At 34.6% G+C, this 72,089-nt stretch overlaps 3 protein-coding genes and 1 long non-coding RNA gene across 6 annotated transcripts; 3 read left to right on the top strand and 1 right to left on the bottom strand.

Annotated features, from left to right (window-relative positions):
* Positions 1–4,286: 4,286 nt before the first annotated feature.
* On the bottom strand, positions 4,287–5,123 carry LOC120192847. The gene is made up of 3 exons (XM_039195556.1): positions 5,111–5,123; positions 4,865–4,983; positions 4,287–4,767 (listed from the first exon to the last, which is right to left on the bottom strand). The coding sequence occupies exons 1-3, from the start codon at positions 5,121–5,123 to the stop codon at positions 4,381–4,383; spliced, it is 519 nt and encodes a 172-aa protein (XP_039051487.1). The 3' UTR covers positions 4,287–4,380.
* A 658-nt stretch (positions 5,124–5,781) lies between these two features.
* On the top strand, positions 5,782–7,408 carry LOC120192836. The gene is made up of 4 exons (XR_005522804.1): positions 5,782–5,798; positions 6,418–6,560; positions 6,878–6,948; positions 7,348–7,408. It is a non-coding gene; the product is annotated as an uncharacterized LOC120192836 (long non-coding RNA).
* Positions 7,409–32,255: 24,847 nt separating this feature from the next.
* On the top strand, positions 32,256–33,921 carry LOC120192867 (fra a 1-associated protein-like). The gene is made up of 2 exons (XM_039195568.1): positions 32,256–32,508; positions 33,382–33,921. Exons 1-2 carry the CDS (start codon positions 32,345–32,347, stop codon positions 33,647–33,649), a joined length of 432 nt encoding a protein of 143 aa, XP_039051499.1. The 5' UTR covers positions 32,256–32,344; the 3' UTR covers positions 33,650–33,921.
* Positions 33,922–37,332: 3,411 nt separating this feature from the next.
* On the top strand, positions 37,333–40,961 carry LOC120192823 (protein WVD2-like 4). Of its 3 annotated transcripts, none has more exons than XM_039195538.1 (9): positions 37,333–37,541; positions 37,972–38,236; positions 38,285–38,676; positions 38,773–38,825; positions 39,037–39,108; positions 39,207–39,288; positions 39,375–39,446; positions 39,581–39,688; positions 40,357–40,961. In XM_039195538.1, exons 2-9 carry the CDS (start codon positions 37,999–38,001, stop codon positions 40,813–40,815), a joined length of 1,476 nt encoding a protein of 491 aa, XP_039051469.1. In that variant the 5' UTR covers positions 37,333–37,541; positions 37,972–37,998; the 3' UTR covers positions 40,816–40,961. The 3 variants fall into 3 exon arrangements, with proteins under 3 accessions (XP_039051469.1, XP_039051468.1, XP_039051467.1); XM_039195537.1 differs by having other exon boundaries at positions 37,334–37,541; positions 37,975–38,229; positions 38,389–38,676; XM_039195536.1 differs by having other exon boundaries at positions 37,334–37,541; positions 37,972–38,229; positions 38,389–38,676.
* Positions 40,962–72,089: the final 31,128 nt, after the last annotated feature.

Below are 72,089 nucleotides of genomic sequence, written 5' to 3'. Positions count from 1 at the left end.
AAGTATCAAAATTCTACAAGCTTTGTTGGTACTAGGATTAGATACTTTATATATTTAGTCATGTTACCATGACGTTGAGATACCTTCACTGTCATAACGGAGATGTCTTCTCTTCGACCGAATATGTTGAGTTACCTTTTATTAACCAACCAAGCGAGCTAAGATGCTTATGCTATCCAAGGGAAACAGAGATGCTCCACCCCTGGAGTCAAGACACCCCTACCCGAAAGCTTATGATTATAGAAATTACACAAGAGGATGAAGAGCTTATGTTCTAACAATAGGAGTGATTTTCATTGTGTCGTAACGAGCGTCGAGATGTCATTTTCTCTAGCGAGAGGTATTACAACACTTCGCTTCCATCAAGGCAAACATGCCTCAATCACACGTGTGGACTTTTCTTAAAGCGTGGAGATGTCTCTGCAATAGTTTTAGTGCATTGCTGCAGACTAAGTTGCCTTATCTAATTGACTGAAGGTGTCGAGATGCCTCCACATATATTCATCCTAATACCAACCGATAAGTTTGGTTGCCTCTTGTCCTAATAATAAGAAATACTTTCAATTAAAACTTTAATTTTTAATAATTTCTTAAATTTTTATTTTTTTTACTTAAAGATTAAAAAAGCCCTCAAACTTTCAATTAAAATTAATTATATCTTCAAATTCGAATAGAAAATAAATTAGACCCTTCTATCATGTCATCATTCTTACGTGGATCGCCATATTAGCATAATTGACTGCAATGTCATTACCGTTCACTGTCCTATAGCACTATATAAATAAATGTCGATCAAATGACAAAATTAATGCAATTAGAAGTATGGGAAAAACTACTAATTTGAGTTCACAATAGGGACAAAATGACCCTTAAGTATTTTTATAAAAAAAACTAATAAATTATATATATATATATATAATTCTTAAAATTGTATAAAATTCTTAAAACATTAAAACTTAATACATATTATATATATATATATATATATATATATATATATATATATATATAATTCTTAAAGTTATGCAAAATATGTTTATAATTCTTAAAATTGTATAAAATTCTAAAATATTAAAATTAATACATTTTTTTGGCCGAGGGATCAAAATAAAGGAAAAGCGAAACAAAATTGATATTTTGTATAATTTATCCAAAGTTTTTACTAGTAGTGCATTAAAGGCAAATCATTATATGAAAGCTCGAGATGACGATATTTTTTAATTTAATTTTTAGAGATTCGCAATTAATTGCCCATAATTCTGTAGAGTTGAAAAATTGAAATGCACTAGCAGATTAAACTGATGTAATAAAAGCCGTTTCATATTATTTTTTCCCCTTCCGGTTCCTAAGGTTTCGTAACTAATTCAGACTGATCCAGATTACACATTTAACATTGGTGGGTGAATCACCCAATAGAAATTTTCTGTATTCACAAAGACTCGAACTCAATACTTGCTTAAACGGAATCAAATTGTTTATCACTAAATCCAACCCGTTAGTGTTTCATATTAATTTCATAATGTTACTAATCCAACTTTTATATATAGTAAAAGACAATAATATGCAACCAAAAAAGAGAAAATAATATTAAGCAAGATATATAATTTTCGTTAACTACTTATTATACTTGATACTTATTTAATATCAAATATAGAGAGATAAAAAAATTGTATTAAATGATAATTAAATGAAAGGACCACAATGTAATTAAACTATAAGGGAGATAAAAAAACACAAAATTGTATTAAATGATTATATAATGTCAACATATATATATATATTATTATCTCCAAAATCTGCACATATTGATGTTGAGTTGACTAACCATAATGTTGCAACAAGCGTTAGAAAGGCAATGCAAACCGCGCGATTAACTGAAGGTCGATGCGGCACCATCGCTCAACTGAACCACACGCTTTTCACCGAAAAGCCTCGCGACCCAAAAGAACAAAAATTTTGTGTGACCAAAACTTACAACACAACACTCGCGCCGATTCACGTCATCCAGGGAAATATAGACACTGTTTCCAGAGTATCGTAGGTTTATTTTTTTAATAGTCCGAAATGTTTATTTTTTAATAGTCTAAAGTGATTAAATAATAATATATGTTTAAAATTCTTTTTATCAATTGACAACATATGAAATAATTGCTCAAACCCAGAATTTATATAAAAAAAAAAAATAACACGCTCGTTAACTATCGAAGTCACTCAATAGGTTAAAGTATAATATGTTTATAATAGTGTTGGAACGGGTATACATCAGGAAAAAAAAAACGCCAGTGATGGGTGCGCGCGCCAGTCCACGGGGGAGAATTCACTGAAAACCACTCTCTCGAGTTGTTGTGATAAAAAGTACTCTTCATATGTTATCGCTATGGTTTGAACATAAAGAAATGCCCAACCTCACTCGCGCTACTACAACAGTACCTGTTTATGATGGCCATCCAAATTCTATAAATAAAGTGTTTACTGCATCTTTCTAATTCAAGAAGAAGCCTTGCAGTGAAGTCTGAGATAGTTCTTTAGAAATGATAATATTCTCGAAGATGCTCAGCGAGACGGATATCTGCAGGAGATGTGCAGTTCCGATGAATTATTACAGAATGGAAGGTTTCCCAAGGCCAAGGCCAAGTTTAGAAGGCAATCCACGGGTGGATTTTTGATGTCAAAGATGAGAGCGGATGTCATTGGAGCTTTTGCTGCTCTATCCGTAATATTGGAGATGACTCGGATCAGCCAAAACATCCTAAGCCTGTTCTCATCAAAGAATGGATTTTATTTGTTCGAAGCAAGAAGCTTTGTGTAGGTGACAGAGTGATCATCTATGAAGAGCAAGATGAAACAGGTTCGATGCAGCTTAGGATTAAAGTGAAGAAACGTACCAGTCCTTATGAAGCTCGTCGGTCTCCTTTTATGGACCAAAACCTTGATGGAAACAAGGGTTCAACCAGCCACAACGGTTTCAGAGAATCAACAGCTATCTTCCATCCTTCTGAGGATCATTCTGCAGGTGTCCTAAACCATGAACTAGGTCAAACCACTGCAACTACAACGTCCAGGATCGACAAGGAGAACATAACCACCATCCATGGCACTTCCCAAGGTATAGCAGGATATACGACAAAAAGGCCTAGACTGAGTTTGAATTTAGAATTGACACTGGAACCAACTGCGACCAGGGGTTCGACTGCTGCAACTAGCTCCGGCATTGACAAGAAGCGAACACCAACTTTCCACAGCCATAGTCAAGATATATGGTGCTACAATATTGAAACACCCAGTCTAGACTTGAACTTGGGATTGACTCTGGAACCAACTTCAATGCACAAGAAAGAACCCACAACTACAGACTTCTTGAGATTTTTATAGAGCTTTAAAGCACGGTTGCAAAATAACACTAAAGAGAAGGAGAGAGACAAAACTTTAACCAGGTGAGATGAACGAGTACTTATGCAAAGTTCCCTTTTGTTCTCTTCTCCTAGGATGTAAAATACCACCTTTGCTTCTGTTCTCCGGCACTGTAAAATACTAACTTTTGTATTCCTAGAATGTAAAATACCAGTTGTGCTTGTATTCTCATACAATGTAAAATAGAGGTTTTTGAATTATCCTGGGATGTAAAATACTACTGCTTATATTCTCCCAGAACATAAGATACTACTGGTGCTATTAGTATTTATTACCACTTACCTTGAATTGCAGATATGAAGGGGCCGGGGGTTCTAAACTTGATAATTTAACTTCGGCAAGAATTAGATGGCAAGATAAAACACACAATGTAATGATTTTGGGATTTTCACCAAGTCATTTAGAAGAAAATGAAATTGACAAATAATGTTACCCACATGATCTGCAAGATGGAAGAAATACTCGCAGCACTTTATGACTATGAACGAAAGTATACTTCAGATATCGATATTACACTGGTTGGGAGAAAAGGAACGAAAAAAACGAATGATGAAAAATAAGCTGACAAGAAGAGAGACCAACGCCTACAGCTGCTCGTATAAAAAGATGAAACCTATGGAAAATGTCACATTGAACAAGGGAGAAAACAGATACAGATAAAAAAAGGTAATGCTGGCTTTGTGAAAAGAGCAGCTTCATATAGGCTAATTGCAAAATCAGTTAATAACAAACAGAACATCAAATACAACCAAATGAGAAAATTTTTCAAGAAGTTAGCTAACATTAACAATATCAAAAGCTAAAAGCTAGATAGCATGAAGAATAAAACATCCATATGAGCCAGATTTGTAATTACAAACAAAAAGAAAACACAATTGTACATAATATACCCACATAACTCTCTTCAAACTGTAAGAGCAGCAGTTTCACCCGAAAGGAATAGAGGCAATGATAGATGTAGACATAACATCAATCGAAAAGCACGAGGAAAATAATTACAGCATACGAATAAATAAGAGAAAATGCAAAACTATCTAAAGCACCGTTAAAGATCTTGTTATATTGGCTAGCAAGAGAATCTCTGAGATTAGAATAAAGGCCGAACAGTGAGTTCTGCCGAAGGTTCTCAACTTCATACCATGAGTTTAGGGCAGAAAGGTGCTTATCTGTTCCGGAAAATGCTAGCTGTATACCAATGCTGCAATCAACGGAACCTCCACGGCTTTTGCAGTTGTTTGTATTAATTCCGCAATCTTGTTTATTTAGGCACACAAAATTTGATTTCCCCGAACATTGTGCACAACCATCCCTTTTCCAAAACAAGTTTTGCAGTCTGCCTTCCTTAAACTCAAGCACCTGCATAAACAAAACCACCATCAGTTTCTGAAGACATTAACCAAGTTAAAAACCCAATAACATAGAAAAAGAAAAATGTTTCTGCTTAGCTCCTTACAAGAGTGAAGCTTGTTACAGTGTAGGTCCCGTTTGCAGCAAAAGCAGGCAGGGACCTTGCCGCATATTTTCGACCAGCAAAGGCAACCATATACCCACCGAGTCCTGAAAATTTCAAAGCTTTCAGACATTATATCATATTCAAGTGATAGAATTACAAATCCGTGACTTCCCAACTATGTTGCACCAATACGGATATGGGGACAGACGCGTGAAACAACAATTTCCAAAATTACTATAAAATCACGTATTAGACCCATATTCACTTTTCTGCTTGCATTATCTTTGTTAAAACGAACATGTCTTGAATTTTCAACGTCACATTGAGACATTTCAAGATGCGTAGAAAGTTAATTGAAAGACTTCATACGTAAGAAGACATCTCAACCCAGACGAACCCCCCAAGTTGTACCCGTCCCTAGATCAAATATGCCTGTTGTTGAATCTTACTTTTTATTTGGTTAACACTAATAGGTCAAATAAACATGGATGGATTTGTTTCATGGTACAAATGATTTGAATTATGCTAAAAGAAAGTAGATTTTCTTGATCATGCTTTCTTTCAAACCCTTTTATTTCATTTTGTCGCTCTTTTCTCTTTCTTTCTGTATTGATTTTCCAGTATTTGCCTTTTCAAAAAAAATCTGGTATTTGAATATTTTTTGTGAATTTGATATTTGCTCTGTTCATTAGTTGAGGGTTAAAGGAGTAGTTGTTGATGAAGAACAGACAGTTTCAGACCCAGAGTTGCTCACTGAGGTAATTGAAACTTTTCAAAAAACTGTTCTTTCTTTAGATGATTACCGTTCCTTAGTGGTTTTGTTTTTTAAAGAGTGATCCATGTTTCCAAGTTTCTATTTATACAGATTATGGAAATCAGGGAATCTGTAGAAGAGGCTCCAGATTCACAAGCTCTAAATCAGATTCAATCTCGGGTATGACAAAGAGTTCTCAATCTTCACACATGTCTTGTTTGAATAGAGTAGTTGCATCAGTGTTAGACAATCATGATGTTTCTCTCTAGCTATCGTTTGGCTTGTTCATTTCTAAGCCAGGCTGACCGCAGTTACCTAAATGGCAATCAGTAATAATATGTATGTTACTATGTTTGAAACTATAATGCTTTTGGATTTCTAGAGGAAGAGTGGTAATAATGGCTAGTACGACAATCTTCAATGCTTTACTTTGAACTCACTGGGTTCTTTAGGTTTCCTGCATCAGACTGCTGCTGCAACTGCCCCAAGACATGCTTAAATTCTACATGCTTTGGGTTGGAGTTCTTTTCCAATTTGAGTTGTGCTACCTGCACATAATGAAATATTTGATCCAACCTCCATTTCCTTTACCCGAGGGGTAAAAAGCAAAGTGAGCACTGCTGGCGCGCTGCATAGCTATGCCTGATTAAATGTGGGAGATCTCACTGTTTACAACCTTCATTTGCTTAAACTCTGTGTATCAAGTTAATATGTTGTTTCAAGTGCTAATTTATTGAAATTTTGTATACATTAACAATTTTTAGCAAAACTTATTAATTTCCTTTTTGGACTTTTGCAGATGAAGGAGAAATTGGAAGAAACATCTGGCTCCTTCGCAGATGCATTTCGAAGAAGGAATTTTGATGAAGCTGTGACTTGTATGCAGAGGATGACTTACTATCAGCGTGCAAGTGAAGAAATTTTAAAGAAGCTTTGATTGAGGTAATGGATTCATTTTATTCCTTGTTTTAACAATTTCCTACATGCTGGGGCTGTTGTCTACTCCCATAGTTATGTAATGTCTACTTATTTCAATGGATACATTAAAGAAATCTGTCTGCGACAAAATATCTCTCTCATCATATCTTGGATTCAATATTCCATGCTAAATGACCAAGTATTAAGGCCATACTGAGTTGTCCCTTTGGGCTTTGGTTTTAAGTCATATATATGATTGGAAATTTCGGGTCTTACCTTAGAAATTACCAAGTTCTAGGTTGTTTTGGCAACACTTCTAAGTCATTTCATATTAGTTTCAGGTTCATGCTGCTCTTGCAATGTTATTATGGGATTTGCAACCTTAAAGATTAAGGAGATGGTAACAACGGATGTGAGTAAATTTTATTTTAGTAGTGAGAACTTCAAAGCTTCCATATGCTCCATCTCCATTTTTTCTCGTTTGCTAGTTGATATTCAGCTTTGTATTGGCACACTTGATAATCGGCTACAGAATCTCATCTTTTTAAAAGATAAAAAGCATTTGGTTATTAATCCCATTGGCACCCATCATCTTGCCTTAAGTAGACTGCTTATAGAACCATATGGTGATAACTAGGTTCATCTTAAAACAAGAGTAACTGTGATAACCATTTTAGAATCAGTTTCTAGACTGCAAATTGCAAACTCTTTTAGATAAGGATAATTGCCTGGGGGCAGGCATTCCTTATCATTTGTTCAGTTTAGTTTGGTAAGAGGTCATTTACGTTTGATCTTTGATGGCTTTTTTCAGGTATGATATGATTGAACATGTGGTTGAAGGCTTCTTAATAATATGCAAGTTAAAACACACAAAGAAAACAAAATATTAAGGGTAGACCCTGTGTTGTTTAATTACTATCATATCTTTTGTTACTCTCATGGTGGATAATTCAGAGCTGGACTAGTTGATTAGGTCTTGGTATTTCTGTATTTTTTCATTTTTCATTTTAATATTTTTAAATTTCTAATTATTTAGATATTTTTATTTATATTTTTCTAATTTTTAATACCTATTATTTTAATATTTGAATTATGTAAACATAAAATAGGATAAAAGTATACAAATGGTCCCTCGATTATAAGATGTTGCTTTGTTGAGTCATTCGACTATTGAAAGTTATAACATGATCCCTCGACTATTAGATGTTGCTTTATTGAGTACCCTTAGGCCTGTAAATGAACTGAACGTTCAGTGAACCGTTCATGAACCGTGAGGCGGGAAGTTCGTTTATGTTCGTTTTTTTATTAAATGAACGAACATGAACAAGATTTTGCGTTCGTTTAATTAAATGAACGAACACGAACAAATGGCTCGTTCGTTCATTTACGTTCGTGAACGTTCGATTATATGTTCGTTCATTTATGTTCATTTATGTTCGAACAGAGGGCAAGTTGAATATGTTACGAAGATTATTGAAGTTGTTTGGATTTCAAGAAGATTGTTTTGTTGAACAAATTAACTTTAAGATTTTATGATGTTCATATAACTTATTTATGATTTATGTCTGTTTTTGTCGTATTCGAACAAATTAACTCTAAAGTTGCACGTTATATTAAAGAATTTTAAGTTGTTATTCTTGTTGTTTACTTTTTTTACATTCAATTGTTGTGTTCTAATAAGTTTGTTTTTTGTGTTTGTGTTGTTCGTTTATGTTCGTTTATTATGTTTGTTTATGTTCGTTCGTTTGTGTTCGTTTATGTTCGTTTATCATTTAAATGAACGAACATGAACTAACATTAACAAGCTATATTCCTTAATGAACGAACATGAACAAAAATATTTTTGTTCGTTTATGTTCGTGTTCGCTTATGTTCGTTTATTTATTAAATGAACTAACATGAACATACCTCCGTTCGTGTGCGTTCGGTTCGTTTACAGGCCTAAGTACCCTAATTATTAAAAGTTAGAAAATGATCACAAGACTATTCATATGTTTCAAAGTGACCATTTTTCTTTTTAAAAAAATGGTCACCAGGGTCGGTCCAATGAGTTTTAATACTCTGGGCGAGATAATAATTTTATGCCCCTATACTTGTACCGTATAATAGGCAAAACATAAATAATTTTTTAAAACAAAATTGTAATAGAAATTATAGTCAAACAATATCAATACTAATTTTTTTGGATCGGCGATCAGGTGTTTTGAGCTAATTGTTTTGGGCCAAATATATATATACACACACTATAAGCACTAGAAAACTTATGCCCCCCTCAAACATGCTGCCCTGAGCTAAGACCCATCTGGCACATGTATTGGGCCAAGCCTGTTGGCCACCATATGAGCTGAATGTTAACCTATTTTTTTGGAAGAACTGTTTAAGTTATATTTTGTGAATCGAGTCTCTGTTTACATTATGTCGTCGAGTCAATGCTTGAAACATTATGTCGTCTAGTTATTGGTTGAAAGCAACGACGGTACCAATATACTTCATTAGAATATGATTTTATCATATCTCAATTATAGGTTAATATTTAATTCAGACGACAGTCAATTTTTAAGATGAACTTAGAACATATGAATAATTGAGTTGTCATTTTGTAACTTTTAATAGTCATAGGATTCAACAAAGCAACATTTGATAGTTGAAAAATTATTTTGTAATTTTCAATACCTCAAGTACTCAATATAACATTCTATATTTAGCTTAATAATTGATATTTTCATTAATATTTTTAAAGAATATTTTTCATGGGTTCTTTTTGTGTTATATTTCAATTCATCTACATTAGTTTATTTAAAATATTAAATAATCATTTTAAAAAATTGTTAGTAGTTCAAGAAAATTATTTTATATTTAAAAATTAATTTTAAATTATAAATATAAATCAATTATCAAAGTTCTGATTAAATTTTGTATTACAAGTTAATTGAACACTAATTCAATTGGAATTTATAAAACTATATTTACTTTGAATTATAATCGATATAATTATATCGTACTTTTAAGAATTAAACACATAAGTATATAATAAGATTTATACATAATATTTTTCTGCTCTACTTATAATTATAGTTGAATAAAATTTTACATAAAATATTTGGGTAAATGCCTTTATCTAAATCTCAAATATTCGTATTATTGGGCCTTACGTGTGGCCCAATACACAAAGGATGTTTGCAAAAAAGACGAAAAGGAAAAAGAAAGGGTTGGGTGTGGAAAGATGAACCAGACGAAGCCGTCGGAGTAACCGCTCGCGGAGGTGATTGATGTTGTACCAGGAAGGTGGTGCGATCGAACTGTAAGACGGAATAAATCGAGCCTGGAAAGTTCGTAAGGAAGTGCGAGAGAACTGAAGAAGTTCTCCAAGAATGCGTTGGGAAGTAACTTATTCGAACATTTAGCCTCTCTTTTTTTCTTTTTTTTTTATTGTTGGAATTTTTTTCAATGTTAAGATCCATAATCTGTTGTAGTCATCAGAATTTGATCCCTACTTTACCTTAATTTTTTATATTGAATTTATGGCTTAATTTTAAAAACCTTTTTTTTTGGAATAGAAATAAATAAAAATCGTAATTCGCTGCGAATTTAGTTGCTTTTAGTTTAGAAATTTTGCATTCGACTAAATTGTTTGGCATCTAAAGAATTGAATAACGTGAACTTGATTTCGCAAACATTGTAGTTATTTAAGGTTGCCTTAGAGAACTTAGATTTTTATAATATACGATTTTAACCAACTTTTTTTGGATTTGCCAAAATGACCAACTAAATCGCAATGCGATCGATAATTCGCAACGCGATCTCCGGTATCGCAAATCAGTTTCCAGATTCGCAACGCGATTCTGACTATCGCATTGCGATTTTCCAAATTTGTGTTGCGATTTTCCGAATTCGCAATGCGAATATGTAAATCGCAATGCGAATATGTAAATCGCAATGCGAATATGTAATTCGCAATGCGATTATGACTATCGCAACGAGATTCTGACTATCGCAACGCGATTCTGACTGTCGCAACACTGAATTTCAAATTCGCAACAGGTTTTAGTTTCGCAACACAAATGTTTTGGGTATATAACTACGCAGCAGAAGCAACTCATAACCTAAATCCCTAAATCGCAACTCATTCAATCTCCATCTATCACTCTCTCCGGCGACATCCGTTCCTATATCCAACGACATCCTTCCCCATCCGGCAACAAGTTTTAGTTTCGCAGCTCATTTGTTTAGTAAATTAATTTACAATAATGAAATCATCTAATGTTGATCATGTTTGGATAGATTTGTGTTTTGGAGGGTCATGGGAGAATGTTCATGGTGTTTTACAATATATGTCTTTACCCGTGAATCTTCAACTAAAACTGTCATTAAAAAAGTTAACTTATGAAACTCTAATGTTACGTGTTGCAAATAAATTGAATTTAGAGCCCTTAAGTAGATTTAGGCTATCTTATCAGAGAAAAGGTAAAGTTTATTTGTTAACCGACAATGAAAATGTTGAACGATTCATTGCTTACATTAGTGTTTCGCAAGATGATGTTACATTGTATGTTGTTGAACCTATAAGTAGTGAAGTTGGGTCAGTAGCGGGTAGTAATCAACTAAGTTTTTCAACCCCAGTTTATGGTGCTCAAAATTTAATGGTTCCACCACAATTTCATCACCAAGCAAATTTTGTTTCACCACATTTCCAATACCAAACACAATATCAAAACCCACAACCTTTCCCTAATCCAAATCCCAATCAACTTTCAGCACCAAATTCCGGTTTTCATATTAACCAGTTAGACGATGATGAGCCAACAGAAAAAATTGTGAGTACTAGTCGGTATTCAAAATTTGATATTGGTCAATACCCAGACTTTGATATTGGTCAATACTCGAATTTTGATGATGTTTCAGAAGAAGAAACAGACCCTGCGTGTAATGATTTTGATATTGGTCAATACCCGAATTTTGATGATGAAACAGCCGCTACCGAGGAAGATGTTGTTGATGATAATGAGGAGGAAGTTACAACTGTAAATGAACATGTTGAACATCCATTCTGTAATTCATATAACCCTGAATAAGAAGAAGAAGAAGAAATCCCCGAAGAAAAGTCCCCGAAGAAAATGCCACGGGAGTATAACTGGAATATGCCAGAATTACTTCAGATACCGGAAGAAGAGTTGGTAAAAATAGCAGTTGATTGTTACACAAAAATTATTCGTATCAAGAAAGATGATTGTTTTGATACAAAGGAAGACTTGAAGATAGCTTTGTATACGAAATGTGTGGAAGATGGCTATCAACTAAAAGTTAACAAATCAAGCAAAGATCGTTTTGAAACAAGGTGTATGATTGACAAAAACTATACATAGCGTATGATTGCAAAGAGGATAAAAGATTGCGAAATGTTTCAAGTTAGGACTTTTATTGATAAACATACATGTTCAATAACCCAAGTTTTTCCTCACCATAGACAGGCAAACAAAAAGGTGTTGGGTGGTTTTCTGGCTGAGTTAATGTTTTTGAATGGCAGGGTATATCGGGGACATGAAATTATGACTGACATGAATGCTCGGTTCAAGATTAGTTATCTCATATTCTCAAGCTTGGAGAGCCAAATGTTATGCCTTGGAATTATTGATGGGGTCGCCAGAAGCATCGTTTGCCCAACTGCCGGCTTATTGTCACAATTTAAAGCTGAAAAATCCTGGGTCGGTAACTCATATCAAAACAGATAGAGATGGACACTTTGAGTTGCTGTTTATCGCCATTGGTGCTGCGGTTAGTAAATCAATATAATTTTGTTGACTCATTTTTGTTAGTTACATGCATTTCACATTTAAATGATTATATTTCTTGTGTATATGATTTTGTAGATTCGTTCATTTATTACTTGCATGTGCCCAGTTATTATAGTTGATGGAGCACATTTAAAAGGTCGATACCTTGGAGTAAACTTATTAGCAGTAGCCATGGATGCTAACAATGGGATACTGCCAATAACTTACGGGGTTGGCAAATCTGAAACCTCTGATTCATGGATATGGTTTATGGGGCATCTTAGGGATTGCATAGGTCCTATTAGCAATCTGACAATCATATCCGATAGGGCAAACTCAATTGACAACGTTGTTAGAAGGTGTTTCCCAGATGCTTTTCATGGGCTTTGTGGTGTTCATTTATATAGAAATCTAAAATCAAGGTCTGCTGGTATAAAAAATCACAAATGGACATACTGGAAGGCTGTAAAAGCTTATCGGGAAGTGGATTTAATAAGCATATAAATTGTTTAAGACGTGTTTTGCCTCAGTGTGCTCAACACTAGAAGATATCGGGTTTGAAAGATAGTCAAGAGTACATCAACTTGGAGCAAGATATGGTTTCATGACATCTAATAGTGCAGAATCAATCAACGCTCTAAGTCGTCATTCCCGGAAATTACCCATTACTATGTTAATGGAGTTTTTTCGAGCCTCTATTCAACAGTGGTACTACAAGAAAAGAAACCATGCATGTATTATTTCTTTAAATTCGTAACTTATCATATTTTACTAAGTATTATTATTTAAATTTACAGGAACATTGGAACATCGTGTTACACCATGGACTGAAAAAAAGATAACGAAACGTGTTGTGAAGTCAACGTCATGGAGAGTTGAACCATGTTCAAACACTTTGTTTGAAGTACTGGATAATAACTTAAATGGGCTTGTCGATCTAATGCAAAGACGTGTAGTTGTATGAAATGGCAAACATCTGGTTATCCGTGTGGGCATGTTATAAAAGTTGCTCTTCATCTAAACCAAGATGATTCAATCGCATACGCTATGGATTGCTACACTACAGAAGTATATTGACAGACTTATGCCGAGATTATCTACCCTATTCTACATCCTTCTAAGTGGGACATACCAGATGACTTACAAACAGTTTTGCCACCAGCCATGGACAGAAGGCTACCTGGCCGACCAAAAAGTCACGATCGAAATACCGTCTAAGGGTGAAGAGAAGAAGAGATCGACATGTAGTCGGTGCAAGGAAAGTGGTCATACAAGGTTGACATGTGGATCACCAGTGCCATCACAATCATCTTTTCCTCTACCAAAATATGGATCCTCATCAAAATCCAAAGCTCATATGGTGTCAAGAAAAAGGCAATCAAAATCGCAATCAAAATCCCAATCACAACCGGCTTCACCTTTTGGGACTATTAACTTAGGTGATTTTTAAATGCAAACGTTTTATTATGTGTAAACTTTTAACATTCTCAGTTAGGCATGTATTAGTAACTTGAGTTTGAACATTGCTATGATCTGTTCAGTTGTTATCACTTATTACACATTCTTTTGAATATCGCAACGTGAATTTGACTATTATGTGTATTTTATGTGTAAACTTTTAACATTTTCAGTTAGGCATGTATTAGTAACTTGAGTTTGAACATTGCTATGATATGTTCAGTTGTTATCACTTACTACACATTCATTTGAATATCGCAACGCGAATTTGACTATCGTAACGCGAATTTGATTATCGCAACTCAAAATCGCAACGCGAATTTGACTATCGCAACGCAAAAATCGCAACGCGAATTTGACTATCGCAACGCGAATTTGATTATCGCAACGGGTATTTGACTATCGCAACGAGAAAATCGCAACGCGAATTTGACTATCGTAACGCGAATTTGATTATCGCTAGGCCTGTAAACGAACCGAACAAACACGAACAAAGGTATGTTCATGTTCGTTCATTTAATAAATAAACGAACATAAACGAACATGAACATAAACGAACAAAATTTTTTTTGTTCATGTTCGTTTATTAAGAAATATAACTTGTTCATGTTCGTTCATTTAATAAATAAACAAACATAAACGAACACGAACAAAAACGAACACGAATATAAATGAACACGAACATAAACGTTGAAGACCCTAACTTCCATTGTTCTTTCATGAAAAATAGTCGACAATGCAAATCAACCAAATCTACAGTGATAAATAGCGTAAGAGCTTATTAGTAGTGATGAAATGTTTGAAGATATCAAATATTTCGATCGATCTTTTAAAGATATAAAATGATTCACATGACTTTAATTTAACGCTATAACATTTATCTTAGTGTTCCATGATTACATAGTAACAATCATTTTCCGCTATTACACTCTTTTTCAGAAATTGCATAGAAACCTTTGTTTTGTTTTCTGGCAAATTCTATATATTTTTCTTTTTACTGATGCTCATATACTTCCAATTTTTACCTTTATCTTCCCATCTATTTCTAGAAAGAAGTATTATGTTTTCTTGAGTTTTAGATGTGAAGATACCCACAATAACTTTACATATCAACTATTAAGTCAAATAAAACAGAGAAAGAGATGAAAACAGACCTGTAAAACTTCATATTGCACTATAATATAACTTGTTTTGAATCTTTCAGAGATCGTCTCCACTCTCCAGTGAACAATAAGGTTTGGGAAAAAAGGGGGAAAATGAATATAAGTGCGAGGTGCCTCACAGGTTAACATATTGGATTTAATCTCCAAATAAAATTGGGTTAATTATGGAGTTGATCATCAGAATATCATATTAATATTTTTAAGATACTTACAAATTAGTCACCAAAATTGATTTAAGAAGATTGTGTTAAACATAAATGAATGAACATAAACGAACATAATCGAACGAACATAACCAAACGAACATAACCGAACGTTCACGAACGTAAATGAACGAACGAGACCTATGTTCATGTTTGTTCATTTAATTAAACGAACAAAAAATCTTGTTCATGTTCGTTCATTTAATAAATAAACACACATAAACGAACTTCCCGCCGCACGGTTCATGAACGGTTCGTTGAACGTTCAGTTCATTTACAGGCCTAATTATCACAACGGGTATTTGACTATCGCAACGAGAAAATCGCAAAGCGTATTAGACTATCGCAACGCGAATTGACTTTCGCGTTGCGATTTTGTCTTTCGTATTGCGATTTTGAGTTTAGCGTTGCGAAAGTGTACCTCCAACAGGTCTTTTGCCTTCAATATGATGCAGATTGAAATCAACAAATCAACTTTTACATTTCAATATATTAAACAAGCACAAATAAGAATTATTTACACATCAATATTAAACAAAACAACTTTTACAAATCAATTTTTATAAATCAATTAAACAAGCAAAAAATGATAATAATTCTTATTTTCCTCATCAATTAAACAAATCAGACTTTTAAGAATCAATTAAACAATAAAAAAAATGTACCCCAGACAGTTGTTTATGCACCCATACATCAATTTCACGCATCTCACTTCAAGATTAACCTGCAGAAACCAAACATTTGCTCAAATAACACTTTCTACACATCTAAAACCAACAAACAACAAATTATTATTGAATTCTAGGTACTTAACAACACTTGCATTTGACTTACAAATTGTTTATGGACACTTTCATAACGCGGATGCAGGTAGACAGCGTCTCGCATATATCACTCTAGCCATAAAATACAGAAACCACAAGCCTACTGCACCTCTATCTCTATCGGTGGGAGGTATAAACTGTGTACTTCCTGTCGTAAAACGCTCCAAGCACATGCATACGAGAGGACCACAATCCCCTCTGGCTTCCGGCGTTTGTTGTGGCGTGGTCTCGTCTCTGATAACTGTAACATTGAACTTCTTTGGCTTCTTGTTTCCAGAATAAGTCCAATAATTAATCGCATCCAAGAATTTAGCCAAATGAGAGCTCCATCCCTTAATAATATCTCTCAAATCAGACAATGATATGTAATTTATCATGCTGTCATATACTATTGTCTTTAGGGATGGGAGATGAAGCTCGACGAGAAGCCAATGAGTATGTTTTAAAACAGGGATAAACACCTACATCGAAATGTAATAATTCAAATAGCGAACTTATTTATGAACACCTTTAAAATATTTAAACAAATAAATACTAACCTTATCTACCTCCCACCATGCAGGATAAAGTTTAGCTTGTCCATTAGCCAACACATATGATTCCTGTTGTAACACCCTTAACCCGTATATGTCTCAATATACTAGTCAAAGATGTCACATCAACTTGAAAACATTTACTGAACTAAAATTTTCGTAAAAATTTGTTTCTTTTGAAAACACTCTGGTTCTAACTTTAAAAATATATTTTAAAGTATATTTCAGCTTATAATTTATTTCTTTATTACAGGAAAATAAATTTATTATTTATTCAGTAATTTTACTAAACCATATCTTTTCGTAAAATCTTTTAAAACATAATAATGTAGTAAATTCTTGTCATACATAGATACCGATAAAACTAAATTAAGTAAAATAAACTAAAATAATTCTAGTTTATTATTACAAATTATTTAAAATAAATACGATAATTAGAAACTACTGACATAATTATACATGCCACTATAAGTCAAAAGAAACGTCATAGACATCTTACTGATACTGATGATATGTATGTCTTTCCAGAAAGATGCTCTGATAGCTCCTTACAGATCGTACTTATCCTTATTAGAACCTACGCATGAAAATCATCACGCGCTAAGTATAACTTAGTGAGGCAATAATAATCTAGGGTGAGTAAAATCTGAAATTTATCATAAACGTAAATAAAATAATTCAACTTAAAACATTAAACTGGCAAACCAACTTATCCAAGTCGATTTCTTCACTGAGACCTGAAATTTCTTTTTAAATCATGAACTCATGAAAATTCTGATAAATCATATCTAATAAATAAGCACATCATGCTTTCTGTTAATTGAAAATCATTCACAACTTGCATATTCATTTTCATAGCCCAATGCATATTTATAAGAACATAAGATACGTGAGTAAGGTGCGCACTATGCACAACACGGTGCAAATCGTAACTGATATTGAGATATGATGCACTTCAGTGCCATCATAACCTGAATAAGCACCAACGGTGCTGAACATTGATACACGAATGTACCAAAGCTGATAGGATAACATTGATACACGAATATACCAAAGCTGATATGATAACATTGATACAAGAATGTACCAAAGCTGATAATACTCAACTAATGGCATGCCAAGTGTACCCATAATTCTCATTATACATACAATGGGCTCATGTGTCATAATTAAATCCATAATCAAAATATCATGCTTGGGCAGTTCATACCCTAAATCATTCATAAAATTGATATAAAATATTATGAAAATAATCTTTATAAATCATACTATAAATTGGAATGAGGTTGACTTATCGCAAGTCATCCTCGATCAAAATAATTAAATAAATAACTGCACTCACCTTTGCCTCACTACAGAACTTGTATATAATAATCCTAGTCACGAGCTTTGTCCTTTCCTTTCGAATCGTTCGGATTGCTAGATTTAACGTAGTCTGACAATACCAAATTATAAAACAAAAATTGTTCGAACTACATATTAGTATCGTACTAATATAAGCTCGTTTTAACATTTGAAAATCTATATAGTAAAATCGATAACTAAATCGATAACAACCATACTCATAACTCCATTATAACTTCAAACTTATCGAAACACTTATTCAATTCCATAAATAATTATTTTCAACATGATTCTTCAACTTTTACGAATTATAAAATCTAACCACATATTTTAAATTCTTTCTAGAATTCAACTTAACTTTTCCTTTAATTTCATAATAGCTCTTCACTATTATGATTATTTCCCATCAAATATATAAAATTTCCAGCAACTAAAATAAAAGTTCAAATCAATAATTCAACACTCAAATGCTTACAATTTCATCCTAAACTTTCTTAGGCTTTTCAATTTCAACCTTACAACTTGATAAACTTGAAATTCAATCCCAACTTAATACTTAAACTCCAAAATCAGCACACTTTCCAGAATTTCCATAATTATTCTAACTCACCCAAATGATACTTTTACATTTAAAAATTACTCTTCATCTTCTAATCCATTTCAACTTAAATTCTAAAATTTCCATATTCAGACAACTTGCACTATCTTTAAAGAATCAATATTCTGTGTTGATATACACACTGGAATTTAATTCCGTTTCTTCCATTGAAAACTAGACTCGAATACGAATCTATCCATATAAAGAACTCTTTCTAATTCATTCTGTACAATTTATAGTGAATTTTCAAAGTTGATCAACAGAATCTGTTTTGTGCAGAATATACTGTCCGTTTTTCTGACCTTTCCTCAGTTAAAAATTCATATCTTTCTGTATACAAATTGAAATTGATCTCCGTTTATTTTAAACAAAACTAGATTGATATAAGAACATAATATATAAAAATCATCTCCAAATAATTTTTATAGAATTTCTGGTGAATTTTCAAACTTACTGCCAGATTCCAAAATCTAAACTGTTTTCATTAATTTGCATCCTTGGTTCTTCTTCAATTCTTACAACACTTCTAATATCAAGAATTGATCTTTAATCATAAAAATCACACTTCCTCTTCATCCACCATAAATACCCATTTTCACATTTAAGCATGAAACCAAGAAATAATTATACCATCTTGTAGAGAAAATAGGATAGAACAATTTCCTATTTCATAATTTAATCCCAAAACTCACCAAATTTGATCAAAAATAGAAGAAAACAAATTGACTCACCTTGTCTATGGGTTTCAGCAGCTAGCTGGAGAAGAGAGAAGAGTTTCACGATGGTTCTCCAAAAATATCTCTAATTATTAACCTTTAAAACTAATTAAATGAATTTTTTTTATTCCTTTTTGAACCAAATACCAAAATTGCCCTTAATAAATCTTGAAAATTACCAAATGCCATTGTATTATCTTCTATTAAAATATTCCTTGGTCAAAGATGATACAACTTGACTTTGACTTTCGAAATTGACCATGCAATTTTTAAAAATTGCATTTTAGTCACTAAAATTCCATTTGTTTGGTCAAATCTGAAAAATTGCACTGTTCTGAGCCAAATTTCTCTGATCGAAAATATGAAAATAATATTTCCAACCATTTTCTAACATCCTTCAATTTTTTGTAAAATTTCAGCTCGATCTGAATATCTGATTTCAATACTGAAATTTACTGCTTTATATCTTTTATCAAAATTCTCGTACCAAAAATATGATCCCCACTAAAATCTCTATTTTAATCCAAATTTTTCATTTACAGGCATAAAATATATAACTTTTAAATTACAACCTTCAGTCCCTACACTTTTCAAAGTTTATACTTTAGCCACTAAACTTTCAAAACTTACATTTTAGTCACTGGTCAAATTTTGGGGTATTACAATTCCTCCTCCCTTAAATAAAATTCGTCCTCGAATTTTCCATATGTATTTACATACCTGAATTAAATAGATGAGGAAACGTTTTCTTCATGTCTTCTTCTCGTTCCCAAGTTGATTCCTCAACTTTATGGTTTCGCCAAAGTACTTTTACTAATGGAATCGTCTTATTTCTTAGTTCTTTGACTTCATGTGCTAAAATCTTTACTGGCTCCTCTTCGTATGATAAATCTGGCTGAATCTCAATTTCCTCCCATGTAACTACATGTGAAGGATCTGATCGATATCTTCGAAGCATTGATACATGAAATACATTATGAATCTTGTCCATCTCTGGAGGTAACGCCAACTGATAAGCTACTGGTCCAACTCTCTTTACAATCTCGTATGGTCCGATAAATCTTGGACTCAATTTCCCTTTTCGTCCAAATCTTAGAATCTTTTTCCAAGGTGACACCTTAAGAAATACCTTATCACCCACTTGATATTCAATCTCTTTTCTTTTTAAATCAGCATAAGATTTCTGTCTATCTGCTGCTATTTTGAGATTATCTTGAATTACTTTCACTTTGTCTTCCACCTCCTTAATTAGATCTGGACCAATTACATCTCGATCTTTTAATTCGTACCAATTCAGTGGTGTTCGACATTTTCTTCCATACAACTCTTCAAAAGGAGCCATTTTGATACTTGATTGATAACTGTTATTATAAGCAAACTCTTCTAAAGGTAAATACTTTTCCCACGATCCTTTAAAATCAATAACACACGCCCTTAGCATATCTTCAAGTATCTGAATAGTTCTTTCAGATTGACCATCTGTCTGAGGATGATAAGATGTGCTGAAATTTAGTCTGGTTCCCAATGTCTCATGCAAGGACTTCCAAAATCTCGAAGTGAATCTCGGATCTCTATCGGAAACTATCGAAATGGGTACTCCATGTAGTCATACTATTTCTCTGATATATAACTCAGCATACTTGTTCATAGAATAATCTTCTCGAACCGGGATAAAGTGTGATGTCTTTGTCAATCTATCCACTATCACCCATATCGAATCTTTCTTACTAGGTGTCAAAGGTAAACCTGTCACAAAATCCATGGTAACTTGTTCCCATTTCCATTGAGGAATTGAGATAGGTTTCAACAACCCCGAAGGTACTTGGTGTTCTGCTTTTACCTGCTGACAGGTTAGACATTTAGAAACAAACTCAGTGATAGCTCTTTTCATACCTACCCACCAATATCGACTCTTTAAACCTTGATACATTTTGTTTCCTCCTGGATGCATAGTCAAAGGACTATAATGAGCTTCAGAAAGAAGATCTTTCTTCAGTTATTCGTCATTGGGTATGCAAATTCGATTATGATAATACAAATATCCATCAGGCTTAATTTCAAAATCTATCAGTTCCCCTTTCTTTGCTTGCTCCATTCTATCTAAACACTTCTTATCTTTATTCTGAAGATCCTTGATACGATCCAATAGGGCAGGTCTCAATCTCAATTCTGCAATTAATGCACCATCATCTTCCATTGATAGTCGTGCATCTAACGCTCTCATAGCAGCAAAGGTTTTTCGGCTAAGTGCGTCAGCTACCACATTAGCCTTCCCAGGATGATAATCAATAATCACATCATAGTCTTTGAGAAGCTCAACCCATCTCCTTTGTCTTAGATTTAACTCTTTCTGAGTGAGTAAATATTTTAAACTCTTATGATCTATATAAATATAGCATCGCTCACCATATAAATAGTGGCGCCATATCTTCAGAGCAAACACTACAGCTGCTAGTTCCAAATCATGTGTCGGATAATTTCGTTCGTTCGTCTTTAACTGCCTTGAAGCATAGGCTACCACTTTACCTTCTTGCATTAAAACACATCCCAAACCATTATGGGATGCATCACTGTATATTATATAATTTTTTCCTGACTCTGGTTGTACTAGTACCGGTGCCTTAGTCAGAATCTCTTTAAGCTTCTCAAAACTTTCTTGACACTTTTCATTCCAGACGAATGGTACATCCTTTCGAAGTAGTTTGGTAAGGGGAGATGCAATTATTGAAAAATTCTTCACAAATCTCCGATAATATCCAGCTAACCCCAAGAAACTTCGGACTTCCGAAACATTTTTCAGAGGTTTCCTCTCCACTATAGCTTGTACGTTCTTGGGATCTACTCTAATTCCTTCTGCTGAAATCACATGACCCAGAAATGCAACCTCTGACAGCCAAAATTCACATTTTGATAATTTAGCATATAACTTTTTATCTCGCAACGTCTGTAGTACGATACGGAGATGTGTGTCGTGCTCTTCCATAGTTTTAGAATACACCAAAATATCATCAATAAACACAACCACAAATTGATCCAAATACAACTGAAAGACTCGATTCATCAAATCCATAAATGCTGCTGGAGCATTGGTTAGTCCAAACGACATCACAACAAACTCATAATGACCATATCGAGTTCTGAAAGACGTCTTTGGAATATCTTCCTCTTTTATCTTTAGCTGATGATACCCTGATCGAAGATCAATTTTCGAAAATACTGAAGCACCCTTGAGCTGATCAAACAGATCATCGATCCTCGGAAGAGGGTATTTATTCTTCACCGTCACCTTATTCAGTTTACGATAATCTATACATAATCGCATTGAGCCATCTTTCTTTTTAACAAAAAGTACTGGTGCACCCCAAGGAGATACACTCGGTCTAATAAAACCTCGATCTAATAGCTCCTGTAATTGCACCTTTAGTTCTCTGAGTTCCGTTGGAGCCATCCTATATGGAGCCATTGAAATAGGAGATGTACCCGGGAAAACTTCAATTTTAAACTCCACTTCTCGATCAGGAGGTAATCCGGGTAAATTATCAGGAAATACATTTGAAAATTCTTGAATTGTCGGAATATTCTCTAATCGAATTTCAGATGTCCGGGTATCGAGCACATTTGCTAAGAAAGATGTGCAACCTTTTTCCATCATTTTCATTGTCGTAAATGCTGATATTACATTAGGTAAAGACCCCGCTTTTTCTCCAATTACTATTATCTTGGTACCCTCTGCATCCTTTATAAATAATCGCTTCATGCGACAATCTACCCAACCATAATGCCGAGATAACCAATCCATGCCCAATATAATCTCAAACTCATCAAACAGTAACTCTAAAAGATTCGCAGGGAATATAACCCCTTGAATCTTTAGCGGACAATTTCTGCTAATCCTTGTGACTCTAGCACTATGACCCAGTGGATTTATAGCTATCATATCACTATTGATGGGTTCTAACGGAATATTCTTATTTTTAACTAATTTCGAACTAACATAGGAACGCGTTGAACCCGGATCAATCAAAACAAATGCAGGCTCATCATAAAGATAGAAAGTACCTGCTATGATCTCTGGATCGTCACGATCCTCATTAGTCTTGATGTTGTAAATTCTCGCTGGAGCACGAACATCAGACTGGGAGGTTGTCTCTGAATATCCCCTCCCTCTACCTCTACCTCGACCACCTCTCGGAGGCATTGCCACTGATCGCTCTGTTTGAACAGATCTCTCTCCTGCCATTGGACAGTCTCTGATATAATGACCTGGGTCTCCACAACGAAAACAAACTCCTGATCCCGCTCTACATTCATTAGAATGATACTTTCCACACCGTGAACATAATGGGTGTTGTCCTTGAGACTGAGCTGATCTGCCAACTCCTGTAGTCATTGTTTGTACCTGACGCCCTTTTTCCTTAGCCTCAGATCCTCTTCGACTAGGTGTACCAACTTCGGATTTACTCTGGTGCTGATAACCTGAATCTCGACCTCTTTTAGATTGAGATGAGAATGATGCTCCTGATCTTTTAGATTGTCGTCTCCGCTCTATCAGAAAATTCTCATTTTGCACCATTTCTAAATCTTTTGCTTTGTTCACCACTTCTTGAAAAGTGGTTAAGTTCGCAGCCAACAAAAGTTCTCTGAGTCTGGGACGGAGACCTCGAATAAATTTTTGACATATATCTCTCTCGGTGGAAACCATCTCTGAGGCATATCGAGCAAGTTTATTAAACTCACATTCATACTCGTAAACAGATTTACCACCCTGGATCAGATTAAAGAAATCATGCTTCATCTGAGTAATAAATTGCTCTCCGATATATTTCTTCTGAAATGCTTCTAAGAAAAACTGCCATGTGATCTGATCTGGAGGAACACGTATCGTCACGTTCGTCTACCATATACGAGCATGACCTCGTAACAATGAAACTACTCCCCCAATCTCTCATCCTCCGTACAATGAAGACTGTCCAACATTATTTTTATATCATTCAGCCACATGTCTGCCACTACTGGGCCTTCATTTGCTTCACCTTTAAATTCTGTAGCTCCTAAACTTTTTAGTTCTTTTGGAACCGATATTCTTGGAACTGGAGGAGGAGGTGGAGGCGGAGGAAGAGGAGGTGCTGCTGCCGGCTGATATCGAGCCAGTATAGCCTCTAGAGCTTGTAAGAAAGTTCCCTGATCTGGAGCGGGTACTCCTTGATGTACATGCTCTCCCTGACGTTGGGGTACGTGCTCTACCTCGTTACTACTCCCACTATCGGTTCCCTCGGGAACATCTTGTTCGGTGGCCTGTCTTATGCCTTCCGAACCCGACATCTAAACAAAAGCACAAATTTACGTTAGTAAGGAGCAGCATCATAAATAAAATCATCATACCATATCATACCAGTAATTTCGACATCCTAGTGGCATGTGTATATTTTCGATATATTATAGGCTCGGTTTAGGTCGAGAATCGGCTAAATCTGTAGCTCTGATACCAATAAATGTAACACCCTTAACCCGTATATGTCTCAATATACTAGTCAAAGATGTCACATCAACTTGAAAACATTTACTGAACTAAAATTTTCGTAAAAATTTGTTTCTTTTGAAAACACTCTGGTTCTAACTTTAAAAATATATTTTAAAGTATATTTCAGCTTATAATTTATTTCTTTATTAAAGGAAAATAAATTTATTATTTATTCAGTAATTTTACTAAACCATATCTTTTCGTAAAATCTTTTAAAACATAATAATGTAGTAAATTCTTGTCATACATAGATACCGATAAAACTAAATTAAGTAAAATAAACTAAAATAATTCTAGTTTATTATTACAAATTATTTAAAATAAATACGATAATTAGAAACTACTGACATAATTATGCATGCCATTATAAGTCAAAATAAATGTCATAGACATCTTACTGATACTGATGATATGTATGTCTTTCCAGAAAGATGCTCCGATAGCTCCTTACAGATCTTACTTATCCTTATTAGAACCTACGCATGAAAATCATCACGCGCTAAGTATAACTTAGTGAGGCAATAATAATCTAGGGTGAGTAAAATCTGAAATTTATCATAAACGTAAATAAAATAATTCAACTTAAAACATTAAACTGGCAAACCAACTTATCCAAGTCGATTTCTTCACTGAGACCTGAAATTTCTTTTTAAATCATGAACTCATGAAAATTCTGATAAATCATATCTAATAAAATAAGCACATCATGCTTTCTGTTAACTGAAAATCATTCACAACTTGCATATTCATTTTCATAGCCCAATGCATATTTATAAGAACATAAGATAAGTGAGTAAGGTGCGCACTATGCACAACACGGTGCAAATCGTAACTGATATTGAGATATGATGCACTTCAGTTCCATCATAACCTGAATAAGCACCAACGGTGCTAGATTTAACGTAGTCTGACAATACCAAATTATAAAACAAAAATTGTTCGAACTACATATTAGTATCGTACTAATATAAGCTCGTTTTAACATTTGAAAATCTATATAGTAAAATCGATAACTAAATCGATAACAACCATACTCATAACTCCATTATAACTTCAAACTTATCGAAACACTTATTCAATTCCATAAATAATTATTTTCAACATGATTCTTCAACTTTTACGAATTATAAAATCTAACCACATATTTTAAATTCTTTCTAGAATTCAACTTAACTTTTCCTTTAATTTCATAATAGCTCTTCACTATTATGATTATTTCCCATCAAATATATAAAATTTCCAGCAACTAAAATAAAAGTTCAAATCAATAATTCAACACTCAAATGCTTACAATTTCATCCTAAACTTTCTTAGGCTTTTCAATTTCAACCTTACAACTTGATAAACTTGAAATTCAATCCCAACTTAATACTTAAACTCCAAAATCAGCACACTTTCCAGAATTTCCATAATTATTCTAACTCACCCAAATGATACTTTTACATTTAAAAATTACTCTTCATCTTCTAATCCATTTCAACTTAAATTCTAAAATTTCCATATTCAGACAACTTGCACTATCTTTAAAGAATCAGTATTCTGTGTTGATATACACACTGGAATTTAATTCCGTTTCTTCCATTGAAAACTAGACTCGAATACGAATCTATCCATATAAAGAACTCTTTCTAATTCATTCTGTACAATTTATAGTGAATTTTCAAAGTTGATCAACAGAATCTGTTTTGTGCAGAATATACTGTCTTGTTTTTCTGACCTTTCCTCAGTTAAAAATTCATATCTTTCTGTATACACATTGAAATTGATCTCCGTTTGTTTTAAACAAAACTAGATTGATATAAGAACATAATATATATAAAAATCATCTCCAAATAATTTTTATAGAATTTCTGGTGAATTTTCAAACTTACTGCCAGATTCCAAAATCTAAACTGTTTTCATTAATTTGCATCCTTGGTTCTTCTTCAATTCTTACAACACTTCTAATATCAAGAATTGATCTTTAATCATAAAAATCACACTTCCTCTTCATCCACCATAAATACCCATTTTCACATTTAAGCATGAAACCAAGAAATAATTATACCATCTTGTAGAGAAAATAGGATAGAACAATTTCCTATTTCACAATTTAATCCCAAAACTCACCAAATTTGATCAAAATAGAAGAAAACAAATTGACTCACCTTGTCTATGGGTTTCAGCAGCTAGCTGGAGAAGAGAAGAGTTTCACGATGGTTCTCCAAAAATATCTCTAATTATTAACCTTTAAAACTAATTAAATGAATTTTTTTTATTCCTTTTTGAACCAAATACCAAAATTGCCCTTAATAAATCTTGAAAATTACCAAATGCCATTGTATTATCTTCTATTAAAATATTCCTTGGTCAAAGATGATACAACTTGACTTTGACTTTCGAAATTGACCATGCAATTTTTAAAAATTGCATTTTAGTCACTAAAATTCCATTTGTTTGGTCAAATCTGAAAAATTGCACTGTTCTGAGCCAAATTTCTCTGATCGAAAATATGAAAATAATATTTCCAACCATTTTCTAACATCCTTCAAATTTTTGTAAAATTTCAGCTCGATCCGAATATCTGATTTCAATACTGAAATTTACTGCTTTATATCTTTTATCAAAATTCTCGTACCAAAAATATGATCCCACTAAAATCTCTGTTTTAATCCAAATTTTTCATTTACAGGCATAAAATATATAACTTTTAAATTACAACCTTCAGTCCCTACACTTTTCAAAGTTTATACTTTAGCCACTAAACTTTCAAAACTTATATTTTAGTCACTGGTCAAATTTTGGGGTATTACACGTGTCGTTGATTCTTCAAGTGAACTACGTGAAAAGACGTCGGCATAATTGTATATCGCGTATTTTTTTTCTTCAATTTCCTTATTATTAGAAGACGTGACACCCATGCATCAATATGCTGCTTTACAAAAAAAGACATATATTAGTGAATTACATAAATTTAAAAAAAATTAATCAAAATGAAATATAAGAAGAAATATAAGACTTACCCCCCATCGAAATAGTCATTGTCTTCAACCCCTAATAACACACCCCACCAAGACCGTTCAATCAACAAATGCATATCATCGTTGAGTTTGTATATATCAGCGTAAAACCCTTGGCTCCGTTCATGTAGATAAAAATCAACTGCGGTCTTAGCCCAAAGGGTATTATCCAGAATTGTTTCCGGTAGTTGTTTCCGGTAGTTGTTTCCTCTCCACTTCATCTGTCGGAATGGTACTGGCCGGCAACTTATACGAAAGCCAACAGTCATCCATCATGTCCGACACGTGAGGGGGTTTCTCAATAATTCGATATATTACACCCTGTGAATCGGGCTCTAAAATGTTGGGAGGGACCTCTTCAAGGATTACAGTGGCCTTTTGAACGGTGGGAGGGGACTCTTGAGGGATGATAGGGGCCTCTTGAATGATAGGGGAGGCCTCTTGAACGATGACAGGTGAGTCGGGCTTTTTCTTACGGATTCTTCGCATTATTGGGGTGAACGGAGACGTAATGGAACATGTACGCCGTCTGATGCGTGAACTCCGTCTTGCAAGAAAAAAACCCAACGTAGGGCATCCACCTTAGCGGGCCGCTAAAAATAAATTAATACATAAATCAGTAAATAAACAGACATGATATTAAACAGTGAAAACAAAGACAAATATATTTCAAACTTGCACGGTATTTACCCAAGTCATTATTCTATCATTGTTCACAAAATGCATCATATAACATTCCAGAAGTAATCACTTATATAAGCATTTAAAAGGACAACATATAGGTTTAGTGCAGGTTCAATGACAACATAAAGAGTAGTAGTTTATTCTTGAAACTTAAATTTTCAACACTGTGAAGTTAGTATTTGTCTTTGTCTTTTGGTTGAAGTAATGCAATTCATTCAAGTTTCAATTTGCAGAAGAAGAATAGAATCTGAAACTTAAAATCGCAACACGAATGACTATCGCAACGCGAATTTGACTATCGTAACGAGAGAATCGCAATGCGATTTTAATTTCGCATTGCGATTCTCTCGTTGCGATAGTCATTTTCGCGTTGCAAAAGTAAACTATTCTTCTTATGCAAATTGAAACTTGAATGGATTGCATTACTTCAACCAAAAGATAACCAAAACAAATACTAACTTCACAGGGTTAAAGAATAAACAATTTAGCAGTATTGACAGCAACCGAATGAATTTACTAAGCAATCCATTCAAGTTTCAATTTGCAGAAGAATAAATAGTTTACTTTCGCAACGAGAGAATCGCAATGAGATTTTCATTTCGCATTGCGATTCTTTTGTTGCGATAGTCATTTTCGCGTTGCGAAAGTAAACTATTCTTCTTCTGCAAATTGAAACTTGAATGGATTGCATTACTTCAACCAAAAGACAACCAAAAACAAATACTAACTTCACAGGGTTAAAGAATAAACAGTTTAGCAGTATTGGCAGCAACAGAATGAATTTACTAAGCAATCTAAGTGAAATGGTTAATCTAAGTGAAATGGTTAATCTAAGTGAAATTACGAGTAAATTTATCATCAAGTTAAATATGAAAAATATTAAACTTACCTCGTTGCGTAGAGTATGAACCTCATTCTGCAACGATGCTACCATCTCACGTAGAGCGGCTACCTCACCACGTAAAGTAGACACCTCAACACGGCATGCACCATTGTCATCGCGTAAAGTACCGACCTCCTCACGCAAGGCATTGACCTCAGCACATAACTCCCCTAACTCATCCCGTGGAGGTGGAGAACAGGGAGATAAACGTCGTGGCATATTTTCCGGTCGCCTATCATGAGGTGATGGTGGAGAAGAGGCTCGATGATGTGACAAAATAGGTGATGGCTCTCGTTGTGGAGGTGTATAGTCTGGTCGATCGGGTGATGGCTCTAGGTGAGGTGATGGCTCTCAAAGTGGAGGTTGTTCATCATCCGTGCCATCAAAAAAACGCTTACTAGCTTGCCACCAATCAGTGGCAAGCTCAGCTTCCGTGGGTGTCAGCCTCTGTAATGGAGTGTTGGCCTCCTAACAATATAAAAGCTCAAACAAAGTTAAACGTGTACTAGTAATAACTTGTTTATAAACATATGGTAGTATTTGTGTTAACTTACATTATTTATTGTCGTATACGGTAGTAAATCTTCCCATTGCTGCAAGGTCCGTTTCCTCTTCCAGGAAATAGCCCTAGGAATATCATTAGAAGTTTTTAATGCATATGTCTGCATGGCGGGAAAGGCCTCAAATATCCAAATCTACAAACAATATAATAACAAACATTAGTAATTGTTAAATAATTAATTATAATTTTGGAAACATTATATAAAAATTCTTACCTTAAAGGCCCAAATAAAGCCTGACAAAGTGTATTTGGAACCATCGCCACACAAACGTTTTCGATCATTAAAGGCAGACGACAACTTATTTCATGTAGCTTTCCATAGATACGAACCCCACGGAAACAGGTTCCATGCATTTAGGTCCTCTACCAATTTAATTAGATCATTAGGAATTGGTTGTCTGGCCTCTCTGCCTAAAAAGCCGGCATGCAAAAGTATTAGAAGTCATACTCGGACAACATCGACGTCATCCATCCGAGTAAAACCATCTTTCTTATTCAATAATCTCGTCAAGTCTTCCACGTGTAAATTCGGCTTCTCTATTGACAGCTTAGGAAAAACCCGGAATAACCATGATAGGCGGGTAATATGTCTAGTGTACCGACCTACATCATCGTGTCCGAAGCGTAGACCGGTGATTAAGCAAAACTCCTCCCGCCCAAAACATGTATACGCCGGTGGAAAATCAAACCATATCTCTTCATCACGACGTTGTATAGTCTCTGGTAGATCGCTAGTCATGGTTTGAAGAAACATATGGGTCAACATAGCATCTCCACCCATATGTTGTACTTTCAGCCATGGCCCGAAGCAAGTATCCTCAAATATTTTTCTTTGTGCAGGTGAAAGCTTCAACACAATTGTTTTGGCCAGGCTTACTTTATTTCTTAAGGTCAATTGAACCGAATAAAAGTTCTACAAAAACAATAAACATACCATGTTAGATATACCAAAAACTACACTGTGAAGATATACCAAGAACAATAAACATAAATAGTAGTAGTTTATTCTTCAAACTTAAATTTGCAACACTGTGAATTTAGTATTTGTCTTTGTTTTTTGTTGAAATAATGCAATTCATTCAAGTTTCAATTTGCAGAAGAAGAATAGTTTCTGAAACTTAAAATCGCAACACAAAAATGAAAATCGCAACACGAAAATGACTATCGCAACGCGAATTTGACTATCGCAACGCGAAATGAAAATCGCAACGCGAAACTAAAATCGCATTGCGATTCTGTCGTTGCGATTTTCATTTCGCGTTGCGATTCTCGGTTTCAAATACTAAAATTGAAACTTGAATGGATTGCATTACTTCAACCAAAAGACAAAACAAAGACAAATACTAAATTCACAGGGTTTAAAGACTAAACAGTTTAGCAGTATTGGCAGCAATCGAATGAATTTAATAAGCAATCTAAATGAAATGGTTAATCTATTATTGAAATTACCAGTAAACTTATCATCAATTTCAATATGAAAAACCTAATAATAATGCAAAATTTTCAAAATAAAAATAATTAAAAAAAAACTAACACTCGGTGGTTGATTTGGTTGATTTTCCATTTCTGACCGTGAATGATTGTGAGAGTGGCTCTGAGAGATGGAGATAGACGGATTTCGCCGGAGATGGGGACTGATTTCGTCGGAGATGGGGACGGATGTCGCCTTAGAGAGTGAGAGATGGAGATGGGATTCAGTTGTGATTTAGGGTTTTAGGTTATGAGTTGTGATTACGGGATATACTGTGGACGGTTCAGTGTTCCGATATATTAATATTCGTGTTTGGAATTTGAAAAAAAAATACGCGTTGCGATAATAATGGCGCTTTGAAAATCGTATTGCGATAGTCAGCATCGCGTTGCGATAGTCAGCATCGCGTTGCGATAGTCAGAATCTCGTTGCGATAGTCTGAATCGCGTTGCGATAGTCATAATCGCATTGCGATTTACATATTCGCATTGCGATAGTCGGAAAATCGCAACGCAAATTTAAAAAATCGCAATGCGATAGTCAGAATCGCGTTGCGAATCTGGAAACTGATTTGCGATACCGGAGATCGCGTTGAGAATTATCGATCGCATTGCGATTTAGTTGGTCATTTTGGCAAATCCAAAAAAAGTTGGTTAAAATCGTATATTATAAGGCATTTTCGGTCACTGAGGTTATTTTCTCTTTTAAAAATAGTATTTCTGTGCGATAATTATAAATAGAACATTAACGAATCATGAGCTTGTTACAAGCTTACCTATTTAGTGACGGATTTAAAGTTTTTATAGATATTTTTGTATTTGAGATGCATGTTCTTATAGTGCCAAAATATATAATAATATTGAATTTAGCTAATTTTACCTGATATGCACATTGTACATTTCTTTGAGCAAATGAAATTCAAATCTAAATTTTGAAGTTCATGTTTATGTATTGAAAATATTTTTGTTTCAATTTCATTTTAATTTTGTTGGCCTAGAGAGAATGGTGGCTTGTTTATAGATTATAACATTTGTGTATGTGGAGCCTCTTTTTGAGAGATTAATTTTTGTTTGAACTCATGGAACTGTGTAAAAATTGTTTTTGTAGCTTTTTTTTAGAACTTTGTTTCTTTTTTCATGTTTGTTATTTGAACTTCGGCTTTGAGATTGTGAAAATTCTAGCTAAATTTGGTCTAACAAACTATCTAAGAGATTTGATGCTTTATCATCCATATAAAAATTGGTAAGAAATGCAGCAATAAAACTGATGAAATTTTAATTGTATGCAATGTTGCTGAAGTTTTGAAGAAATTTTAATGATATTATGATTGCAAAGGATATGTTAAACTATCGGTATATTTTTATGTCAATCAGCTTGTGCTGTTTTTGTCACTAGAAAATGGAATAAAATTGAACCTAGCTTAATTGACATTAGTGGTAACTGCATATGTGTCTCCACCACCAAATTAGTGATGCTTCAAGATAGACAAAATACATATATATATGTGTGTGTGATTCCTTTATCGGCTTATTTAACTTGTTTATTGATGACAATATGATATGGTTTTGAGGGAAAACACTAGAAACAATAAAAATTTATAGTTTCTTTATTAATCCAAAGAACATATTTAAAAATTGTTGTGGCTGTAAATATATTACTGCTTATTTATTGTAGGTTTACAAATTAAGTGTTAATCCTAGCCTTAAATTTAAACCCTAAGATATCTTATAATTGTAGTTCTAGATTGCCTTAGTCATCCATTTAATTGACAAATATTGCTGAAATAGAAAAATAATATAAAATAATTTAATAAGTTCCTGTATCACCATATATGCTATTAGTTTGTGTGCACTATGTTTTTTCCCCTTCTCATGTTCTTACATGATTCACGGAATGATTTTGTATTATTTGCAAAACTTAATTGTTCTCTGTGAAGACTGCAGCAGAACTTCGGTGCAAATGGATAATAGCTCTTTGGACTGGTTTATTTTGTCGTTTATGTTTGGAATTAGATACAGGAATTTATAAAGTTCACTGCAACTTTTTTTCATCCACTCTTTAGCTTTAAGCATAGTGTGTGATTTCTTAGTACATTTCTGTGTATCTTTGAACTAGGCCCGTCGAAGTAGTGCAGTCCACCAAAGAGTATACCGAGGAGGACTTCACAGAGCAAATGTTAAAAGGGAATTACTCATCAGGATCACATGGGGAAGGCGCATTTGAATTTCCTGGGCTATGCAGTGACTTGGAGGCAATAGAACGTGAGTTCTTTGGCGGGGTTAATCGTTTCTTTGATGTTGCTGAGGAGATGAGAAACAGTTTCTTCGATGCTTTTGGAGACTTTTATGGCAGGGGATCTTCATCACTACCATCTCCAAGGTGAGGAATACCCGTTGGAGGTCATCCTCAGAAGAAAGCTTCTCCTAAACGAGACGAATCCGGGCATTTTGATTTGTCAGGTTTAGCTAAAGATGTTTGAAGTGTTCTTTTTTTTTTTTGTAAGAGCTAGCCTCGTCATGTTTTCTTCAATGTGGATAAAAGTAATGTATGCATAAAGAAGTGGAATGGTATTTTTGTGACAGTAGTGTGCACTTGGGTCATGGTGTTTGTTGTGCATTTCAGAGAAATAAATTTGTGGCCTTCACATTTTATATGTTGAAATGGATTGGTTTTTGTGTTTGGTTGGACTAGTTCAAGCACTCATTTTGGTTGAAAATTTATCAATGAATCTTCCATGTTTCCCTTTAACAACCTTAACGAGAAACAACCCAAGGTTTTTGAGCCGTCAATGGCTTAGCGAAAGCTGTTTGGTTTTCGAAGGGAATGAGAAGAAACGGCGACAGGCGATGACTTGTTTTGATTACGGGTAGGTCAGAGGAGCTGTTGTTTTGCCGGAGATGTGATTGGTAATAGGAACGACACTTATTTTTCACCGGATAGAAAGGGTTGTAGATGGTGGTTTCAGCTAGCTATGGATGGGGATAGATGGTAGCAGCAAGAAGGCTTTTAGATTCTTTGGGTGATTTTGTTGTGTGACCCTTAAAATAAGGTTAATAAACTACGTCATCGGTTTAAACGATTACTGGTTAATAGAAAACAAAACACAAAATATTATAATCTGCAGCCGAAAATGTTATATGCTATGATAACAAAAATGGTTGCACTCGAAAATATTTCTGTTGTTTTAAATCTGGGTCCAGCAAAACATCAAGGGTAACAAATTAGGTTGGAAGCTAGAATTGTTATAGGTTGTAATAACAAATCTGGTTGTGTCGAAAATATTATTGAAGTTCCTAAATATGGGTCAACAAAATATTGACAATAACAAATTAGGTTGCAAATCTGGTTGCTCAAAAAATGTTATTGGATAAGAAATTTGATTGGAAGCGAAAAATATTATAAATCGTCTTAACAAATCTAGTTTCGCCAGAAAATGTTACCGAAATTCCTAAAATGAGTCCAACAAAATAGCAACAGCAACAAATTAGGTAGGAAGCGAAAAAATGCTACAAGTTATGTTAAATTTAGTTGTGTCTTAAAAACGTAATCGGAGTTTGTAAATTAGATACAATAAAATACCGAAAATTATAAAATAAGTTGAGAGAAACAAATATTATAACGTGCGATAACATTTTCGATTATTACATAGCAACTTAAAATGTAAATGTTACGATCAAAATATTTATATTAAGTGATAACAAATTCATGCGTTTATTGAGTTAAACTTGAATACAAAAAAACATTTTCAATTATAAACCTTTTTACTTGTATGAAACTTGAATTTCAAAAAAGAAATCAAAATAACAAATATTGGAATTTATGTTTTGATATTTGATACTTTATGAAATTTTAATTTTAAAATATCAAAACTTATGATATAATGTTTGATATTTGTATGAAAGTTTAATTTTAAATTAATTTAAAAATATCAAGTATCGTTATTTATATTCTACGTATCCATACTTATAAGTTAATTTATTGACCGCAAAATTACATCGGATTCTCATAAAGATAATAAAAAAGTTAATTTTCCAACAAAATGTTCACATGCAAATTGCCAAATGCATAGTGCCCAATAAATTAAAAAAAATTGAAAATGACATTTGAAGGCTAAGCTCTTCCAGCTGCGATTGCAACGCAAAATCCCACACATTTTCTTAATAAAATTTACCTTGTGCTTTGGACCCACCTCCATCTTTTAATCTAACGGTTCAAGTTGCCTTTAAAATAAAGCTGAAAGAGGCTCTCCAAAACGAATCGTGACAGCTGTAAACAACGTGAGACCAATCATGTTGCTCTATTTTCGCCACGTCATCTTTCAGATGGTTGTGGGCTGTGAGTGACCCCATCTCTTTTATGGTTGGACCCATCCTAAATCATTCCTTACATTATAAATCCTCGAGATTTTAATTATTATTATTATTATCCAATTAGATAATATTTTAATATTTAAATCTTATTAGGGTAAACTACGAATTTAGTCAGCCATTTATTCCTAAAGTTCTATTTTGCTTTCCCAACTGTACTCTTTTCAAAATCATACCAACGTTATACTTTTATTTCATTTTGATCGTCTGTCGTTAAAAATTTAACAAATTTCGGCATCTCACCATAAAGTAATTTTGTTTATTTTTTTAACGATAGTGACCGAAACAAAACCACAAGAATAGGTGAGTGACTAGATACGTAGTTTAACCTCTTGTTATTTAAACTTAACCCAATTTTGATTTATGATTGCTGAAATTGGGGTAATGTTCGGAACTTCCATGTTGTCCGACAGTGCATTGTTTGGGTCAATTATTAGGTTGGTTGTGAAATGAGTTTTTTAAGCAATCAACTTTTTGTTTACAATTGGACCTGAATGCCTCTGCTTAATGAAGTAATTAAGGACACATTTAGGGATATCAATGCCAACTTAATTAAGATGGGATTCTACCATCCAAGCTTTGGTTGCTCAGTTACTTCATTACCCTCAACCCATTACCAAATACTCATTTGGTTCTTTTTCCATTTGCACTTCCTATAAATACATATTTAATAATAATAATATCTTTATAATTTTACTATCAAATTTATAAATACATATTTAATATTTAAATCAAGTGGAGATTGGACCAGTCATTGATTGTACCATTCCACATGCTACATTTTTGCTTCAACCTTCCACAATCCTTCTCGACTTGTCATTTTCTTACGCCATGCTTCCAATGTTAATGTCAAACCTTCATTAAATCATTTTTTTATTTCTTATTATTAGATTTTTTTTCATTTTAAAAAATCGTAAACATAGTCCGGATCAAATTATATCAGTGGTTAAAGAAATATGTGTTATTCTTAAAGATTTCGAGTTCGAGTATCAAAAACTACAACATGAGTAACGAATAACATAATATAATAAGATTTTATTTTAAAGCAATTTTATATTTTATAAACCGAATATTTAAAATTTTAAAATTATCTAACAAATCGAAGGGATAGTAAAGCTCCGGTGAAGTTAACAAGTGAAACTCATGTTTTTTATTCTAAATGTTTTGCTTTGATTAAGTCGGATCGATCCGGGTAGAAAATCTAATTTTAGTAGGTTAATTTTTTAATAGGAAATTTTTACGTACATAAAAATTCGAATTCGAAATTTATTTAAACGATATCAAATATTTACTACTTGAATCATTGACGGGAAACTATGTTTTCCGTCATCATCTTTAAATTAATTTGTATTATGAATGAATAAGCAAGGAAAGAGAATTTGCAGGTGAATTGTTATCCCGAATTTGGACAATAATTGAGGCAACATTAACCCAATTGCCGAAACAAACACATTATTTTATGGAATTCAGTAATGCTGAAAAATTCTTTTTGATTTCATTCCCTCCATTATGATTCATAATTCGATAAAGTTAAAAACTTGAACCCCAAATATCCTCATATTGGTGGCAATTCAGTCATTTGGCTATCCATTCCATCAACCTTCCTATCCAATTCATTGAAAAACTCAAAACCTTTAAACCCAAAATATACACACAGAACACAGTCTCTCTCTCTCTCTCTCTCTCTCTCTAGACATTATGAATGCCACCCTCCTTCGTTAAGCCTCTCAATCGAAACCCCTGTTTGGATTTATAGCTTTTAGTTTCTGGATTTGTCACTTCTTTGTTTATCTTTCGAAGTTACTTTTTCTTCTTCGTTTCTCTTGTTGTTCACTTGTTTTCAAATTCAGTGCTTTTTTTCCCAAGCTCTGCATTTCAGCCCTTTGAGTCTAAACTCTTGAAAGAAAGGTAAGTTCTTTATGAAAATTAATAATAATCATTGGTTTCTCGTCTTTTCGAGTTTATGTGAATTTTGTCTGGTTATTTTTGTAAAGGTTTAATATTTTATGTCAGTGTTGTGTTTTCGTTTTTTTGGGCTGAGAGTTTAATTGTATAATTTCAGCTGGATCTTTGCTCAATTGGTGAGAGATTCTCATTCCGTGTTTTGGTTATATTTTAACTAGATCGTGTTTTTTGAGGAAAGAGTGTGAGAAGGGAACATATATGTCATTTAGATTCAGTTTAGAAAACCGGTCATTAAAGCTAGATCTTGCTTGAATTCTCTAGTCTCGTAGTCTAATTTAGAAATGTCATTGATTTTGTTGAGTTTTTGCAGAAAAACAGAAGGGTTTTTTTGAGGATTTAAGTCCATGCTGATGACCTTGACTTGTAATTTTAGCAGGAAATTTTCTACCATAACTGTAGAATGGAGTCTGAAAACGGGATAACAATGGAGGAAGAGATAATTGTAAGTGGAAAAGCAGATGTTGAAGAATCTGCTGCAGACGAAAAGAAAGTGGAACCCAATGCTTACATTAATGGTGAAGAGGCTTCAAATTTGAAGGAAGATCCAAAGCAGCAGGGAACAAAATCTGAAGGCAAGGCAAGTAAAGCTCCTGCAAATGTCTCCAAGAGTCGAATTTCAAAAACCTTAAAGGTACCATGTTTCATCCATTCAAGCTGTTCTATTGATGTTTATGTAATTTTTATAGCTTATATGTTCCCTTTATTTCCGAGTTATGGAAATGCAAAGAACATTAAGGTGACAAAGGATAAACCTAATCTGATAAGTGCTGTTCCGGTTACTCGAAATCAGAGGTCTGTGCTGTCCCAGAGTCTTTCATTTCCTGCTAGAAGAGTCCATGGCGAAGCTGTTGTGAAGAGCATTGATGGGTATAAGGAGAAAGCTGATCCCAAACATGCCCAGGAGAAAAGCTCAAAAGCTCATGGCTCTTCTTCTAATGGATCAGTTCTTTCATTGTCTCGTTTGAGTCTTCCCAACAGGCGGGGATCCATCCATGTCAACTCAAAGAACGCGAATGGCATTGGAGCTACTTCTAGAAGGACTACTTTAGCATCTTTGCCTAGCAATAAGCAAGCTGTGGTATAAAATTGGTGTTATCATCAGTTTCTATTTTCCTTTCCACTTTTTGGTTTTCTAAATGGCTCTTTTGGTTTCGTCTTTGTGTTTGCTTATCAGCCTGCGAAATCTGGTCCTGGTAATGTGGATGCTAAGCCCTCTTCATCGTCTGAGTAAGTCTTGGTTACCTTATCATCACTCAGATGCACGCTGCTTAACCTCTTCTACTTAGGTTGTATACTTATAATGCATTTATATTCATGGTAAATTTGCTCAAAATTTGAATGCGGAATAGATCTCTTTGTTCCTGTATGATTATATCTAACTCGAAAGTTTAATTCTGCTTATTTATTTATAGTGTGAGCAAATCCTGTATGTTTGCAGATCAGCTGATTCCAAGCCAATAACAGCTGCAGCGCTGAGTAAAGAGGATGATGATGCTCATTCCACTACTTCGTACCGTCATTACTTTTAACTTCCTTTTGCTATGCAAACAATTTTATGAATCACTCTCTTTTTATTGATGTCCGATTTTTGGTCATGATTATATTCAGTGCCACTTCTCGTAGCACTAGGAGGAGCAGTGGGTCAGGATTCACCTTTAGGCTGGAGGAACGTGCTGAAAAGCGAAAGGAGGTTGGGAATATGCATCAATCTGTTACTTTCCGGTAGCCTTAATTACATTCATTTTATAAATGATTATTCATGAACTTTTCCTCCAGTTTCTTTCAAAGATAGAAGAGAAGATCCATGCTAAGGAACTTGAAAAGAATAACCTTCAGGAAAAATCAAAGGTCTTGGCGATGACTTCATAACTATTACTTGAATGAAAATATTTTTCTACTCTATCAAGTAGTTATTACGTTTTCCAAGTTTTCTGCATCAATTCGTTCTATCTCGCCTAACTTTTAGGTTTGTTGCGTCGCAGGAGAATCAGGAAGCTGAAATCAAGCAGTTAAGGAAGAGCTTGACTTTTAAAGCTACACCAATGCCAAGTTTCTACAAAGAACCTCCTCCAAAAGTTGAAATAAAGAAGGTAATATTTTTTTTTCTTTTCATCATTAATATTTCATGCTGGCATGTATTCTTCTATCGGAAAATCTTAACTTCTTTGCTATAGCCACTTTTTCTCTTTGAAGCCACATTGGCCTTAGGATACTTGGAATATGCCTATTATTTTATCACATCGTTTGATGATTTCTTTTTGTAGCACAATGCTGATAATTGTGAATCCTATACTGTGAACTTTGAATTGTTTTACCACTATACAATGAATGAGTAGGAACTTCAACTTTCTCAATTGTCATTTCTTGGTTTTCTTTTGAAGGTTGAGAAAATGAATGGTGTCTATATAGAAACTGCTGTAGGTAAAGAAAATACTTAAAATGTTGCAGGCTGTTTACTGGGATTTTAAAGGCTTTGTGTTTGATTCACGTTAATAATGCTTTAGGATTATAAGGTGATCGAGACATTTAGTCAGATTAAGATTTTGTGCTTCTACTTATCCTCGACAATACGGTAAAAATGATGCATTTTCTTTTTGAAATTATCTAATAGATGACTACAAATCTAGAGTATTATCATGCAGTGACATGGGAAGATAACCTGAATAATAGGCAAATGTACTCATTGGTAGACTCTTAGAATTTATTGTGGTATCTCATCTGTACTCTAATTATCTGATATCTTCTGTAATCGTCACAGATACCAACTACGCGTGCAATATCCCCAAAGCTCGGAAGGAACAAGAGCGGCGCTGCTCCAACAAACAACCCTTCAGAAGGTGATGGTTCTGGTATTAGCCCATCCTTGAACCAAGAATGCAACGATTCAACCAAAAGAACTCAAACCAATGGTAATGAAGATAGTGTTGCTTCCAAGAAGACTGTAAAGAAACCCCAACCTAAGCTTCAACCCAAGGAGACCACCAAATCCGAAGAAAAGCTTGGAAAGTCAAAACCGAAAACAAAGAAGGCGGAGAACCCTGTGCAGGATGCTTGTGTTGGGAAGCCTGAAGAAAACCAGAACGATCCCATCAACATTTCCCAATCTGAGGAATCCGTAGCTATAGCAGAAGAAATAAACCCTACTCAGAACAGCGGACCAATTCCAAGTTTGGCCAACGCTGATATAATGCCCCGTCAAGTCACAGTCGGAGGTTGAAGACCATGATTCTCTGGCCTTGTGTTAATACCTTCATTTTTTTACTTATTAATCTCCAAGTTTCATGCTGTTGTGACTAGTATTTGTAAGTTGATCATGACATTTTTTGGAGGGTTACTATACACATTATATAAGTTATATATGCATCAATCAACTTGTTATTGCAATCCTATTTCCTTTATTAAATTCAACTGAAAATTCTTTCTATGATTCTCTTCCTCTCAAAATTGTTTGCCAATCTTTGCTCAATCTGACATGAACATTTGCTCAATCTTTGCTGGTAACCTATATACGGTGCTTGATTTCAAGTTCTAACTAGCATTAGGTGGGTGATGATATTTTGGGAAATTCATGTTTTCCTTCCAGGGTTAGTCATTGCACAAGATGGAGGCTGAGATGGAGATAAAATGTGCAAATTTAATTGGAAAATGTATACAGATCTTTTAAGGAATTACAGGGCCAATAATAGTGAGTTGTTTGTGATATAGACAACTTGTTTTTATTGGTAAGGGATGCAGACAGACACTGTGAAATGAAGGTGAATGGTTGCTGGAAGAATCAATTATTCATTCATATATGCCTTCCGACTACAACTTTGATCTCTATCTATCCTATGCTGCTGCTGTCTTTGTCCTCATTTTTTATGCCTACTGTAACCACCAGAAATGATTTCATTACAAAATTCGAGTTGATATATTTTGTTATAATATTATAACCACTTATATATTTTGAAACATTAATGCACGAATAATATATATATATATATATATATATATATATATTATTTGTGTAATAAATGTTGTATAGAAGATGACTGTATATTTAAATATATTTGGATATCATTAATATTTTATCATTGTAAAAATATTTTTTGATTTTGTTTTTCAAAATAACTTTCATTGATGAAAGAGGGATTATGAGCCCATGTTCCGTATAAAACAGGGGGCAAATGCTAGAAGCCCCAAAACTCGAAATATTTTCTGTTCTAATTTTCCAAAAAGCTTCTACGTACTGATATTTGTTGTCGATAATTATTGATAATATACCTATACTTTACAAATATTGATATTCGTTGTCAATAATTATTGATGATGTACATACACTTTATAAATATAATTATTTAAATATAATATTTTTTAAAAAATAATACTCTCTTCAACCATTGAGGTTACTTGATAAGTTTACAATTAAAGATTTTTTTTTATTTCGGAGACGGGGACGGGGGAGAAAAACCCGCCACGTTGTCATTCCTACGGAAACCCATTTCAAAGGCAAATTGTACTGCTTGCAACGCTGCCATAGCTTCCGCCATGAAAGTCGAGGTAATCCTTTGACCCACTCGACGACAAGCACCCATGATGTACCCTTCATTGTTTCTAATTATAACTCCTGACCAAGCTTGGTTTTGATTTTACGAGAAACAAGCATCGAAGTTCGCCTTCTCAAACAGAGAGGATAGGATCTTCCAGCGGGTAGAAGGTGACCGAGCCAAGCCAATAGGACTCATATTGGCGTTGAGTAAATCATGGCATTGGGATTTAACCATAGTAAACGATTCTTCCACTCTAATCTGTTTACCTTCATGGTATCTTTTGTTGCATGCTAACCACAAAGCCCAAATGGTGTATAAAATCTCTGGATGACGAATAGTAGCGTAGTTAGAAAATAACCAGTCTAACCAATCAACCAAGTGAGTATTAGGTAATTGAATCAGCCATTGAAAATTCAAAGTTGGCTAGAGTAAAATAGCTAACCGACAATCACGAATGATGTGCACCCCTGACTCCCTAGGATTATTGCATGTTGGGCAGATTAAATTATTAATAAGACGTTTGGTGTAAAGGTTGTGTTTCAACGGGATATCGTTCTTAACAAATCTCTAAGCTTGTAACTGGATTTTGTGTTTTTACAAAAGCAAGCCCATATGCAATTTAGAACTGCTTTTTCTCATTGGGAGATTACAACCCGATCAAGTAACATTCGATAACTGGTCCTAACATTGTACACACCAATCTTCTCTCTGTTCCAGACAAGACAATCCTTTTGATCGAAACTCGAAATAGGAACACCAAGAATCACATTCGCCTCAACTGCCGTAAACAATCCATTTATCATATCAATCCTCCATGTTTTTGAAACGTCATCGATCAAGTCTACCACTAACTCTACTGAGTGATCACGAGCAGAAACAACACATTGTGGCCGGTTGTATGGGAGTAAAAAATCATTCCAAACAACCTTCCATCTCAATCTCATTTGCAAGAGACCTTTCACACACCAAAGACTCCGCCAAATATAAGATGGGGAAGCACCTAGGCGCGAGTTTGAAAAATCGCTCGAAGGTAAATATTTAGCTCGGAGTAAACGCCCTACTGATGATGTTGGGTTGGAAAACAAACGCCAACCTTGTTTTGCTAAAAGAGCGGTGTTGAATTTTGTAATGTCCCTAAAACCATGCCCTTTATTCTCCTTTAATTGACTAAAACTCTCCCAAGTACACCAATTTATACCTCTTTTGTTTGTTGATTTCTGCCATCAAAACTTTGCCATTATATTTTTCAATTTCAAATACAAGTTTTTCGGTAGTAAAAAACAACTTTGATTTTCCTTCTACCACTAGTTTTTGCCTGAAAAACATTTTCTTCGGGGCACTCTGGGATCTGGTATGAAGTCTCTACAGGTTCAACTCTAATCAAGCTAGTAATTCCTTATATAGGTTCAGCACCGATCAGTTGGTGATTCCTTATAGGCCTAAGGCGACCCTTGGGTGGGCTCCTGGCCCCAATGGGTGTAGTGGTAAGACCTTATGGACCCTAAGGTACTCCTTTAGGGTGATTCCTTTGCTATGTGATTTGGGTAAGTCCTTGTGGGCCTGAGGGCACACCCCTCAAGTAGGCACCTATACTTCGGCTAGGGTAAGACCTTATGTACCCAAGGTGCTCTCTTAGGTTGGCACATACGCTTCGGCTAGGGTAAGACCTTATGAACCCAAGGTGCTCTCTTAGGTTGACATATACGCCCTTTGGGCCTAGGGCAAGTTCTTATGGATGCATTTTTGGGGAATTGCATATGGTGTTCGGTTGGAGGGTAATTCTGTATTTTAAGCTAAAAACACTACTGACGTTTTCACAATTTGGAACTGAACTTATTTTGAAAACTCTACTGATGTTTCATGACTTTAATGATGAACTGATTTTGAAATCTTAACTATATGTTTTTTTTTCTACATAGATGGAACACACTGAGCTCCCTAGCTCACTCCCCCAAACTTTTACTTTCAGATACTTTTCGATAGGCGATCCAAACCTGACACTTGGACGATTGACACATTCATACAATACCCTTTTGTTGTAATGTTTTTATCTTTTGAGTTGCATTTATTTTGGGTGACAATGTGTTTATATTTTGGAAATATTTGTTTTACGACTTATACCGCTTTGATACTGATGTTATATTTACTTCGAAACTGATTACAAAATATTTTATTTTACTCAACCCGTACGATGACTTTAATTTACTGGTATTAAATTTTTAATATTATCAACTATACTTTTAGAGATGTTTATTCAAAAAAAAGATTTTATGTTATTGAAAAATGTTTTGGAAATTTTTATTGTAGTCCACCAGATCTGGTCGTAACACATAGGGCAGGTCTAGGGGTTATATTTAGTTGATATCAGAGCTTTAAGTTTTTAAAACCTCATACTGTGAATGGGTCCAAACTAAAAATACGATTTTAAGATGTTTTACAAAATAAGTCACGAAGGCCATGTTACCAAGTTTTTACCTGCAAGTGCTAATATAATCCTAGGTTTTATCCTTTTGTAGTGAAGCTTAAGATCTACCAAGATGTGTACTAGACGTGGTCGTCGACCTGGCTGTGGGCAAGGTCGAACGACTAGATTTACGGACCCCATAGACGAAATATATAACACCCCCAACCCGTACCTGACCCGGATACGAGTCTGAGGTGTCACATTGACTTCTCAAAACATTTACTTTTACAAAATACCCAAGATTAAGTTTGATAGTTCTAATAAAACCATTTACTTCCTATGATATAAAACATATGGTTTTACAAAACTGATCAGAGTGTATCTAATACAAATCTTTTAACTACATGCTAACTAGGTTCTATATAACAAAATACATGTTATTCATTTATGTTCTGATATGACCTTCAGTAAGGAGAAACTAACCTGTCTTGCTCCTCATAGCTCCTCTTCATTCTTTCCTGAACCTATGTATGAAACACTCACACGCTAAGTCATAGACTTAGTGAGATATATAAATCCATATGTAAATTATTAAATGCATGTACATATCATGTCATACAACGTCATACTTGTATACATACTTTTTCATGTAACAATTACATACACACCTGCATGTCATCATTTATATTTCCTCATACTCTTATATGATTATCCTTTCTATCTCTTATCTCTTGTTCATATGATCTCTTATTTTCATATTCTATATCTTATAACATGTTCTTACATCATCATATGAGTCATTGATATTCATTCATATATATATATTAACATATATTTATGTACATCACATATCAAATACCATAACCCATAACATATATTCTTTCTTGTAACACATACTCACATTCACATATATCCTCATATAAAACATGTAACACATTTCTCATTACAACTCACATTTTATTGTTATCCTTTTTGATTAGCCCATGCACACTACTGAGAACTTAAGGTATGTGAGTACATAGAGGTTGTGCACAATGCTGTCACCACAGCTCGTATAAATCCCACTAGGGGCGCGTAGAATTTGTCCCGTAGGACCACTATGTCCCGAAGGACCACTGTGTCCCGAAGGACCATTATGTCCCGAAGGACCACTATGTCCCGAAGGACCATTATGTCCCGAAGGACCATGTAGACTCTCGACTTCTGGCATGGCAACTATACCTATAGCTCTCTTATTATATAACATGGGCATTATTATTCATCTTTTTACATATTCACGTAGACACATATTTCACTTTCATATAACATATTTCCATGTAATTCACATTCACTTATCACATAACTTTCCACTTTTACTTATATTCTTTTTCACATAGCTCATAGTTATGATTCTTATCTCATAACACATGTTCACATATACATATTCTTGCTTTCACATGGTCATGTATCTCATGTTAATTAATAATTTATATTCATATACCACCTTCATATCACATGATCTTATTTCATATAAACTTATATTCATATCTATTATCATCACAAAATCCTACGTCTTATTATCACATAAATCATGGCTATCAAATTTATCACACAATATACATTCATATAAATCATATATATACAAATGCTGTTAACTTCTAAATGCATATATGTATATCCATCTACTCATAAACATCCTATGCAACATGCTTGTATCTTTGTACTCATGTAATATAATATCGGAATTAGACTCATTGCAAGTCTAAATTCCCTAACATAACATATACTTACTATCATGTACTCACCTGATCACCAATAACACTACCAAGCTCTTTTTATTTCTTGCGCATCTTACTCTGACGACCTATCCAAACTTTACTTTCGATCGAATCTTAACTTGATAATCGTTCCGGAACTTGTTCGTGCTCGATATCTATATAATCGTACATTAATACATATCAGTATCCAATTGATATATTCTAATCTATCACTTCTTAAACCAAAAGAAATGTCTATTTCAATTTCCCCTTGAAGTACATCGATGCACTCTACAGTGCATCGATGCATTCTTTAACATGTGCATCGATGCACTACCCATGCATCGATGCACAATTTACCTTCGATGTTTTTATTTTAAGGGGATGCATCGATGCACCAATTGCTTTCGATGTTTCTTCTTTAAAGAGTGCATTGATGCACATTCAATATGCATCGATACACCTTTCCCAGAATTTATATTTTAAGCCCGAAAATCATCAATTCTTCATTCAATTCTTCTACTTTAAGCCCCTATTATGTCATTAAATTCAACTACCATTACTTAAACCAACTTATATCCATGTAAACCATCTTTATCTTCCATATCTCATCATGATTCTTAAGATTTAAAATTCTTACTAAACTTTCAACTTTGTTATTAATCCTTTCTAACTTCATATATCTCTTATTCTTAGTGGTGACAAGTCAAGTTCATTCTCAAATTTCACTTATTAACTATTTTCCAGAAATTCATCTAAAAACTCATTTTCTTTAATCTCTTCTATATCTTTTATCTTGTTATTTTAGAATGAATTAAGATTTCCTTAAGCTTAATTATCATCTAATTATGATAACCCAACCTTAAAATCAATAATTAATCAACAAACAAAGAAACTCACCTTTGAGTCAAGCCTTCACGTATGAAGAAGGAAGAAGAGAAGAGAAGAGAACTCTGGAACCTTTTCTCTCTTCCCACGTGATTTCCTTATCTTATAAGGAAAATAAAAAAAATCTTCCTTGTTAAATGACCCTTTTGCCCTTCAATTCATCTTATAATGACTAACAACTTTTATGATTTATTTCCAAATAAATCATTGAATTAATCCATGGTTCTACTCTAGTCACCAAATTATGAAACTTTACAATTTGATCACTAACCCGGTATTGAGGATGTTACAAAATATGTGTAGATCCCCCGCCCCCGATAGATAATTCTACTCTTGCGACCCCGATGGATCTACCATCTACCCCTGCTATAAGTTTAACTACTCCGGTTATAGGAATGACCATTCCTGAGACCGGGTCTACTAGGGTAGTATTAGATGAGAATCTCGGTAGGCAGTTTCTTCAGTTGATTTAGGGAGTGGTTTGAATTACTAGCGTTACACCTGAAGTTCATATCTCTCAGACTCTGATTGCTATTGGAGTTAGGACCTTTGGAGGCCCTACTGATGGAACTCCGATTAAGGTTGAGGATTGGCTTTGTGATACCAAGCGACATATGTATCAACTAGGTTTAGATCAGCAGCATCGATATTTTGGAGCCGTCTCTATGTTGGATGGGAATGCTCACACATGGTGGCAGTATGTAGTGAGTAGTGTTCTGGCTGATCGTCTAACCTAGGATTTCTTTAGAAAGCGATTTATGAGTCATTTTCTAGGAGAGCGTTATGTCACGCAGAGGCGACAACTGTTTTAGGACATGGTTCAGGGAAATATGATAGTCTCTGAGTATGATATCGAGTTCTTGAAATTGTTGAAGTATAGTTCTTGTTTGGTACCTATCGATAGGGATAAGTACCGAAAATTTGCTCAGGGACTCAGATACGAGTTGCATAATCAGGTAGTTACTCACCAGGATGAGATATTTGATGATGTAGTTGAAAGAGTGAATGACATTGAAGAGGTCGAGGATTCTTCTCCTTATATAGATAGGGTAGATCAAGATTGATCTAGGAGGCCTTCCGGTCAGTCTGAGCCATCTGCACGCCCTGATAAGAGAACTTATACTGTAGGTCATTAGAAAAGCCATATTGGTTTGAGGCTTGTGTCACCTCTACCTCCATCAGTTAGTCGGGGTGATTCTTCAGGTTTTTCTCCGATACCGAGTTACGAGTACTATGGAAATTGATACGGGGGAGAGTGTCGTAAGAAGATGGGTACATGTTATCGTTATGGCTCTAGCAAGCACTTCCTGAGAAATTGTTCGCATCCAGCCTCTGTTGATCGGACACCCGCTTAGACTCTTGGATACTCTCAGACTTCTGTTTAGACTCCTACTAGGAGTCACAGTCAGGGTAGGACTTTCAAATCTGTTTCTAGGGTCGATAATAAAGCTCGAATACATAGTAGAGGACCAACTGCTTCTAAGGCTCGACAGTCTACCCTTGTTTATGCTACCCGACAATCTGGTGATCGAGTTGAACCGAGGACTTCTACATGTATATTTATTGTTATTTCTGTTTCTTTCCATGCATTTCTAAAATGCTCTTTATATACTCAAGTTTCATATTTTGAGACCCTCAGAATTTCAATTTAAGGCACTGATAGCATCGTTTTCGTTTTGAATCTAGCGAGTTTTTTTGTTATCGTCAATAGAGTAATTAACCCTTGCCCTAAGAATGAACCTTTAGAGACCTAGTTTTCGTTTTCTGTTCGACTCATATGAATTTCGAGGACGAAATTCTTTTAAGGATGAGAGATTTGTCACACCCCAAGTTTCTAAGGTAAATTTTTTAAATTTTTTTAATTTAATTAAGGGACCAAAATAGGCAGTTCTAAAAAATTATAGGTAAATCATGTAAGTTTGGGAAGTTCAGGAATTAACCCTGAATTTTCCTATTTTTCTGGTTAGTTGAAAAATAAAAAAATGGATTAGGTTTGGTTAAGAGGTGTTGAACCCGTGACTTAGGGTATGATCAACCATCTCTTTGACATCTAACCTAGGTCACTGTTTGTGACTAATCTAATAAACATATTATTTATGATAATTTTTTGGATTATAACTCATTTATCAAACCCCTCCCCCTATTTGTGAACCAAGTACCCAAACCTCGAAAACCTAAACCCCAAACCAAACAACCCCACCGTCGTCCCTCCGACCAACCCTTCCAATTGGCGGTTGAGTGCACCGCCATTGTCATCAGACTCGACAGCAACTAATGACATCGACCTGACTCTTGGATCGCCTGAATCAGCCGATGTTCTTCTTGGAAAACTCATCAAAACGCCAACGAAAAACCCACCCGTCGCCTTGGATTTCCCCCGATTGTCATCGATCTAGCAATCCTCTTGCCTCACCGCCTACAATGTTAGTTTCCCCACCCTCGTCCACTCGTAACCCGACCGAAGTTTTCGTCCACCGTCTCCGTTCTTGCCGTCCGTTTTGGGTAAGCCTCCAAATGCTTAAATTTGGTAAATAGTTATGGTTTTTGGCTTATTTTTAAGTTGAATGGTGTTGTAATGTTAATTGGATGACCATTGAGTAATCGATCGATCACCCCGAACTCATGGACGTCGTTATGTGCCGTCACGCATCACCGCATAAGCGTGGGGATCTCCTCCAGGCATGTTCTGTTCTAGAAACAGTCTAGGTGGACCGAACCGGCTCAACCCGGTCTGAACCAAGTCTGTTTGACCTGACCGAGTCAACTCAGATCGAATCGATTTGATTCAACTTGGATCGAATCGAGTCAACCCGAACCGGTCTGACCCATTGACTTTGACCAAAAAGTCAAAAATTTCAAAAAGACATATTTTATGTTTTTCAATGTCCTCAGTCCTAATCCGAGGCCCGTTTTGTCAAATTCAAATTTGAAAGCCTCTGAATCAACCATTAAACTCGAACGTTCATATGTAATTTAAGTGTTTATTTTAGTGCATCTAATTTAATTGAAGGGTCAATGACTAATTTATGTTATCATATATTTAAGGTACTCGTGGATTTCCTGACCGTTCGCCTGCTCGACCTGATTCCTCCCGATCTATCCATCAGTACTTGCTCGTGATTACTCCTATAGTTCTGTAACCCTGTTAGATACTTAGTTTAGAATATTATTCCAATTATAACCTAATTTCGCGTACGACAGAAGCGTGTAGTTAAGTCGGTGCTCGATAGATCTCCCAGACTGATTCTTTTTGCGAAGTGTGTTCATTGTATACTATATATGTTCTAAATATTTGATTGAAATACCATGTACACATGATTATTTTCTCTAATTTGAAATGAATTGTTTGCTCTGATTTGACTACCGTATGATTTATTTAATTTAAGTATGATTCTTGATTTACTGTATTTTAAATCATGCCTGCTTGACACATGTTCCCTGGTTACTATTTAATGATAAATAAATAAATATGTTTGAACTCTGATTTTCTTGCCTGAAAATTGTTTTCTTCAGGGTATTTTGGGATCTGGTATGAAGTCTCTGCAGGTTCAGCTCTAATCAAGCTGGTAATTCCTTATATAGGTTCAACATCAATCAGCTGGAATTCCTTATGGGCCTAGAGCGACCCTTGGGTGGGCTCTTGAGCCCAATGGGTCGAGTAGTAAGACCTTATGGACTCTAAGGTACTTCTTTAGGGTGGATCCTTTGCTATGTGCTTTGAGTAAGTCCTTATGAGCCTGAGGGCACACCCCTCAGGTGGGCACCTACGCTTTGGCTAGGGTAAGACCTTATGGACCCAAAGTGTTCCCTTAGGTTAGTACCTATGCCCTTTGGGCCTAGGGTAAGTCCTTAAGGATGTAGTTCTGGGGAACTACATACGGTGTTCAGTTAGAGGGCAATTCTATATTTTAAGCTAAAAACACTACTGACGTTTTCACAATTTGGAACTGAACTGATTTTGGAAACTCTACCAACGTTTCATGATTTTAATGACGAACTAATTTTGAAATCTTAACTATATGTTTTATTTTTGCATTGATGGAACACACTGAGCTCCCTAGCTTACTCCCCAAAACTTTTCCTTTTAGATACTTTTGTGATAGGCGACCCAAACCTGACACTTGGAGGATCGACACATTCGTACAATACCCTTTCTTATAATGTTTTTATTTTTCGAGTTGCATTTATTTTGGGTGACATGTGCCTATATTTTGAAAATATTTGTTTTACGACTTATACCGCTTTGATATTGATGTTATATTTACTTCGAAACTGATTACGAAATATTTTATTTTACTCAGCCCTTACGACGACTTTAATTTACTAGTATTGAATTTTTAATATTATCAACTTACTTTTAGAGATGTTTATTTGAAAATATGATTTTAAGTTATTGAAAAATGTTTTAGAAATTTTTATTGTAATCTGCTAGATTCGATTGTAACGCATAAGTCGGGTCTAGAGGTTATAGAATAAACCAACAAAATTTTTAAATTATTTCGCCATTTGTTCTGAAATAAACCCTAGTAGTAGGTCGTTAACAATGACCCAAAAATCAACGTTGTGCAAAGTCACCAACATTGGGTCTTCCCCTGGAACCAATCGATGCAGAACCAGTAAATGCAAATTGAAGTGTCAGGGACCATCTGAAAGGATTCAGTTAACATCAACTTCATGGTAGAGCCTAAACAAGAATCTTTCCTCCCTAATTTTGTGATATCGATACCTCCAATCGGATGCCAAACGTTCTCCAAAGTGATTTTCATCGCCTAAGCATTGATCGGATTAGTTGTCAGAAACCGACCGACTAAAAAGTTATCAAAAGATATCGATGGGGAACCCTTCGTCGAACCCACCACAAACGCTTCTTCCTCATCCTCTCCAAGATTAAGACTTTCCAACTCATTCTCGATCCCACCCATACGCACAAATCAACAACAAATCAACCACTTGACTGAGAACACAACCCAGCAAACGTGTCATGGAAGACAGATAAAATAACGTACCAAGCGGCAGAAAAAGCCCTAACACAGAGGGGATAAAAAAAACAAAAATTTCAATATACAATATATTGAAGTTAAATTACGTATAATATAAATATTATTTATGTTTGATTAAGCTCAAAATATAATCTTAAATTTTGTTCTAACCATCCATAGCGAGTAAAAAATGTCCATATAAACCAATATGTAATGGATGGGCTAAAATGTTGCAATATAGGATATTTGGAAATTTCTCAGGAGCAATTGAATTGTCAATATTGGATTGCCATTTAATCATAGGTTTGAGAAGGACTTCTCCAAAAACCCGTCCCATAAAATTTTTGCCACATCTCTTTTTCAGTTCCTTGGCAGCTTTCTCAGTCTCTTTGCAACCTTCCACACCTGGGAAAAATTCCTCCACACCATCCACTGTCGGAATCTCAAAACCCTCATAACCTCGCTGATTCAAACCCTTTCCCGACCCGACAACTTTCGTTGTCGCATCCGCAGGAGAGCACGACGAGGAAGCCCCGCTGGGATCTTGTAAATTACCAAAATTAAAAAGTTGGCTATCGTTAAAGGTCAACAGCAACAAATAGCCGCGCACTCAGCTGTGGCGCCCCCACAAACCTCCTCGAAAGTGGCTCTCTCCATGGAGGTGCTCCTCCTGGGGTTTTTACTGCCGACGCTGGAGGAAGAGAAGAAACGGGTCGACAGCCATGATTGCCGTCGTCGAAATAAAGGGTGGTCCATGGGGGATTCTATGGCTCGAAATTGATTGATGGACAGAAAAAATTGGTGGAACTGTTTTTGCTTTATATATTGCTGTCACCAGTTTTAGTTTCAGTTTTGTTTTCTTTGTTTTTCGTCTTGCAACAATGAAACTGTTAATTTTTTTTTTACAAACACTTAAGGAACAACTTACAAAATCTAGTTTACTTTCTGTTTTAATCTTACAAACATCTTTTGATGGACAAAAGATGAATATTTTGAATGTGGTGCCAAACATCTCTTCGTCCAGAATTGAGCTGAAAAATCTCAAATATTGACATCTGTTTTACTATCACCTCCAATAGAAATAGAACCGATCAACTTACAGAGGTAAATCACTACTTTTTGAACTGCTTAATCACTTGTTCTTCATTAAGGAAATTCAAAATTTACAATATAACATAACTTATTTTTCTGATGAACTTGAAAGATATACAAGTCACCTACAAACTTTATTAATTAAATCTCAAGATCTGAATTATCAATAAATCAGACGAGAACTTCATTATAGAGATATATCATTACAATTAAAGCAAAGGAATTACAGCAAATGAAAGACAAATACTACATGAATAATAAGAAGAGAGATGATAGTATAAATAAAAGAAAAAGAAAGGGAATCCCAGATATCAACCCATAATGAAGAGAAGAGAGAAGAATCAAGAAGTGAAGAAGAAGATGGGGTGAAGGAAGAGGTGGAGAAGCTTGAAGCAGGCGCAGGAGAAGGAGAGGAACACCACTCCGTACACGACCCTCAGCCCCATTTTTTGATTTTGAATCTTAGATCTGATCTGATCTGCTTCTTTCTTCTGCTATTTAAGATGGGGAAAGAAGAAAAATAAAAGCAAAGCAAGTGGGCGATTTTTCCGGTATATCACTGGTGATCTGTATTATTATCGATCTAACACCGGTCAGATTATATTTCTTGATCTAATACCTTTAGCAGGAAAACGCGCCCCCTGCACCGTGTTATATGCTGATTTGGCGCCACGTGGGTATAACGCGCCCCCTGCCCCGCGATATACGGTGATCTGGCGTCACGTGGGTATAGTGCGCCCCTTAATCCGCGCTATACCTGAATATCTGACACATGTGGTATAGCGCGGTGCAGGGGGCGAGCTATACCCCTAAATACCCAACCCTTCACATCCCCATCCTCTCTATAAATACCCTCATCTTCAGTCACTTTTATCACACCAAATTCTCTCAAATTCTCTAAATTTCTCTCAAATACTCTCTTTTAAGGTATATTTTATAATATTTTTACTATTATGTTTTTACTTTATTTAATATTTACTAATATAATTCTTGTGCAGATATATAATGGAAGGTAGTCTACTTCGCTCGGATGGAAATCATATATCTCTACACTTTGCTGATACGGTAACATTTTAAAGTTTTAATTTAATTTAAATTATTAGTAATATTTAGTTGATTTATTTAATGCATCATTATTAGATTAAGAATTAAATATCTCGACACTTTACTGATACGGTAACATTTAACGTTTTAATTTAATTTAAATTATTAGTAATAATTAGTTGATTCATTTAATGCATGATTATTAGATTAAGAATTAATTTTTGTAATTATTTATTTTTAGGAGAAGAACCGTATATTAGATCCTTTTATTAGGAATCTTAAGTTAGTGATACCCAGCCGTGTCTTGCCGTATTTAGTAGAGGCTGGATTCGGTTACATAGGTATATATCAGGGTCACTGTAAGATAGAGCCAGACCTGATTTCTGCCTTAGTAGAGCGGTGGAGGCCGAAGACCCACACATTCCATCTTCCGTGCGGAGAGTGCACGATCACGCTTGAGGATGTTTCTATGCACCTGGGGCTTTCGGTGGATGGAGATGTGATATCGGGGATAACTTCCGGTTCTTGGACTACTTTGTGTCGGGATAGTCTAGGACGTGTCTCAGAAAATTTTATCGGAGGTAGGATACTGTTAAATTGGTTAGAGGCCAATTTTCGGGAATTGAGCGCAGATGCCTCTGAGGATGAGGTTAAGATGTATGCACGGGCATGCATACTGCAGCTGATAGGAGGGTTGCTGATGCCGGACAAATCGCGCAACCTAGTTCACTGCATGTGGTTGCGACATCTTAGCGACTTTCGTCTCGCTGGATCATTCAGTTGGGGCTCGGCAGTTTTGGCTTTGCTGTATAGGGAGATGTGTGGAGCCACTGACTACAGACGTAATGCTATCGGTGGATGTCTCCTGTAGCTGCAGTCTTGGGCATGGTATCGATTGCCCTTTTTATGTCCCGTTGTGAAAAACCCATTCGTATTCCACTACTTCTGAGGTAATTATAAACCTGATTTTGTATATTAATAATTTTATACAGCGTATAATAATTTTTTTCCTTGAATAGGTGGTCTACTGATAGGAAAAATCATCAGGAGCTACCTGATGATTTAGAAAAAATTAGGGTGCTAATCGATCAGAAGGCTGGCACACAGGTATGAATTTTAATGTTTAAAAATCGATTTTAGATTATAGTTATATAATTAGATTATTATTTTGATAAAAATTATATATTATTTGTTTTAGTTTGAATGGGTGCCATATTCTACTGATGATGTGAGGGCGGTGATCCCACCTGAGTTGAGGGGTCCATCATATGTTTGGATGATGATGGTCCCTTTGATCTGTTATGCAACCGTCGAGTGGCACTCCACTGATCGCGTGCTCCGGCAGTTCGGTTGTTTTCAACCAATTTCGGAAGCACCTTGCAATATGGACGAGTTGCATAGCTTAGATAGACGCGGCAAGACAAATACAGATTGACTGGTGAGGCATCATGAGTGGGTTGTGTTGTGGGAGGATCGACATCGACGCCTTCCACGTAGAGAGCCCATTTTTACTGACTTCTTGATGTATGCTGAGGATTATTATGAGTGGTTCAACAGTAACAAGAAACCGTTTATACTTCCCGAGGATGCACGAGGGTAGACCTTTCCACGACGTCGACAGAGACGTTCACCGACACAACACCATTGTCCCCCGACCCGTGGACGGAGAGCAGGTGCTTCCGGTTCATCCTCAGCTGCACCAGCAGGACCTTCCTAGCAGCCACCACAACCATATATGATGCCGCAGCCATATATGATGCCGCAGCCATATATGATGCCGCCATCGCCTTTCTATTACCAGATGCCGCTGTCGCCGCCTTCACCTGGTTTTATGACCCCGCCACCGCTACCGTCATAGATGACCCCTCCTGGAGGCTATTATGGGTCTATGTTTGCAGATCCGACTTGGGGTTCATATGCTGGATATTTGGCGGGTTCATCCTCATCACCCATGGCCGTAGCACAGACACCTCATGTATAGTTTTCACACTCAACGATGTCTGGGTTTTCCCAGTTTTCCCAGTTTTCGCATGCCGGTGGGATAGTCAGTCATACACCTCCAGGGTCCTTATTCTATGGAGGTGCTTCATCGTCATCAGCTCCTCATCAACCTGATGTACATGCTCAGGACGACGACGACGACAATGATGACAGCGAGGAGTCAGAACCAGTGATACGAAGAAATCCTCCTCGTTCTTCGCCCTTCGTTCGAGGAAGTAGTTTGTAACCTGATCAAAAAATGTATAACTTACTAACTTGCTTTCTTTGCAAAATTAAAATGATAAAAAAATGTATAACTTACTAACTTGCTTTCACTTACCCATGCGCACAATTAATTGACCCTCATCATTCTTCTTGTACATTCCATGATAGTTTGCAGCAATGTGTCGGAGACAATAACTATGTTGGACAAAGGGTGGTTGCCACATTGGACCCAAAGACTCCATTGCTGCTTTGATCACAGCTCCGCGATCTGAAATGACACAAATTTTTTCCCTCGTGATAACATGTGCACGTAAATTTCGGAGAAAAAAAGCCCAAGAATCTGTATCTTCTCCTTCGACAAGAGAAAAAACAACTGGAAGAATGTTGCGATTGCCATCTTGGACAACTGCCAATAATAAAACTTGCTTGTATTTTCCATACAAGAAAGTGCCGTCGATCTGGACCACAGGCTTGCAGTATTTAGCAGCATTAACGTACTGTGGGTAACTCCAAAAAACCCGGTAGAATTGGCTTCGATCGCGAAGAACTCGATCATTATGGTATGCATAGGAGGTTTTGAAGTCCACAATTGTCTCAGGATTCAATGTCCGCACCAGCCTAAACCAACCTGGAAGTTCGTTGTAAGATGCATCCCATTTGCCATGAAGTTTGACAATGGCATTTTGTTTTGCCAACCAAGCTTTTTTATAGGAGACGGTGTACCCATACTGCGATTGTATAGCTGAAATCAACACTGTAACAGCTATATGAGAGCTTGCTTTTACCATGGGCATGATGGCTTGGCATATCACTTCAGAGTCCAAGTTCGGATGATCTTGGCTGACCCCTCCAACACAACATGTGTGAGGACCGTTGTATACTGTTAGTTCCCATATGTTGTTTTTCCTCTTCATTTTCGATACGCGAACCATCCAATTGCATCCGTTTTCACGTCGGGCACAGTAGCATACATATTTTTCGGTCGTCGATCGGTTGACTCTGGACTGAACAGAATTACGGATATTGTAATTTTTGATAGCCATCATCGCTTCTTCTTTGCTTGAAAACTCTATGCCTAAAGATAACTCACCATCATTTATTGATGAATAATATCCATAGTCACCGAGATGAGGCATATCCGCAAATTCTGGCCCGTACATTGCACCATAATCAACTTCATACATGTGTGTAGGAGGGTCAGCTTGTGCCACATTTCCTGGAACTTCATCATCATCGGAGTTGAATTGCGGTGATTCTGGGTGAATGAATAGTCCAGTCTCAGCACCATCCGCACCAGGCTCACGAAGCTGTTCTTCTGGTGGAGATGATGGTTCCTCCATGCTCTCTACATTTAGGTCGAAGAACCTACTACTTGCACGCCTTCCCCTTGAATTGGAAGACATATCGACATTGAGATCGAAAAAGCTCGCAGTCGAATGCCTCCCCCTGGAGCTTGAAGCCATCGTGTCAAATGGAAACTGCACAGATGGTTGCGTCGATGGCATCTCCATATTAAGGTCAAAGGGATTTACAGATGAATGCCTTCCCCATGAACTGGACGCGGTGTTTCCATATGTATTGTTCATGGACCCACATCGGTACATATCGTAAGGAGTTGCGGATGAATGTCTCCCCATTATGGCATTAAAATCATTACACATTATTGTAGTCGGGCTGTCAACTTGATCAACTTGTTCAGCCAGCCCATAGTGTGAGCTTAAAGATTGACCCCGAATAGCACACACTTGAACAAAATGTGTATACATCTCAATAGCGGCGTCTGAATAATTACTTTGAGCTTCAACCATCATTTGAACATCATCATTGTTCGAAAGTTCGAACGCTGTATAAGTTAATGACAACAATGATGTTGGAAATCTGTACTGCAACGACGACATTCTTCTGTTACTTCCAACATGAATCTTCCTCGAAATCTTCGTTATTAGCTCCTCAAGAGTTATGTTTCTCTTGAATGATATTTTAACACGCTCATTTGATACGAAAACAACGCCGGTTTCATCTTCTCGAATTTCACCATCATAATAAACAATAGCTGAAAGTCGCGCCATTTTTTGAGTTTAAAAGTGCGACAATATTATATCTGCAAAAAAAAATAACTTAAACAAACCTGATTAAATACATTATATATGAACGAAAATATAACACAATAAATTTTTTACACATCAACGTAAATAATTTAAATAATATAATTTTATATTATTACCTGCACCGCAAAACTATTTCAACGTATGCTTCCGCTTTTCAATTTTACAAACATAAAAATTAATTGAAAATAATTAGTATAATATTTTTTCAAATAATGATAATAAACAATAAGTATAATTAAAAAATTATAACAAAATTACCTTATAACGAAAAATCACAAGAGCTTCTAAATCAAATTTGAGAAGATTACGAGAATTATTACTTGTTGACGGAATTGTTGTATTAATTTATAAGAGATGAGAGATGCGAGGAGATGTGAGCCGGAGGAGTGTATTTATAAGCATATAAGGCGCGGTACCTGCACCGCGCTATATTATAAAAGATATAGGACGGATCAGGGACCGCGTTAAATATAATTTTGGTACGGCATATAGCGCGGCCCCTGATTCGCACTATACCCCTACGTGGCGTATAGCGCGTATCAGGGGGCGCGCTATACCCCACGTGTACCCAGTCAGTGTATAGCGCGGTTCAAGGGGCGCGCTATACTCCACGTGGCGCCAAATCAGCATATAACGCGGTGTATAGAGCGCGCTTTCCTGCTAAGGGTGTTAGATCAAAAAATATAATCTGACTGGTGTTAGATCGATAATAATACCGATCACCGGTGATATACCGGGAAAATCGCCAAGCAAGTGGATTGAATTAGAAGATATGCTTCCACTTTTGTTTTCTTTTCTTTCAAATTTCCCACTACGTGGATTCAAATTATACGAGCCATGTGGCTGATGACTAGCGAATTCACGACTTAATTTCAAATTGTAAATAGATATATATACTAAATATTATTAATTTAAATCTAAATAATCATTTTCACTTAAAATATACACATGAAAATTTTAATACAAGAAGAGAATTTACAAATTAAAATATATACTGTTAAAAATGAAAATGAACTGGCAATATATACTAATAAATTCAAATCTAAGTTCATTAAAATTATAAATTTTTAAGGGAAAATGTATAATCTATATCTAAACATGGATTACGTGTTAAATGTTAAAGGATTGCAATGTTACGTGTGGGACTCTGCTTGACTTGACTGTATGAGTTGGATTGTTCAGAAATAATAATGCGTGTTTAATAAAATTTTGCTGGTAACGTTGTAAACGGACGGTATCATGGAAGGTTGACAAAATTTCATACAAGTTTTTTTCCTTACTAGTACAAAAAGATTACGGTAAAGTATAGTAATAGTCATTTAACTTTTCTAAAGCTTTTATTAAAGTCTCCTAACTTTTAAAAATTGTAATACAATCTTTTAACATTTAATTCGTTTACAATATGATCCCTACCGTTACACTACCGTTAGTACGTTTGCAATATGATCACTAAACTTTTCAAGCGCTTGCATTTAGATCCCCTAACTTTTAAAACTTGCAACACAATCCTCAATTTCATTCTAAACCCAAAATTCCTTTTCAATCTCGAAATTCCTTTTTCGCTATTCTCTTCTCATTTCCAGTGTAACTTTTCAGTCAGGGATGCATGAAAAATTTTAATCTAACTTTGAATTATGTGGAGGTGTTGACTTAAATAAGGGCTCATTGAGAGAAGACCCGACCAAGGGACTATCGGGACCATCAACGATTCAGGTGTAATGTTAGAAACAAGTCATCTCAGGTAAAAGATAAATGTTCGATGAAATGTTTGTGAGAAAAAGATGAGGTTAGAAATGTAAAGTTGACAAATATTACTAAGATGAACTAAATATCATTGTTGAAAGTCACCAACATAGCTGGAATTATTTTTATAAATGACATATAATAATTTCTTCTTTTAATCCTTGTGGTTAAATATTTTCCAACAGATGATCAAATATAATGAAATCTCAAACATCACATTCACCTCTCAGTCTCTTTCGCAACTCGAAATGCATCATGACAGGGTCAAGTAGTTGCTCCAAATATACTACTCTGTCATGATGCCTTTTGAGTTGCGTGCATACAGTCTTCTAAAGCTATAATTCGCTATAATTCAATATAATTCAACTGTAAAATTCCAAAACATGTAAAAAATACAATTCGTTCACGATATATCAGTCCATAATCAAAATGAACTTATTAAAAAGAATACGAGCTCACAAGACACCGAAAACCATAGGTCGAATCAATACAATTCCAATAAACTAGTACCAACAGTCTCTCGGATTGAGCCTGACGATTTAACTATGTCGATACTCACAACCAATTCCCTGATTTAAAGAAAAACCAAACAAGAGATAAAAAAATTAGCCTAGGATCCTCTTTCACTTCTATTCTGATAGACTGAATATCTTCATAATGAGTGCTAAAAGTTTTGATTAAGAAGAAAAAAATAAAATTAGATGGTTTTGGTCTAAAACTAACACTGAATATCCAGATCATTGACATGCAGTTCCAGGAACATAAAAATTTCAACAAAAAGTCACAATGCGAGCTGAAAATGAAAAAGTGTGAAAGAGGAAAAACTTACTTGCAGATAGCCCAAAAAGAAAATAAATACCTTCTTGCAAGTAAGGGGAGAGGCTAAGAAATAAACACAATCGGTGTTGCGTTCCAACAATTCTTCCTCCCTTTTTTCTTTGTAAATAAAAAGCTGAAAGACAGAGTACTGCTTGGTTAACAATTTTACATGGCAAAAAATTGAAGAACAAATACCAAACGAGAGTGCATGTGAGCGAAAGAGACTGAGAGGTAAATGCGCTGTTTGGGATTTCATTATGTTTGATCATCTGTTGAAAAATCTTAGCCACAAAGATCAAACGAAGAAATTATTATATGTCATTTATACAAAATAATTACAGTTTTTGTTGGTGACTTTCAACAATGATACTTAATAATCTTAGTAGTATTTGTCAACTCTGCATTTTTATCCCCATTTTTTCTCACAAGCATTCATCGAACATCTATATTTCACCTGAGATGACCTGTATCTAACATTACACCTTGAGTCGTTGATGGTCTCGATAGTCCCTTAGTCGGGTCTTCTCTCAATAAACCCTTATTCAAGTCAGCACCTCCACATCAAAATTAGATTAAAATTTCTCATGCATCCCCGACTGAAAAGTTACATTGAAAATGAGAATAGAGAAGCAAAAAAGAAAATTCGAGATTGAAAAGTCATTTAGGGTTTAGAATAAAATTAAAGACTGCGTTGCAAGTTTTAAAAGTTGGGAACTTAAATGCAAGCGCCTAAAAAGTTCAGTGATCATATTACAAACGTAGTAACGGTAGTGTAACGGCGGGAACCATATTGCAAACGGACTAAATATTGGAGGATTGTATTGTAAGTTTCAAAAATTGAGGGACCTAAATGATAACTTTAAAAAAATTTAGTGACCATTACTATACTTTATCCAAAATTTTATTATACAAATTAATATTTAAATTTAATATTTCTTTATATTGACATTGGAATTGATTTTCTTAGTGCAGTGTAGTTGTAAAATTTGTAATTGATAAATTAATATAACAAAAAATTAGAGTGATAGAAGATGTTTGGAATTATGACTAGTAAAATGGTAAAGTTTTAACCCGATCCGAAAATCGAAGGATTTAAGCATTACATAGAACTATCAAAATGATTAATTCTATTTTTTTTAAAACATCATAATACTTGTCGACACCAAATTTCATTCAGGTCGTTTTATTTTATTTTATTTATTTTTATATATAATATTATTAATAACTTTTACTTTTATTTATTTTTCTTTTTGCAAGCCAAATTACAAGCCCAAATTATAAAACATTAATGACCCATTATGTTAACACTTTGGTTAACCGTAATTTGAGTTAGCCACCTACCGTCATCGTTAGAGCTTCTCATCATCGTTGGCGTCGCGTCGCCGCCTTTTTCAAGTCGAATCAACAAAATCCCATGGAATCCGAAGCCTTAACCCCAAATTTTTCATTGCAATCCAGGCATTTTTACTCAAAAATCACCTAAATATTATAATATTACCTGTCAGACATCTTTTCCCTAAATTTCACTGATCTAACACCCTCATGAAACGTGCCTTTAATTAGGTGTACCGAAGGCACATCTCATGAAGCGTACTTTTCAAGGGAAATGTTAACATGGCACCACATGGGGTGCGCCTTCCAAGTTTTTTACTACATCAGATTTCCTAAAAGTATTTTAAAAAGATATGCTTTAAAAAATTTTAAAAAAAAATCATAGAGACTACAATGTAATTTAATATATATTAGGTCCATGAGTTGAAGAACTTAATAGTGTTAGTTTATATAAGCATGTTGGAGTGTTTATGTTATGTTTCTTGATAATGTGAGATAAAAGTTAAAAGGTGTCTTTTATTACTTTATTATCTCTATATCTAATGAATCCACTTATACACCATTATTAAATTACATTATGTTAATATTTATCGTTAAGATTTATTAATTAAGATTATATATTTTTTATATGTTAATATATTTAAGTACTTATTTTTTTATTTATGAGTTCAAACTTGCTATGGGTTATAGCTCAAGTAAAACCACAAATACATAATCTCACATCCTTGAAAATTTTACTTGCTAGGGACTAGGCGATGCAGATGCGAACAATAGTGTCCATAATGTAAGATTCTAGTCTATAATGGAATACAAACTAAATCATACCTTACTGACATATGCTTCTCACATTTGTAGCAAGCTGCATGGCGCTTTTGATAAGGAGAGAAACTAACATATTCTGATCCAAAACCATTTTGTTTTAACTAGAGGTATACATGCCTACTCATTCGTTTCAAATGCTATACATGATGGATAAAAATTGTTTGGTTCTTTGGAGAACCATAATTCTTTTGCCATATATGGTGAATCGAGTTCAACATACCAAATCATACTTGCAATATATATAGTTGTTGCGTATATACTAAAATAGAGCAATTTTGACAAGAGGGTACAATTTACAAACACCAAAAGGTTGCATAAATGCTTAGGTGTAAACAAGCAATAAAGAAATCAACCATTTGTAAGAAGTTAAATAATATAATATCTCAAAATAGAAGTCATGAATAAGAATAGCAACAAAGAAATCAACCATTTGTAAGTTTAATTGTGTCATGATCATGCATGTTTAATCTATTTTTATATTAGATTCAACAGAAATATTTAGAACTCATAAGTAAAAAATTAAATATTTAATATATTAACATAAAAAATATCTAATTTTAATTAATAAATCTTAATAGTAAATATTAACCTAAAATAATTTAATAATAATTTATAAATATATTCATTAGATATAAAGATAAAAATAAAAAAAAGTTAAAAATATACCTTCTAATTTTTATCCAAATTATCATAAAAAATATATACTAAACACTCCTATATATCTATATAAACTAATATATCTATATAAACTAACATCAAATAATATTATAATCATTAGGTGATTTTTGGGTAAAAACACCACCAATTGAGATATACCCTCTGTCAAACCTGCCAACAACCATCACCGAACAACAATCAACCACCATTTAAGCAAATCAAAGAAAAGGGAGAAAAGCAAAAAATAAATAAAAAATAGAGAACCCAAAACCCATTTTTTCGAAGCAAATCAACAACCCAAACACGAAATCAGAAACAAAATAAACAAGAAAACAAGAAAATCGGAAGAAAGAGGGAAAGAATAAGACTTATCTTGCTTGTTGATCGTCGGAGAGCGCGTTGTTCACTGGGAAAATCAAACGTCACTGGAGAATCAAGACGGCCAAATGTATTATTTTAAATCTAGATGCCTAGGGTGTTTTTTAAGAGAAAATGAACTTAATTTCGAGTTTAAGAAAGTAAGAGGGTCATTTTGAGGCTATTTGTTTTAAGTCTCGGGCACCGGGAGCGGCGGTGGCCATCACCGACGAATGGCTTCTGTTTTAGTTCTGTGAGAATTCTTTCTCTCAAAAACAAAAGCATGAAAATGAAGGCTGCCTTTAGTGCTTTAGGGTTGTACACTCACGCAAATGGACCAACATAGTGGGGTCAAATGTTATTTTGTAAATTTATGGGATTTGTGTGCATAAAATCCTTTCAAGTTTCGTATATATCATTTTAGTCCCTCTGACAACATTATTTATTTATTTATTGTTATTTTTGCTCCTTATTTTCTATTTATTTTGATTTTGTTTAAATGCATGACTGTCCATTCTTGGTTTAGCTTTCTTGTTTTGGTTTATTTATATTTTTGGTAAATTAGTTTATTCCATAATTTATGTTGGTCCAAATTGATAATTTTATATATTTATTTCCATTTGTTCATATCCAAGTCATACAATTTTTCTTTCTTTTGTTTTAGTTCTTATTTAGTATTTACTTTATTTTGCTTGGCTATATTTGAATGTATATATTATAATATTATATGTATACTTATTTAACTTCCATAATTACTTTTCTTTGCATTTTTGAACATAATATTTATAAATATCCAAATTTATTTCTTAATTTTAGCTATATATAGTTACCACTTTTCAACTAAAGCATTTCCTTTTTTTCAAAAATTTGAACGTTTCATCACTGTATTTGGTCTTAGTCATTCAGCAAGCATATTTTTATTACGCTCATATTAGCCCCTATATTATTATTGTTTGTTTTTATAACATATAGGTATAACTAGGGATGGGCATTTAACCCGAGTCCGATGGGTTTCGACCTATAGGGTCGATTTTTTTTATAAACAAATCGGGTTCGGGTCGGGTTACATATGGGATATTCGGGTTCGGTCAGAGTCAGATTTAGAGTACAAAATATTCGACCCGACCCGATATAATTATAAAATAATATTTAATATAATTACGAAAATACCATTATATATATAAATATAATTTAGGTTTTACTTTCATTTCAATCCCACAATGACTCCAAACTCTGCAATTAGGATGTCCTTGGGGGTAATGTCTGTATCCGAAAAATTGAGGGAGGGAAGACTACGGTGGTTTGGGCATGTTCTTCGGAGACAACAGTTGGATTCGATCAAGAGGGTAGAGTCGATTATAGTCGACGGTGCCAGAAAGAGAGGACGACCAAGGAGGAAGTGGTTAGACTACTTGAGATCTGATTTGAAGGATTTAGCCCTTACCGATGACATGACCTCTGATAGGAAAGTATGGAGACTTAAGACCAGGGTAGAAGAGTAGTGTGGGTCACAGCCATAGGATGTAGCATCTCTGCCTTCTTTTTAATGCCTTTATAGTAATTTCATTGACTTCTACTTTTAATACGTTTTTATCATGAGAATTTTTTAAGGATTAGAACCAGGATAGCGGAGTAGTGTTGCATTAGTTTAGGTTTTAACCCATTTGACATCATTCCTTTATCGTAGCTTGCAACCACTGACTTCTGTATATCCTTCTCATGTTTCGTCTTTTAAATTTATTCGGGACTTACATTTTTTGTCTATATGCAGAGATTTGTACGCAGAGATTTATTTGCAGGGATAACTTCCAATTACAGACGCGCATATGAAAACTGTTCAACTATGTATTTATTTATTTATTTCTTTATTTATACATGCATTGTATTTTATCTTTATTTTTAAATTTTTCTGACTGCCGGAGGTCTTCCACGGAAGCTGCTCTCAACCTGGCGTTGGGGACAGCCTACTACCCTACCTCCCTTAACCTCATTATTTATGAAAATAGGGTTTTGTTGTTGTTGTTTCATTTCATTCTCCGCTCCTCCTCTCTTTCGTTCTCCCTCTTTTTTTTGGTTCTTTGTCTTTTAATTTTCTTTCTCTATTTTTCATTTTCTTTCTCTATTTTTCATTTTCTTTCATTATTCTTTTCATTCTCAACAGTTTTGTTTTGGTTTTCATCATCAGTGGTAACTATTTCGTCTCTCAATACTTTTTTAAATTTTTTTTATAAGGGTTTCAAAATTCGAACGAAAATTAAAGTATTGCAAGTATTATTTATGGATTAGATTTCGTTTCCTAATGATTTGTTTTGTTTATGGGATTATTTTTAAAGAATTCCAGATTTTTATAGCATAATTTAGGTTTTCAGTTTCTTTTTACGTTTATTTGTTTGTTTAGTGTTTTGTTAGTAAGTAAGTTGAAAAATGATGAGAATATATGAGAAAATAGGAGAAACCTGTAATTGATAGGGTAGGGTCGGGTCGGATCGGGTAAAATCGGATTTTTAGTTCAAATTTTGGGTATGATGAATTCATTCAAAATCGGAAGCGGGTTGGGTGACGGGTGAAGTGTAGTACTTTTCGGGTTGGAGTCGGGTAGATCAAAAATTCGATCCGACCGATCATCCCTAAGTATAACTCTATTATAGGTTTATGTTACAAGCATTTTACATTTATGTATATGTATCAAATTTGCTTTATACAATATTATATTCATCTTAAATATTATATTTGTTTGAACAGTAAGTATTATATTTGTTCGACTTACAATATAGGCAATGTCATCTTGTAAGATTAATCTATGGAAGACTTTTAAATACCCGAGTGTCCCTCTGAAGATTATTCGAACGAGAGATATCCTTTTTCTTTCTACTTTTTAGTAATAACATTTTTTATAAAAGTCAAATTAAATTCATTTTAAGGGGAACTTTTCGAACGAAGAGCGATATGTGGGAAATCACCTAAAACCCTAGGTTGTGATCTCTTAAGACATACGAATGAAAATATATCCCACTAAATTTTAAAATTTAATAAATATAAATATCAAGTTTCTTTTTAATTTTTAATTAATTATTTACTTTATTTGCTATGTTATTTGATATTTCATCCATCATGCACGTGTGATATGTTATTGTTGCATTCATGAATTATGAATTTGTGTTTTTGTTTTCCAAAATCATTAAAGCCAATGTTGTCTTGCGTCGTGGATTAATGGAATTGCGTCCAACAGGACTAAATTTCAATTTTCATTAATTCACGTAGTAAGAAGACATTATCTTTAAATAAAACCTAGTGAATTTAATCATTTTTATCGAGTCAAATATTTTAAAAATAGATTCACTCATTCTTTAAAAAAATCATAGAAATAAAAGGATTTTAACTTAAATTTTGATTTCAAATTCATAAAATTCCACTATTTAGATAATATATAATCGAGAGGTACCAACTTTGGGGAATGTGGGGGTTCTCACCCTTCCCCACTTATAACCAACTATCGAATCTTTTGAAATAAATTTCTGGTTAATCGCAGACCTGTTTTATCTTTTTAAATGATTTTTCTTGAAATTGTTTTTGAAAGACATTTTTAGGTGTTTGACTAACCTAACCCAAAGGTCGATGGCTACTCTAAAATTGTTTCAAAATTAAAACCTGAATTTTTTTTCAAAATTATAGTCAACGAGCTTAAGGATCATTCCGACAACTTGGTGACTCCGTTAGGGACCACACTAGAGAGTCAAGAGTAGTCGATTATATGTGGTCCGATTGGTTGAAATTTTTTAAATTTTAATTTCTATTTGAGTTACGATCTTTTTGAATTTCGATTTTCATAATCATGCATCATATTTTTATTGATATCTTTTAAATAGTTTTACTAATGTTTGATTTCATTATTTCCAGACTTGTTAATATTTTCAAAAACGAGTCTTGATTTTCTTTTTTCAAAAGGTTTGTGAGTTCTTCCTCACACACAACAAATGAATTTGCATGTCATAAGCTCTATACTCGAGCTCTGTCCCGCTAAGTGGGAGTGAGTCTGTAACACCCCCAACCTGTATCTGACCTGGATCTGAGTCTGAGGTGTCATATTGATTTTTCAACCATGTACATTTATAAAAACTCTAAGAATTTAAAATGTTATTAACATAAACTTATCAGTACATATTGAAGTTCAAACCATTACAAAATTTGTTCAGAGCGTGCATACTTAACGACTCTTTTTACATGCCAACATATCTATTACATAACCAAAACATATTGTGTAAAGTACTTCTAATATGATCGTCACGCGGAGATATGTTGCTCTACTGCCCCTAAAGCTGATCTTCTTTGCTTTTCGGTATCTACGTGTAAACCACTTACACGTTAAGTTATAGACTTAGTGAGGCATCATCATATAATAAAGAGTTTTTATCAATATGAACATGCAATCTATTATCCAAATGCAATTATATTCATTATATAATAAATCAGTCATACGATATATATATATATATATATATATATATATATAAATCAATATAAATGATGGTACCATATTAAAATATAATTAAGTACATACTCTTTATATCTTTTATACACTACTAGAAAAAACCCCTTTAATGACGCGCATTGTGTGTCATCTATGGGTGCGGATGACTCACAAATGTCTGTTGTTGAAGCCACTGACATGAATTTTTGATGACGCGTAATTGTGTGTTATAAATCTATGACGCGTATTTATGACATGCATTTATGACGCGCATTTATGATGTGCATTTATGACGCTCATTGCGCGTCATTGCAACCCCCGTTATAAATGAAGATGACACACATTTGTGTGTCATAAATTTATGACACATGTATGACTTACATTGCGTGTCATTGAAGCACATGTCATTAAAAAAGATGACACACATTCTTATGTCGTGATTGTATTTCGTAAATTATATATATATATATATATATATATATATATATTTTATATATATTGTAGATTGACAAATAATCAAACTAAATCACATTTAATGCCTCATAATACTAAATATATATCATATTATATATAAACAATCCATTTGCTACAATATTCACATTAAGTTATCAAAAATATTATAATCATATGTCGATTCAAATTCCATATATGGAATAATGTGACAAATTTAACATTCTTTTAGAAGGATAAAACATGCACAATTCAAAATACAGAGTAACAATCACTGTTAACTGAGAAAGTGAAATATGAAGAGGCACCTCTACATGCTTCAAGTAATCTGGAACATCCGATTGATGCATGTATTTCATTCCTTCAGTTGCATTAAACTCGGATGTGCACTCCAGGAAAGGCTTCTCAAAACTTTCCGAGTAAATTCCCAAAGCAGTAAACATCTTCAAAAGATGGTTAAGTAGTGTCCTATCAACTACTTCACCTAACATGCATGATCAAAACAGGCACAGTGGATTACAAGATACAAATTTAATTAACACCTGAAAGATAAGAATTAATTACTAACATCATCCAAGAAACTAAGGGGAAAAAATTATATGGAAGGAAACTAAATGCATGAGAATTACAAGAAAGAAATCAACAAAATAGTAAGTTCCTCAACAATTTTTAGGTTTTTCCTTGAGAATGATGGAAGCACGGATAATTATAATGAGCTAGAACGAAGCATGTTATAGTTAAATTGATTAGGCATCCTAATTGACCTTTTTAGGAACTTCTTTCCAAGATATGTAACCACCTTCTACCACTAAAACCATAGAAAAAGAAGTAAAACAAGCAAATGAATAATAACATTGAAACAACATTGCATTTTTGCATAGGTTGTTACTTTGAAACCCACAAAAAAATAGAATAGGGTTTTCCAGCCATCTACTCTATTTAATAAATCCCTGCATCCAATGAGAACAAACATCCAACACTTCAGGAATAGCTTTAGTATTGTTAGGAAAATAAATCGAGTACAAGTAATTTCCCTATAACCAGATTAGTGAGATGCGAAATAAAAGCGGAAAAATAATACCCGAAAATTGATAACGGAGTTCAGCCAATTGTGCTTACGTCTCCGGGCTGCTGCAGATCTTTTACTAAGAGAGAAAATTTACAGGTGTTTACAAAACACTCACTACTCACAAGAAAGCTCTCTAGTATAGGAAGAAAGAAATGTTTTGGGATGATTTTGAAGCTAAATGGGTAAGGGTATTTATAGTAGAAACTTAGGGACTAATCTTTGAAAATACCCTAAAGTGCAATGACTAAAGTGAATTTACCCATTCCTATTGTCAACAAACATCTACCAAAATTTTACCAAACTTTGAAAAACATTTTTCAAAGAAACATTTACCAAACTTTGAAAAAAACATTTTCCAAAGTTGGTTGCCAAACTTTGAAACTTTTAACAATCTCCCACTTGAAGACTGATTTTAATATGTCTTCACACCTCGATCAATGCAGCAGCATGTCTGGTCTTGTTATTCTAGCATGCCAACTGAAGTGAACACAACTTCAGTTTATCCGTAGTCACCGTCTTTGTCAACATGTCTGCCGGATTTTGAGCTCCACTAATCTTTTCCATCTTCCAGAAGAGACCGGATAAAATGATATCTCAATTGTATGTGCTTTGTCCTGGAATGAAAAGACGGATTCTTTGCTAGATGGATAGCACTTTGACTGTCGCAATACAAGATATTGTTTTCTTGTTTCTTGCCTAACCTTCCAAGAAACTTTGGAACCAAACCATCTCCTTGCTGGCTTCCGTAACAGCGACATATTCTGCTTCAGTTGTGGAGAGAGCAACTATCTTCTGTAGTTGAGAAACCCAACTCACTGTAGTTCCTCCTAGAGTATAGACATACCCTGTAGTGCTCCTTCTGATGTCGACATTTCTGGCTAAGTCAGCATCTACATAGCCTGTCAGTATCATATCTCCACCTTTGAAACAAAGTGCTTTGTTGTGGTACCCCGAAGATATCTGAGGATCCATTTGACTGCTTCCCAGTGTACCTTGCCCGGATTATTCATGTACCTGCTAACAGCTCCCACTGCATGAGCAATATCTAGTCTGGTACAAACCATGGCATACATCAGACTTCCAATTGCTGAGGCATACGGCACCTTCACCATGTGTGCACGTTCTTCCTCTGTCTTTGGTGATTGGTCTTTGGAGAGTCTGAAATGAACACCTAAAGGTGTAATTACTGGTTTAGCATCTTGCATGTTGAACCTGGAGAGTACTTTGTTGATGTACTCAGCTGATAACATCAAAGTCCCCGACTTTGTGTCTCTTGATCTCATCCCAAGAATCTGCTTTGCAGCGCCCAGATCCTTAATAGCAAACTGATTCGACAATTTTTGCTTCAAGTGTATAATCTCTTGCATGTCTGAGCCTGCAACGAGCATGTCATCAACTTACAATAATAAAATAATGAAGCTGTTGTCGAACCTCTTGATGTAGCAACAATGATCTGCTTGGCATCTGATAAAACCACTGCTACTCATGAAACTATCGAACTTCTTGTACCACTGTCTAGGAGCTTGTTTTAAACCATACAAGCTCTTCTTCAACCTGCATACCAGGTTTTTCTTGTCTGCCTCTATGAAGCCTTCTGGCTGCCTCATATAGATTTCTTCCTCCAAATCACCATGAAGGAAAGCTGTCTTTACATCTACTGCTCAAGATGTAAATTCTCTGCAGCTACAATTTTCAACACCAGTCTGATTGTAGACAATTTTACGACTGGAGAGAAAATTTCATTGTAGTCAATACCTTCTTTTTGCTGAAAGCCTTTGACAACCATCTT

Source organism: Hibiscus syriacus, unplaced genomic scaffold (genome assembly GCF_006381635.1).
Source record: "Hibiscus syriacus cultivar Baekdansim isolate YM2019G1 unplaced genomic scaffold, ASM638163v2 tig00116982_pilon, whole genome shotgun sequence".
Lineage (NCBI taxonomy): Eukaryota > Viridiplantae > Streptophyta > Magnoliopsida > Malvales > Malvaceae > Hibiscus > Hibiscus syriacus.
This window is presented reverse-complemented; position numbering and strand designations above follow the sequence as displayed.

Excerpts from the sequence above, each read along its gene's own strand:
- LOC120192847 (XM_039195556.1), bottom strand. Across the intron at positions 4,768-4,864 it reads CTGTAACAAGCTTCACTCTT|GTGCTTGAGTTTAAGGAAGG; the intron begins GTAAGGAGCTAA and ends TTGTTTATGCAG.
- LOC120192867 (XM_039195568.1), top strand. The coding sequence starts at position 32,345 with ATGGAACTGTGTAAAAATTGTTTTTGTAGCTTTTTTTTAGAACTTTGT. Across the intron at positions 32,509-33,381 it reads TATCATCCATATAAAAATTG|GCCCGTCGAAGTAGTGCAGT; the intron begins GTAAGAAATGCA and ends TCTTTGAACTAG.
- LOC120192823 (XM_039195538.1), top strand. The coding sequence starts at position 37,999 with ATGGAGTCTGAAAACGGGATAACAATGGAGGAAGAGATAATTGTAAGT. Across the intron at positions 38,237-38,284 it reads AAAAACCTTAAAGGTACCAT|CTTATATGTTCCCTTTATTT; the intron begins GTTTCATCCATT and ends TAATTTTTATAG. Across the intron at positions 39,289-39,374 it reads GTGCTGAAAAGCGAAAGGAG|TTTCTTTCAAAGATAGAAGA; the intron begins GTTGGGAATATG and ends CTTTTCCTCCAG.